General features: G+C 43.9%; 3 protein-coding genes across 3 annotated transcripts; 1 reads left to right on the forward strand and 2 right to left on the reverse strand.

Annotated features, from left to right (window-relative positions):
• The first annotated feature begins 14715 nt into the window (after positions 1 to 14715).
• Positions 14716 to 18080, forward strand: LOC123426206 (Golgi apparatus membrane protein-like protein ECHIDNA). Its single transcript, XM_045109999.1, has 6 exons — positions 14716 to 14925; positions 15363 to 15419; positions 15517 to 15720; positions 15797 to 15856; positions 17113 to 17239; positions 17711 to 18080. Exons 1-6 carry the CDS (start codon positions 14911 to 14913, stop codon positions 17806 to 17808), a joined length of 561 nt encoding a protein of 186 aa, XP_044965934.1. The 5' UTR covers positions 14716 to 14910; the 3' UTR covers positions 17809 to 18080.
• Positions 18081 to 20027: 1947 nt separating this feature from the next.
• LOC123426197 (GDSL esterase/lipase LIP-4-like) lies at positions 20028 to 24247 on the reverse strand. The gene is made up of 5 exons (XM_045109990.1): positions 23671 to 24247; positions 21430 to 21615; positions 21190 to 21344; positions 20809 to 21073; positions 20028 to 20703 (listed from the first exon to the last, which is right to left on the reverse strand). The coding sequence occupies exons 1-5, from the start codon at positions 24125 to 24127 to the stop codon at positions 20453 to 20455; spliced, it is 1314 nt and encodes a 437-aa protein (XP_044965925.1). The 5' UTR covers positions 24128 to 24247; the 3' UTR covers positions 20028 to 20452.
• A 1426-nt stretch (positions 24248 to 25673) lies between these two features.
• On the reverse strand, positions 25674 to 31676 carry LOC123426216 (GDSL esterase/lipase At1g09390-like). Its single transcript, XM_045110007.1, has 5 exons — positions 31057 to 31676; positions 26966 to 27151; positions 26715 to 26869; positions 26347 to 26617; positions 25674 to 26235 (listed from the first exon to the last, which is right to left on the reverse strand). The coding sequence occupies exons 1-5, from the start codon at positions 31505 to 31507 to the stop codon at positions 25985 to 25987; spliced, it is 1314 nt and encodes a 437-aa protein (XP_044965942.1). The 5' UTR covers positions 31508 to 31676; the 3' UTR covers positions 25674 to 25984.
• Between the last annotated feature and the right edge of the window lie 40190 nt (positions 31677 to 71866).

Consider the following 71866-nt stretch of genomic DNA (forward strand, 5'->3'; position numbering starts at 1 on the left):
AGAGGTCATCCAGGTGACAGTGTTATCGGAGCCAAAATGACATGTGGCATAGAATTGGTGGATGGCAGCAGCATTATAGTCGCAATGAAAAGCAAACGGGGCGGCAAGCCCCGAAGACTCAATAAGCTCAATGGCACCCGGATATTTCGCCGGGTGCTTGCGAATATGCTCAATATCAATGTAAAGATGATTAGATAAGCCCTTAGGAACTATGACCGTGGAAAAGATGTCAGCCTGGACGTTTGTGCGAAAACGTGAATCCGTAGAATCACTACCGACCTCGTATTGATTTACGTCGCGGCAGAAAGTAAAATAGGAAGCAGCCCCAAGAGTGGTAAAGTTGGTGATATCACGACCTAACGTGGCAGGGGGCTCTAAAGAGATGCGGCGAGCTTCACCTTCAGGCTGGGCAGGAGGCGGTTGTGGCATGTAGGAGGCCCTGCGAGACCCGAGCTTGGACCGGCGAGCGACGGGTTGAGGAAGTTCCTCGGCTGCAAGCTCCTCCTCGAAGTCGGGGTCAGCATCATCAGACGGTGATGGAGACGGCGACCGCCGGGCAGCCCGTTTGAAGGGACGGTGTGGCTCATCCGATTCCGACCCCGTGTTCATAGGGATGCGAGAGGATGAGCCGGCCACGTTCTTCCGAGCGGTGTGCTTGGTCTTGCCCATGGAGCCCTATGCGGATGAAGAATCCCCAAATGAGGAACGAACAAGGAGAGACAAGGGATAAATCAAATACACGCGAGAAGAGACGGAGGAGCAACCTGAGATGGATCCTGTGAAGGGTACGGACGAAGGAGTAGGGGATCCGCGGAAGAGATCGGTTCGATCTCGAGGAGGGCGGATTTGGGGAGGAGCTCCTCAAGCTGCTCCCAGGGCTGGCGGCGGCGGCTGGGGAAAATGGGGCGCAGGGGATTAGGGTAAAAGGCCCAGCCCCGCACCCAGCTTTATATAGGGGCCCCGAGGGGTCGGACGTCCGAGAGGCATCGGATGTCCGGAGGTTTTTCTAGCGCCGGACGTCCGAGAGGCGTCGGACGTCCGGAGGGTTTTCTGGCGCCGGACGTCCGAGATGAGCCGGACGTCCGAGAGAGAGAGAGAGGGGCCAGTTCTCGTAATTTTTTTGTGATGATGATGACTTTCATGGTATATATATATAAAACAAACTATGAGCACTGATTTTCTAGAAGCATTACATGCATGAAATGGTCTGTGCGTACGTGGTAAGCTTAAAAACACATAGAATTACGACGTACTCCCCCTTAATATATGCGCACATCAAGACACAACCATAATGTGAGTGTATGTATGTGTGCAAGATTTCAAGATATGTTGTCAAGCTCCAAGATACCAAGTTCACGCCTAAGTTGACAGAACCTAGCTACGCTAAGTGGCTTGGTGAAAATGTCGGCTAACTGCATGCCGGTACCCACATGGGTAATATCAATGTCACCCTTTTGCACATGGTCTCTCAAGAAATGATACCTAATATCTATATGTTTTGTGCGAGGGTGATCAATGGGGTTTACGGAGATCTTTATGGAACTTTCATTATCACAAAGAAGAGGAACGTGTCGATACATGATGCCATAATCTTTCAGTGTTTGCCTCATCCATAGCAGTTGAGTAGCACAGCTTGCGGCTGCAATATATTCGGCCTCGGCCGTGGAGAGAGAAACACAGTTCTGCTTCTTCGAGGACCAACTAACCAACGAGCGTCCAAGAAACTGACATGCACCGGAAGTGGATTTCCGTCCCACTTTATCACCGGCCCAATCCACATCAGAATACCCAATAAGATCAAACTTTGCATCCTTAGGGTACCATAAGCCTAACTTTGGGGTGTGAACAAGGTATCTAAGAATGTGCTTAACCGCCGTGTGATGGCTTTCCATAGGGGAAGCTTGAAATCTAGCACATATTCCTACACTTAACATGATGTCCGGTCTAGATGCGCAAAGGTAAAGCAGCGAACCAATCATGGAGCGATAAGTAGATGGGTCAAAAGGAATACCGTTTGAGTCTTCATTTAGAACCACATCAGTGGCCATGGGTGTCTTCATTGGTTTAGCATTTGTCATATCAAATTTCTCAAGAATGTCCTTGAGATACTTAGTTTGAGACAAGAAAATCCCTTCTTGAAATTGTTTTATTTGAAAACCAAGAAAGAACTTCAAGTCCGTGTTGAGTGACATCTCAAAGGTCTTGGTCATGGAGGCCGCAAACTTCTTGCACAAATGGATGTTAGGAGAACCAAAAATGATGTCATCTACATAGATTTAGCATCAGATCAAATCACCATTTTCCCTCTTAGTAAAAAGAGTGGGATCAATCACCCCCACCACAAAGCCATCATCTAGTAGGAACTTCTTAATATGATCGTACCAAGCACGGGGTGCTTGTTTAAGACCATAAAGTGCCTTGTGAAGTTTATATACATGGTCTTTGTGATGAGGGTCAACAAACCCAGGTGGTTGTGATACATATAACTCTTCTTGTAGAGGACCGTTAAGGAAAGCACTTTTCACATCCATTTGATGCAAGGTAAAACCATTGAGAGCAGCATAGGCCAATAAAATGCGAATGGACTCAAGACGGGCAACAGGGGCGAAAGTTTCACCAAAGTCCAAACCTTCAACTTGGGAGTACCCCTGTGCTACTAACCTTGCCTTGTTGCATAGAACAGTCCTGTTCTCATCTTCCTTGTTCTTGAAAATCCATTTAGTTCCAATAACATTATGTTCTTCAGTTGGTCGTTCTACCAATGACCATACTTCATTGCGTGTGAAACTATTTAGCTCTTCTTGCATAGCAAGTAGCCAGTCGTTGTCACATAGTGCATCGTGAACCCTGTGTGGCACGGTACTAGAGACAAACGAAAAGTGAGCACAAAAGTTTGTTAATTGTTTACGAGTCACTCTACCTTCCGATATGCCTGTGAGGATTTGATCAATATCAACACGACCGGCCACACGAGGCATGATGGAGGTCAAGGTTTCACGAGGTTCAACTTCGTTTCCATCATCAATGTCCTCAACATATGGATCATTTATGTGCGGAGGAAGATATTCCTCTTCGCGTTGCACCTGTTGAGGTTCATCATCAAGCATATCCATACTTTGGTCTACCTCTTGAAGATCAACTTGTTCTTGAGTGTCATCTCCCACTTGATCCTCAAAAACTGGCATGATGGGTGTGCTAATATCTTGTGGAGGTACGAGTAGTGAACTATCTTGAGGATGCGAGATGTTCTCATCATCTTCATCATCATCATGGGGTCTTTGTTCCATAGGCAGAAGTGCACCTACACCCATGTTTAAGATATCTTGTGGAGAGTCTTCTTCACCTGCATCATTTAGATAAACTTGCTCCCCATGGGAGCGGTTAAATTCATCAAACGTCACGTCACAGGTTTCTATAACACATCCAGTGGATTTTTTGTAGACTCTGTAGGCGTGAGAGTTTGACCCATAGCCAACAAAAATCCCCTCAGTTGTTTTGGATTGAAATTTCCCTAACCGTTCCCGTTTGTTGAGGATGAAGCATTTGCATCCAAACACACGAAAGTACTTAACATTGGGTTTGTTCCCAGTTAGGAGCTCATATGGAGTTTTCTCCAATATTGATCGGAGGAAGAGTCGGTTTGATGCATGACATGCTGTGTTGACGGCCTCAGCCCAAAAGCTATGTGGTGACTTGTATTCATCTAACATAGACCTTGCCATTTCCACAAGTGTCTGGTTCTTTCTCTCTGCTACACCATTTTGTTGGGGGGTGTAAGGTGCGGAGTACTGATGTTCTATCCCCTCATCACTAAGAAATTCTTCCAGGGTGTAGTTCTTGAACTCAGAGCCATTATCACTTCTTACTGCCTTGATGTCCTTGTCAAACTTCCGCTGGGCTTGTTTGGCAAAGTCAATGAAAGTGACCTTCGTCTCGTCCTTGGACTTGAGAAAGAACACCCATGTATATCTTGAGTAATCATCAACAATGACTAGACCATACTTTTTCCCTCCAAGACTTGCCCATGAAGGAGTCCCAAAAAGATCAACATGAAGGAGCTCTAACGGCCTCGAAGTGGATACAACGTTCTTGGGTGGATGTCTTGATTGATGTTGCTTCCCAGCTATGCGTGCACTGCACACACACGATCTTTCTTAAAATACACATTTGTTAGTCCAAGGATGTGATTACCGTTTAAGAGATTTTGAATATTTTTCATGCCAACATGGGCAAGCCGGCGATGCCACAGCCATCCCATGTCGGCCTTGGCCATTAGACAAGTTGTATGGAAAGTGCTCTCTTTCGAGAAATCAACCGTGTAAAGGTTGCCATCCAACTCTCCAACAAAAGCCACTTCAAGAGTGTCTCTCTTAAAGACTTTCACATCCGTTAGTCCAAATAGTGTGTCATAACCGACGGAAGCCAATTGACGAACTGAAAGTAAATGATATTGAAGAGATTGGACAAGCATGACATTTGCAATAGACATGTCATTAGTGATGGCCACCTTGCCCAACCCAATTACCTGCCCTTTCGACCCCCCACCAAATACAATGCTCATGTATGGTCGAATGGCTTGCATGAAGTCATAGAGCAAGTTACTATCTCCGGTCATATGATTGGTACATCCACTGTTGATCACCCATTTTGCTCCACCGGAGAAAACAACCTGTAACGAATTAAGACTTGGTTTGAGGTACCCATTTTGTCATGGGGCCTTTCACATTAGTTACAAAAGTCTTAGGGACCCAAATGGCATAGAATCGAAATGCATTACGGGGACCAACGAATTTAGCATAAACTTCTCCTTCCTTTGATTTGCGTAGTACATAGGATGGAGGCATGAATTCGGTTGTCTTGTTGTGAGTAGACGGACCCCTGGTGGCCGATCCACTCACAACCTTACCTTTCTCCGAGTGTCCCTCTCGTACAAATATTTCCTTAAGAGGAGTGGTACACTTCAGAGGAGATGCACTTTTCTTGGCAGTGCTTGAGTTGAACCCAAGCCCTTTCTTGGCGACACCTCCATTGTGTCGACTTAAGATCTCATTGAGAGTCTTTTGTCCTTGTGCACATGTCATGAGACCTCTGTCTAGTTGTGCCCTTAACGTACAGTTTTCCTCAAGGATAGATGTCAGTTCACTACTAGGGTTAGTAGTGCAGGTATCAACATTGATAATAGGTGAGGAGTAGGCCTTAGCTAGAGTGTCAAGATAAGTGACCTTAAGTGCCTCAAAGCTCTTTGTAAGAACAGTGAGTTTCTCTTCCTTGTCTTTGAGAGACAGGGATAGACGCTCACAGTCCTTAGAAAGAGAAGCATGAGAGTTCACAAGTCGGTCTTTATCATTTAGTAATTCTCTACACACATTTTCAGTCTTTTTCAAGGAGATAAGATCATTAGCATGTTTATCAAGGTTTTCACCTACTTTTGAACATAATACATCATTTTGTGCTTCCTCATAAAGAACTTTCTGCTCAAGGAGTTCATTTCTCTCCTTCTCCTCAGTGACGAGGGTTTCGAGTTCCTTGATGGTATTGGTGTGCTTACTCACCATTTCCATAAGTATGAGAAACATAGTGAGCTTCTTTCCTTTAAGAGAGCACATAAATTTGTTCATTTTAGCAAACATGGGATGATCTAAATCATCATCCTCATAATGATCTTCCGCATCAAGATACTCATCAGAGTGGGTAGAAGCTAGACTGAAAGAGTTTAACCGTGGGGTTACCTTAACCTTATCATGGGAGCTTTGGTCTTCCCCATCTCCCATGGCAGTCTTTGCCATCAAACACTTGTGAGCGTTGCCCTTGTAGTCCTTCATATAGTTGTAGTGAACAACATCACCACTTTTGTTGACTAGCCTCAAGGTACTCTGTGTATCTTGAGCTACTCCGGCAACTCCACCAACATCTTCTGGATCTGATTCTTCTTGTGCAACCATTGCTCTTCCATCTGTCCTCTTGAACTTGGAGTTCATAGGGTTTGGCAACTTCTTCTTTACAAAGGTCTTTGGAAACCTTGGTTTGTCTTCTCTCTTCTCATAAGGGCAGTCATTGGAGAAGTGGTTGGTTTCCTCACAGTTATAGCATTTCCTTACCTTCTTCTTTGGGAATCTTACCTTGAACTTCCCTGCACTGAACTTCTTTACAAAGAGAGAAATGTCCTCAAAAGATGGGCTTTCATCAGAGTCAACATCATCACCATCTTGACAGTCATCATCACCTTCTTCTTCTTCACTTTCTTCTTCGTCATACTCATGCTTGGCTTTCAAAGCAAGATTGATCTTTGATGTTGAGGTGCCATGCATGGCTAGGTGCTTTGTTGCATTTGCCTTTGACTCTTCAAATAATTGGAAAGTGGATATGATGTCATCCGGAGTCATTTCTTTGAAAGCATGATGTTGTTTCATGTCCCATACCATTTGATGGTGATATGGAGCAAGAGCGTGAAGTAACTTGTCCACAAGGAATCTCTTGGTCAGATTGAAACCATCTTGCGTCTTGTCACAGTCACATGACTCAATGTCCGCGGCGAGAGTCATGAGCCGTTCTAGTAGCTGCTTGGGATATTCACCCCTTTCCATACAGAAATTTTGTAATTGCCCCTTGGCAATTTCATATTGGGCAAGCCGAAGAGTGGAGGTACCGGTCTTGGTCCTTATGATGCTGTCCCACAATTCCTTGGCACTTGTGATGTGAATGTAAGGTCTTCGTTGCTTGTCATTCATTCCCTTTCTTATGCACATGATCGCAGTGTCATTGAGATGCTTGTCATAAGTTTCTCTAGGCGTGAGGCATCTTGGATCAACAGGATTGTACCCATGCTCGAGGATGTCCAGCATCTCATCATTGGCGTACCTAAGATGATCCTGCATACCAACTCTCCACAAAGCAAAATCGGAATTGTCATCAAGCAAAGGAGGTTTTCCTCCAGGATTGTACTTAGGTTTCTCAATTTGAGACTTAGCATAAAGCCATGGAACACTGGTTTGGTTCCTCTCCGGAGGAGGTTGGCCAAATGAAGTACCGTGCACGTGGGGCCCTGAGGCCCTCGGGGATGTGGTTGTCCCTGTGGTTAGTGCTGCTAGTCTCATTTGAATTAGGGACTCAAGAGAAGCATCATGCTCCTCTTTTTGCTTGGCAAGGGCCCGTTCCAGGTCCTCAGAGGTGAAAGACTTGACTTCCGAGGAAGTCCCGTCCCTCTGCACTGGAGCTACCGTAGCTGGATTCACGTCCATCTCGCTCTAGGGCGGTTAAGCCACACAAATAGAGCACGAGGCTCTTATACCAAATGAAAAGGATCGAGATGGACCTAGAGGGGGGGTGAATAGGTACAAATCCAAATTTTAACAATTACTTAGCAATTTTAGGCTAAAATGCGAAATATAAGTGTAAGCCTAATAATTGCTATGACAAGGAGTAAGCTATTAGGAGTGAAGCAAGGCAAGCGGTAAACAATAAGCAAATACAAGTATGTAATAAGGATTAACACAAGTAGAGAGTTAGGGTTAGGAATAACCGAAACTCCGAGAGAGACAAGGATGTATCCCGATGTTCACTTCCTTGGAGGGAAGCTACGTCACCGTTAGAGGGGCGGATGTTACCACGAAGGCACACCAACGCCACGAAGGCTCACCCTATTCTCCCTTTGAGATAACTCCACGAAGGCGTTTCTCAACCACTAGTGGTAAGCCTTGAGGTGGCTTCCAAACCTTCACAAACTTTCCGGGGGATATCACAATGGTTTGATTCCTCTCCGAAGACTCCTACCGCCTAGGAGTCTCCAACCTCCAAGAGTAACAAGATCACGGGGATTGCTCAAAACTTGCTCAAATCACAAATCACTTTGGTGGGAAGGAGGAGAGGGAGACGATCTATCTTTTGATTGGAACAACACTCTAAATGGCTCACAAATGCTCTTGGGATCTAGGATTTAGTGTAGACAAGAGTGAGTGAGAGGAAAGGTGTTCTTGGATGTATCTTAGCTCTGTTGAACGCCCTTTCACGAGGTGGGAGAAGAGTATATATAGTGTGGAGTGAAATCCAGCCGTTGGAGGTGCAATTAGTCACACAGGGTCCGGACGTCCGACACTTGTCGGACGTCCGGGCGTCCGCGAGGGGCCGGACGTCCGACAGAGGTCGGACGTCCGAGACCTGTAGGAATGACTGGAATTTATCTGAGTTTATCAGTGGCCGGACGTCCGACAGTGGCCGGTCGTCCGAGGCGTGTAGATGTGCCTGAACATGTTTGAACTCATCAGCAGCCGGACGTCCGGAGTGGCCCGGAAGTCCGTGTTATACAACACAATTTCTTCTGGTGGTGGCTTCCGGATTTCCGACGGGGGTCGGACGTCCGGAGCTCGGACATCCGGAGGGGGGCCGGATTTCCGAGATATAGTGCACACAAACTACTGGTGTTGACCTCCGGATTTCCGGAGCCTGGCCGGATGTCGGGCCCTCGGACGTCCGAAGGGAGCCGGATTTCTGAGATATAGTGCACACAAACTACTGGTGTTGACCTCCGGATTTCCGGAGCTTGGCCGGATGTCCGGCCCTCGGACGTCCGGAGGGAGCCGGATTTCCGAGATATAGTTCCTACAAACTACTGGTGTCTGGCTGCGGATTTCCGAAGCCAGCCGGACGTCTGGCCCTCGGACGTCCGGAGGGAGCCGGATGTCCGAGGTAATTGGACATATATTGAATTCTAGACAGTGGACAGTATGTGGTGTTTGATATGGTTGTAGAGATGTGGTATGAGCAAGTTTATCGCAAAGCCTATGATCCCCTCTTAATAGTGCGGGATCCCTATGCTCAATATCAGTAAACTCAAAAGACTATTCTACATCATCTCTTCTTAATCCCGAGTCTTCTCGAAAATATGAATCACCAATCTTTTCAGGCAACCTTTGGCACATAAATCTTAATCTACTAAAGTACTTGTCGTCCTGAGATACACTCAACAAATAGGATTAGTTTCCTATGTATGTGTTGTCATTAACACCAAAAGAAAATTAGGGGCATAGCATGCACTTTCAACACAAACATGGGGTTCAAACCCCCATGTCACTTTGTCATTGTGCATATGAGCTCAACCATGTAGTTGTTGATATAGTGGAACTACATGAAATGATGCCCTATTCACTAGGCATGATTTGAAGTAGTTTCCTCTTCCTTAATTTGTGGTCACTTGTTCCAAGTAAGTGCCCACATATTATATATGATTTTGGGGTAGAATCTCCCAAGGAATCCAGTGATGAAGTTAGTTTTTCCATTGGGATACTTTATGGAGTTGACATATTCAGATTTGTTGCAAGTTTGCTCTTTGTTTCCATGGAATAGGTGGAGCCCAAGGGCATGAGTTTTTGTGTGATAGTAGTAGGGTTTTTGCTCTACACCATAGTGGTGTCATTTATCACTTGGTGTTATTTGTGAGCAAGCTATGCCTAGACAAAGTGGGCATGTGGCTAAAAATTCCAGCTTAGTGAAATCTGGAATTTCACTAAGTCTGGGAATCTGGAAACATTTTCTTCTCCTGTAGGTGAGGTTGTTCTGGTCATTGTGTTGTGATCTATACTTAGTTCAGTGCTAGGAATTTGGACCTGATATGTTTTTGAAGCTCCCTGTAAAATTTCATATCATTTGGAGCCCTATAGGTTATGTTTTGGTTGCTGTCAAAAAGCTTCAGAACAAAGAAAGTCAGGTGCAGGAATTTTCACTAAGTCCCTGAGATCTGATGGTTTTGGGAAAGTTTGTGACCTTGTATATTCTTGTGTTTAATTCCTTTTGGTGTGATTCTTGCTGGTGCTTGTAGTGTTCTTGGTTGGCTACAGCCACATATATTATTTGTCATATTTGGAGGGTTGTAGCTATGTTGCATGTAGCTCACAAAGAGCTAAGATGCAGGTTATGGCAGATTGTGTAGTATAGTCTTTTTGATGATTGTGGGTGATTAGTTGATGTTGTGGTGTTCTTCCTTGCTCCAATCCATTCATGTTGGGTTGTTATATGTATACGCAACCTGGGAATACCAGATTTGTGCCATTGGGGTGTGTGGTGTTGTTTTTGACACGTAGGGCTTCATATCTTGTTTCGTTGATTCCCGTTGATTCGTAGCTCCGTTTGTAATGTTCTTTATATGGTTTTGCATCATTTTCACGATACGCATCTGATCATGTCATCCTAATGCATGTCAAAATAGCTTAGTATACAGTTCTGTCCAGAAACTTGTAGTAGTTTCTTTTGCTTGTGCTAGTGATAGAAATAGTGATGCATGCTCATTTTTCATCTCATGCATCATGTGCTTGTTGCATCTTGAGGTGTTGTTGTTCATTGGTTGTTATTCTTATGTTGGTTAGCACCGGGATCGGAGAACGAATACGTGGAGTCAGGAGAGTACGTACAGGACGAACCAGAACCATTCCAAGCTGAGGATATCACAGGCAAGATGATATGACCTTGATTCCATCTCTAGACTTGTTATGCTAGTTTGAGTTTCCATGTCATATTGCTCGCTGCCTACCACTGAATTAAATTGCCTCTTGATATGCCATGAACCCAAACACTGATCCCTTCCTAGCAAACTTGATTGGCTAAGTAGGCTTTGCTCAGCTACTAATGTTAGCGTTGCTAGATGCAGGTGCTTTGACTCATGTGATAACATGAGCTTGTTATCATTATCTTAAATTCTGTAATTTAATTAATGCACATATATACTTGGTAAATGACGGAAGGCCTAGCCTTTTGCCGGGTGCTTTGTTCCGTTATTGCCGCCTTAGTTACCGGCTACCGGTGTTTGATTCCATAATGATCGCTCCTAACACGTTCGGGGTTGTTATTGGGACCCCTCGATAAATCGCGTAGTGCTAAGGCTTGTCCGGCAGGGCCCAACATTGGTGTTAATTTGCTAATCACTTAATAATAATCTGCATAGGGAGTAGCTACCCCGAGGACTTTAATCAACAACCCGGGCCAGTGCTCCTCATGAGTGTTGGTCCAACCCAGAGCAGCTTATTACGCTCCCCGGGGCAACTCGGTGTTTTGGCATGGTAACCATCGCTCATCCGGCGTGTCCTGAGACTGAGATACGCGGCTCTTATCAGGGTCGTGAACACGTCGGGAGGTCCTGCTAGCCTTGCCTTACCTTAGCGATATATCTTGCGTATAGGAATCCCAGTGAAGCTTTGATTTCCCCCAGAGTTGAGGTTTTTACTCTAAGGAATCCGATGAGATCACGAGATTCGTGATAGAGGATGCGTTTGCGGCATGTGTACGTTTGTGATGGACTAGTTGGAGCACCGCTGCAGGGTTTAATCTTTCGGAAAGCCGTGTCCGCGGTTATGTGGCAACTTGGAATATTTTTGTTAACATCCGGTATTAGAGAACTTAAACATAAGCTAATAAAATTGCCAATTGTATGCGTAACCGTGACTGTCCCCCTCGAAGATCTCTCTTCGATCAGGAACACGGTGGGGTTATGAATGTCGTAGGTAGGTGTTCAGGATCACTTAGTGATCAAGTAATCACGACCGCTAGTGTAGACCACCTTCATAATTGTTTTACGTAAGTTAGCCACTAAATCAAGCTTAGGATGTTGCAGCCTTATACACTTCACCCTTGCCCTACCTAATAACATGACTAGTTCTGGCACCAAGGTCTTAGATTGTTGAGTCCCCGTGGCTCACGGATTCCTCCGAAACTCCCAACAGGTACAGGTACCCCAGAGACAGATGATCCCGACGGCACTCAGCTGGCGTGGCAGTACGACGAGGAGACAGATCGCCTCTACATGAACTATCCAGAGGACTGAGGCGTCGTCGTGATCGTGGGCCTGCAGGCAGGGTAGCATAGCATTTCCATGTTTTGTAGTACGTAGCGGAACTACCTTGATTGTATCTGTGATGTACTCTGAGTTATTAATGAGAAGACAATTGAATCCCGAATTGTCTATTTTTATTATTATTTGTGTTGTGTTACTTGCTTGCGAAACGCTTAGATGCGCTTCTTTCCTATTCGGGGCCTCGACCCCCAGATCGGAAAGGACCGCATCTTGGTCGTTATAGGACGTCTCCTCCTTCTTGATCCAGCACGGGGTAAGGAGAAGTTGAGGGGGAGCTCCGGCAGCACGACGGCGTGGTGGCGGTGGAGGTTGTGGTTCTCCGGCAGGGCTTCGCCAAGCACTAAAGAGAAGGAGGTGTAGGAGGGGTAGGGTTGCGCTAGGTGGAAGAGCTTCAGGTGTCGCAGCCCTCTCATCACTCCTCTATTTATAGGGGAAGGGGAGAGGGGGCCGACCACCCTAAATGGCCTAGGAGGGGGCAGCGACGGCCAAGGGGGGTGGCTTGCCTCCCAAGTTGGTGGGAGGCAGCCCCCACGCCCTAGGGTTCCCAGCCCTAGGCGCCTTGGTCCCCTTTGGTGGTGCGCACCTGCCCACCAGGGAGCTGGTTCCCACCCACCTTCGGCCCATGTGGCCCTCCGGGATAGGTGGCCCCTCCCGGTGGACCCCCAGTACCGTTTCGGTGGTCCTAGTACAATACCGATAAACCCCGAAACCTTTCCTGTGACCAAAACTGGACTTTTCATATATAAATCTTCACATCCGGACTATTCCGGAACTCCTGTGATGTCCGGGATCTCATCCGGGACTCCGAACAACTCCCACATACAATTTCCCAATGCAACTCTAGCGTCACCGAACCTTAAGTTTGTAGACCCTACGGGTTAGGGAACCATGCAAGCATGACCGAGACACCTCTCTAGCCAATAACCAATAGCGGGATCTGGATACCCATATTGGCTCCCACATGTTCCACGATGATCTCATCGGATGAACCACGATATTGGGGATTAATTAATCCTGTATACAATTCCCTTTGTGTATCGACATGACACTTGCCCGAGATTCGATTGTCGGTATCCCTATAGCTTGTTCAATCTCGTTACCGACAAGTCTCCTTACTCGTTTCGTAACACATGATCCCGTGGCTAACTCCTTAGTCACATTGATCTCATTATGATGATGCATTACCGAGTGGGCCCAGAGATACCTCTCCGTCACACGGAGTGACAAATCTCAGTCTCGATTCGTACCAACCCAACAGATACTTTCGGAGATACCTGTAGTGCACCTTTATAGTCACCCCGTTACGTTGTGACGTTTGATACACCCAAAGCATTCCTACGGTACCCGAGAGTTGCACAATCTCATGATCTAAGGAAATTATACTTGACATTTGAAAAGCTCTAGCAGACGAACTACATGATCTTGTACTATGCTTAGGATTAGGTCTTGTCCATCACATCATTCTCCTAATGATGTGGTCCCGTTATCAACGACATCCAATGTCCATGGTCAGGAAACCATGACCATATATTGATCAACGAGCTAGTCAACTAGAGGCTCACTAGGGACACGGTGTGGTCTATGTATTCACACATGTATTACGGTTTTCGGATAATACAAATTATAACATGAATAACAGACAATTATCATGAACAAGGAAATATAATAATAACCATTTTATTATTGCCTCTAGGGCATATTTCCAACACTTTCGTCTTATGGTAGCCTGCTCGAGTCCCCTTACGTGTGGCCATTGCATGCGGCAGAGGACGGGGTCGTAAGTTTTTTGGTGTCTCTTGCTTAACTTGTTGACTGATTAATTCACCCAATGTTGGTCTACACATTATATGTAGCCCGCATGTGCTGCCATAGCATACCACAGGAAAGAGGGATGACCTTTTACATGCACACACTATTGGTTGAAGCTGAAGGGACAGTATGCGTGGGACGACATGATCCGTTGATCAAAAATTTGTTGGGCTTCTGCTTAATTTGAGACCTTTTGTACTTGACTTAATTTGCATGATATGTATGGATGATTTGTGCTATTTCCTATTCGAACTTTCATGAATATCGTCTGGTTTGCATGAATTTAGTCAGGTTTGTTAAAAGACGGGTTGAAATGTGTGCGGCTAGCGTTGAATGTCGTCCTTCCATATCCGTGTTCGCGGACGGCTGCATGAGAAAATTTGCGAGTTGCCGTTGAAGATGCCCTAAAGTTAAGACCTTTATTTTGAGACAGAGAAAATACTTGGCTTAGCTTCGAGGTTGTGGTCTTATATATCATTAAAAGAAAATCACAAACGAAACCTATAGACAATCTTCATTGTCAAGGCAAAGAGAGATGCAGTATGAATATAATCATTCACAATGATTCAAACACTTTGCTTCACTTCTATTTCTTGTTTCGAATAGTTCACTTAACTTCTATGATGTAATTGGTCTCTCCACCAATTGCGCAGCGGGTCATCTAGTTTCTTTAGGCATCTAATTGACGTAGCGAGTCATCTAGTACAATAAGTCTTTAGTAACCTCTAGCACAACCAACCAGATCGGACGACTATGTGGTGAGAGAACCTCTAACCGGGACACCATCAGTGTCCGGACCCCGGCGAAGCCCCTTAGTTTACGAGAAAACGGGCACTTGGATTGGTCCGTGGACCAATGTGGAACACCGTTGAATGCCTTGCTCGGTCCTGACTGCTCGGTCCGGAGAGATGCACGAGGTTAAAAGGTCGTATGGAGACGACCATTTAAAAAAAAAAAACTGTTGAAGAAAAAAAATATTGATTTCCTATAACTCACTTTTTGATGCTCTAAACAGTTTTTTGACTGCCCAATTTTGATCTAAAGGTCAGAAATAACCCGTGGTAAGCTCGACTGTGCCAAGCACTTCTGACCGTCTCGAGTTCCGCCTCACCTCACCTCCCCGATCCCTCTTTCTCCTTGGGTAGAGCCAGGGCGCGACCGCGCGAAGGAAGCAACGAAAGCCCAAAGCTGGCGCATCCTTAGCACCCAAGGGAAGAAGAAAGAGGCGACAGAGCGAGGCGTCCCGGAGGCAGAGCCAAGGATCCATGGATCGGCCCCAGGTGATTATCCCCAAATCCCATTCCCCCACCCACCTCCTAGTCGTCTTCCTCGTCTCGTCACGGAAGTTCGGATCCGAGCTCTTCGCTTTACCTGTACCTTTGAGTAGGAGGAAGGACTTGCCCAAGATCTAGCGTTTTCTTGGACTAGGGTTCTTCAGTCCCGCGTCGGATCCAGTCATGGGGTTTCTTGGAACCGTGTCTGAACCTCGATTGGTCGCAAGAGATGCATACGTATCTACTCGGTCGCATGAGATCTGGTCTAAATTAGATCAAGATTTGGCTTCGTCTAGTAGGATAATAATAGGAGGATGCAATTGAGCTGGTTTCTTGGGCGCACTGTTAAATCCTGTGGCTTGAGAGTCCAACCGCTTCTGGCCAGTTTTAGATCTGTTGCAATGTGACTGACTGAATGAATGATGACATGAACGTTGTTGCAGGTGGTCAGCGAGAACTATGCCAATCCTATAACATGCCTCTTCCATGTGCTCTTCAAGGTACCTACACGATTCTTCCTCCATGGTACCCGCATGCGCTGCTTAGGATCGCTGCTTGCATTGGTTGCTTATTCATTCTTGTGTGTCTCTGCAAAAGGCGTCGGCGCTGGCGTTCTACATCCTCTTCTCGCTCTTCGTGAAGAGCTTCGTCATCATCTTTGTCATCACCGTGCTCCTTGCCGCGCTTGACTTCTGGGTGGTGAAGAATGTCAGCGGAAGGATACTGGTCGGGCTTCGTTGGTGGAATGAGATTGACGACGATGGTAACAGTGTGTGGAAGTTCGAGTGCCTCGACGGGGAGGTTCGTGCTTGTTCTGTATTTGGCGCCTCTTCTGCTGTTTGAATGGTGAAATGATGACTACAGTGTTCCCTTGCAGTCTCTCGCTCGGATGAACAAAAAAGACTCATGGCTGTTCTGGTGGACTCTTTACTTGAACGTAAGTCATATATTATCTTCCATCGAGGGTTTAATGGAGTGCATGCATGAGATCAACAAATTTAGTGATTTGGCATATCTGCAAGCTAATACTTCTATTAAGATCAAGCCTATTTGAAATTAGATAATGTTTGCAGTTTCATTATAACATGAACCAATCAGTTAGTCTAGGCTCAGTTAGAAGGCCATCATAGTTTACCAGTAACATTTTCCTACTGCATCTTCTTACTTGTTTTAGTTCTCCTTTTTGTTTGGTTATATCTATATCTATGTACCAGTTGTCGGCATTTATAAGGTCAGTGTTACATTGATTTTCATCAAACTACAGGATCATGTTTTAAACAGGAGAAACACGACGTGTATAATTAGAGTGCTAGAGCAGTGGTTAAAATCCATAAGGATAAGTCAACATAGACATCCTTGGTAATGGTTAAACGCGTAGATAATGCATTGTGCTTTCTGTTTTTACATAAATAATTATTTGGTTTCAGTTTTATCTTGGGTGGACTGTGGGATCATGATACATATTGCATAAACAAACCTTGATGATGGTTAAATACATAGATGATCCGCCCTTTTTTCTAGATGCCGTGGTAGCATTATGGCTATTATCCTTGGCCTTGTAACTTGATGTATCCTGACATTTTGGTTTCATGGTTAATGGAACTGGGGCGAGTCCCTATTCTTCTAAAATAAATGCTTACAGTGGGATTCTTTCTTCGTACTAAATCAGCAATCCCTTTACTACTAGCATCTATTAAATGTAAATGTTATGTGTTTTATTTTTTCCCTATACCTGTCTTTATGTTCTTTTTCCCAGTGTTACTGCTAGACCATAAAACACAGCACTAAGTTCGGTTGCTGTACTCCAAAAGAATTTTCAAATACTAATGCAGCTGATGCATAAAAATGGAAGCTTGTCTTAAGATGTACTCCCTCCGTTTCTAAATATAAGACCTTTTAACGATTTCAATACGGGCTACATACGGATGTATATAGATGTATTTTAGAGTGTAGAGTCACTCATTTTCCTCTGTATGTAGTCCCCATTAGAATCTCTAAAAAGCCTTATATTTAGGAACAGAGGGAGTAGATAACTGAGCCTGTGTGGCAACAGTACAGTAATCTATGCAAGTGTTCTCTAATTCCATTGATACACTTTACTGTCTTACTAATTAATCTAGTAAGTAATTATATTAGACTTCTGTAGCTTTGTTTGAACAATAGCGAATATATAACAACCCCTCCATGTTTCAGGCTGCTGCATGGATCATTCTTGCGATATTTTCACTCATTAGACTTGAAGCTGATTACCTTCTTGTTGTTGGAGTTTGCTTGACTCTAAGCCTTGCAAACATCGTGGGGTTCACCAAATGCAACAAAGGTATGGCATACTTAGATTCTTGTCAACATGTCTCAGATAGGGGGAAGTTCTTTTGTACTGTATTGTGCATTTCCCTCCCAAACTGCTTATTGTTCTGATAAGCAAGTAAGCAACATCATCTATTCGAAGTAAGATTTGACTGTTGAAATGTCGTAATTCCTATTATGTATAACTTCATTACATTTGATATTATTTGCTGGCCTTTCTCTTTTTTGGATCATTGAGCTTAGTCAGTTCAGCTTCTTGGATGTACAGTCAGATAGTTGCTTTTGCATATGTGCAGCAACAGAATGCCATGAGTTACTATTTTTGTTCTTTCAACGCTCATTTAGCCTTTTGCATTCCACTTTGCTTTTGAATACTTTACGAGCTCTGCTTTTGCGGTGTTATTCAATTATCTTTTTTGAAACAAAAGTGAGCTGTAGTACCCACAAAATCTGACACACTTCATCGTGGGCATTTATATTACAGATGCCAAGAAGAACATCCGAGCTTTTGCTGAAAATGCCGCTCAAAACGCCATCACATCCCGCATCACATCATCCCTGCAGTCAGCATTCGGCATCTGAAGTCCAGATTACACAGAGGCCCAAAATTACATACAACTGTGTTACCTTCTGTCAAAGATCAGCTTGTGATATCCTGTTTTCATGTGATTTTGGCTTATATACAAGTAGGTCGATTTTGATTGGAGTGACAATGATGGAAAACAGCGTACTAATTAGCCCTAGGTAAGTTTACACTTTCTCCTGTACTAAAGAGCATACTTTCTTCTTCTCTTGTACTCTGGTGTGGCCTAGAGGTCTGAAGCATGTCTTTCAATACAAAAGGCCTTTTTTTTTAATCTATTATGAAGATGTGCTGATGTCGTTGTTCCCATGCCGGAGCTGCCTGTCTTCGTGCATGTGCCTCCAAGGACCAGTGCATTGGAGGTGTAGTTGTCGCCGTTGAACCTTGCATAAGTTTGATACCATATTTCAGTGCTGGGTAGACTGGCAAGAAACCCTAACCTCGGTACCTCGAGGAGAGTTTGGTCTAATACATTCCAGCGTATAGATTCAAGCAGGATTGTAGCCTGAAACACCCAACTTGAAGATGAAACACTGACTTGGAAGATGTAGCGTTGTCATCCCCTAGCATAGCACATGCAAGGACTAAAATCATAACATATGTTGGAGAAGCAAATTCACGGGCTCACCGGTGAAGATTGAGTGAACCCCTGCGAGGACTAAAATTCTAACCTATGTTGGAGTGGTACGTAGAGGGGAAGCAAAATTCTAACCTATGTTGGAGTGGTACGTAGAGGGGAAGCAAATTCGCGGGTTCACTCGTGACGATTCAGTGAAAAAAAGACTTTGCCCTAGTCGCTTTATGAGATGGGAAAAGAAGGATACAAAATGATTCTTTTGTTATCGACACACTTTGTTAATGTCATGTGATGTTTTCTTTTTGACTTTGTCAAAACCAGAACAACATTAATTTTTTTTTTTTTTTGATATTATAACAGCACTATTACATGATTGAATGTAAGAACAAACATTACGCAAAAAAGAAAGTGATAACAAACAGTAAAACCATGAGTGGTAGTGGATGGAAGATTAAAGACCTCTTCAGTTCACGGGATTCTATCTGTAAGAATAGTATAAAGTACAGGTGAATTGAGCGAAGCTCAGATGATTAAGTTCTTTGTGACGCTAGTGCTTGTATTTTACTGAAATTATTTTAAATTATCCGGTGATATTCATTCAGTAGGAGGAGACGTCTTTGTCGACTATGAGAAGCATGTGATGACTTAATCAATTTTAAGATGATGTGCTAGAGATGATTATAGGGATAGTGTATGCATGCTTTTATGTGAGTATATGGGATTGTACTACCTCTCTGTTCCTTAATATAAAGTGTATTAGTTTTTTTAGAAGTCAAAGGATGTCTAAGTTTGACCAAGTTTATGGCAAAATATATAAAGATGTATAATACTGAAAATACAAAATATATAAATATATTTCATGCTTAATCTAGTTATAATGATTTGGTATTCTAAACATTGATATTTTTGTTAATAAACTTGATTAAAGTTAGAGAAGTTTGATTTAAAAAAATAATAATACACCTTATATTTAAGAGCGGAGGGAGTATGTTACAAAAATAGTAGTACTATAAAGTACAAAATTATACTTCTATGTCTTTTTTTTGCGAACAAGCCCTCAGATCTATTAAGAAGCCCATCCAATTACAAACATCACCCCACTAAAAAGAAAATTTACAACAAGGACCCTAGGGAGCCGCACAACCATTCTCGCTGAAATGAGTCGCTGGCGCGCCACCATCATTGCCGCTCTACATATTCGTCGGCAATCCCCTATTGGCAGACGGGAAGTCAACGATCTTAGGCCCAAATGACCAGCACCCCGACGAACTGGAGTCACTGGCCAAGCCTCGATCATCTGAATGCTTGAAACTCGTGTAGACGCAAGCAGAGAGGGAGGGAACCACCATCTGGCCGGCGGCGGACTGAGGGAACGAGGCCGCTTCCTGTTCGCAACAAAAAGAGGAACCGCTTCGCTTTTTTTTTTTTGTTGTTGAAAAAACACTTCTATGTCTTCTTGAACCCTATGAGACTGAGCTTGCACCAAAGCGTGTCTGATGACACCAGGAAATGTACTGATCTTGGAGTCGAGATACTCCAACGATAGTTTCATATCAGTACTTACAAAAAAAAAATCAAATGGGTTGCCATCTTACAAATCAAACAATCGAAAACAAAAAGTTGGCGCTAGAAATACAATCCTTTGGATAAAAAAGAGCCTACGCTTGGAAGTATTTGTATTACCTTCTTTTACAGATAAAGTAAAACTATGATTCACCAATTTTTATGAGCTCCGGGAGATCGCAGCCGCCACATACGTTGTGTATACACATACAATGATACACACCAACAGTGCAAAATCATTATACTCAGCATCACAGAAGTCCCAAAGAAAAAATCAACATCTTTTTACTTGTAGCCGAGGGAGCTATTGCCTATTGTGTACAAGGAGTCAATCAACGTAGAATCAATCTGCTGCAACTTTTACATCATTCACAGTATCCATCGTCGTCACCGTATGGATTGATCTTCACCATTATCCACTCATCCATGATCTATCTGAAGTTTTCTTTTGTCAAGTAACCTTCTCTTTCAAAGTTCGTGGTTCAGTCATTGATTGATGAGCATCAAGACACAGATGATGGTTTCTTGGAGCTACCATTGAGCAAGCTCGCCAGCTTTACCCTGGGCTTGGAGTACTCGCCGCTCATGGCATGCTTGGCGGCGAGGCCGCTGCCGAAATCGGTGAAGTGCACGCCGTCCCAGCTCAGCACCTTCTCCTCCGGCCCGCAGAGATCGCCGCAGCCGTACTTCCCCGGCATGAAGTTGTACGGCGGCCCGCCGTTTCCGCAGCACACCATCAATGGCCACTCAATCCCTGAAGAGAAGAACCAGAAGACGATGACAAGAGTTCCCAGGCGGTTTCAGAGACCGAACTTCTTACAATTTTTCTGAAATTTCACTGCAACCCTTATGTGCATACCGTATTTGGTGTGGTTGGCGACGAAGCCGTACTTGATGGCGAACATGTCGGTGTAGACGACGGTGGCGTCCTTGAGGCGCAGCCGCACCTCGTCGCAGAGGTCGCTGAGCTTCTTGTTGAAGGCCTGCGCCGCCCGGTTGTGGCTGGCGAGGCAGCCGTGCGCGTCGTGCTCGCCGCCCTTCTCCTGCACCACCAGCGCCGGCAGGCAGCCGAGGGCGCCCGTCCCATGTATCCAGAACTTCCTCGCGCCATTGTCATACAGGATCTGGAAGACCAGCGTCGCCGCCAACAAAAAACCTTCCTCCGTCAGCGCAACCACTCACCGCCACGCTCGGGACGGAACAACATCTTCAGACCGACGGCACGTCGTGATTTACTTACCCGCATGGCGTCGCCGATCTCGCCGACGATCTGCCTGAGCTTCTTGTCCCACTGATCGGACGGCGTGTGCATCACCCCGGCGACGTCGTTGTGGCCGATGTCCATCATGTAGAGCGCGTTCTCGAAGCCCTCCTTGTTCACCGGACCCTTCAGTCCTGCAAGAACGCAACGTCGACGTTGGTTATCTTTTCGTTCTCCTGGAAGTGAGATGTGATCATGGCAACAGCGACAATGGCGAACCTAGCTCGATGAGCTCCAGGGATCTGCGCTTGAAGTAGACGAACTGGTCGACCTGGACGTTGAGGGAGTAGGGGGAGACGCCGTGGGACACCGTGGAGCCGGCCATGGCGAAGTTGACGCCGTTGCTGTAGTCGGAGCCCACTGCCTTCAGGTACGGGTTCAGCTCATGCGTCTTCAGACTCGCACCTGAAAAGATGATATCAAGGATTGAGTACAAGTCTATCACTCACTTCATTTCCAACTTTCGAACATGGTTAGTAGTAAATTCTGTGTTTTGACGTTCTATCACTGACATCACATGAAAATGTCTTGGGCAGCTCGTTAATCAAACCTTGTCCGTACACGCAACCGAATGTATCCGTTGCGTCCATATGCTACAGTGATTCAGCTCTTCTCACAAGGGAAGAATAGGCACTCACCAGTGCCGTGCCCCCACCATGTGCATCTCTCTCAACCATTTAATCTAGGCTATGTGATATCTCCTATGATTGTACTCTTGATATCCTCAATTGGACGATGAAGCTTTCATGACAAACATACTGAAAGTACATATGCTTTCTATTCTGATTTAATGTCACGGGTAAATGCCTTGACCCAAACTTATTATTTACTGTAAAAAATCTCATTGTGATATATTTGCCAAACACTTTGGAGCAGTGGCGAATCTAAACAAGTTAACTTCTCACAATTGGAAAAGAAAAATTTGTACTACTCTATTTTTTGACCTTATTTGAACAAAAGAATTGAGATTTTTTATTTTTTTATACACAAAGTTAACTTTGAACCCTCCCTTTATTTTCTTCTAAGATTCGCCACTACTTTGGAGGGCATGCACATATCACAAATCACCCATCTCAGGAAGCAATAGCATCATGGATTGGACTGCTGTCCATGTGCACAGTGTGAGAGCTATGAACCATCACATGGTGGCACATTCTTGAGAGGACCATGGCATGCAAATCGCCCCTGATAGTAAAGATTATGAAAATATTTAAGGCGACTGAATCGAACTTATAAAGTGGGCAGAAATGATCCTTAACCTCCCACCCCATTTCCACTACAGGTGGATAATGTTTGACCGAGCAAACACGACGCAACATGAGTTATGCGAAATCGAATGATTCCTTGCACGCCCTGCTGGCATCGTCATGGTATAATAATCATCTCAGAAAGAAGACAAAATGGGCAAGAAAACCATGTGGCTGGTGGGTTCAAACTCTAACTGCAATGTCATGTTCCGATCACGGCGTTAATCGCAATGCCACCGTGTTGACCCGGCAACTAACACAGCAGACAACACATGGGTAAACATGAAACCACAGAAGTAACTACAATGTCATGTTCTGATCACTATATCATCATCCGCATGTTTTTGTTAAGATCTAGCCCAATCCCCTTTCAGAATGTACAGCATATACTACTACTACTACTACTAACATAAAGCTGTGCTTGGCCCATGCCTAATTTGTTTTACCGAGCTAGCTAGCTTTACACCATTTTGTGCCGCACAAAGCTGGCCTACGTTGCATAGTTTCACCCTTTCTTCTTCACATGTTTGGCCTGCCAACCTCTTTGTCTCAACACAGAGTTAAACAACCAAGAACAAAACAAGCCCACAGGAGGAACGGGTCTTGTGAAGAACTTGGATCATGCAAACACGCAAGGACATTGCTCTTTCTTAATCCCAGCCACGACTAGCAGGCAGGTCAAACTTACAAAAACCATAGGTTTCTTTCTTTCCCTCTACCTCTCTCCCCCGATCGATTGGATTGGCGACGAGAAGGACAAAAAGAGAGGGAAATCAGGCAGCCATAAGCCATTGTTAGGTGGCACATGGTCGCGACTAGTGCTTCAACCACCGTTTTGACAGCACCCGGTCGATGGATATTTTCCTAGCCCCGCTCCCACGTTGAAGGCGACATGACCAGCTTCAGCTTGTTGACCCTGATTACTCGAGACCTCCCCATCCATCCACCACCTACCAACCGGCCCGGCTGCGTGCAGAGTTTTGGTTCCTCCGTGCGCCGTGGATCGCCGGGGATTTCACCGGAACGGGTCGGTTCCGGCGAGCCGAGGATCGGAGGGGATTCAGTTGAGACGAGCATGTGCAATTTATTTCCTTTGCAGAATTACAGCTATGCTACAGTGGTTTATAGTAGTAATTTCGAATTGACGAATGGCGAGATGTGGTAATTATTGAGGGGCCGGAGGATATGGGTGGTGGTTGAGGGCAGGACTCACAGATGAAGTCGATGATGACGCGGCCGTCGGAGAGGCGGCCGGTGGGGCGGCGGAAGTAGGTGCGCCCCTCCGGCGGCATGATATGGATGCCCCCGGCCGCCGCCACGCCGCCGGTGTCCGAGTTCGAGTCGCCGAAGTTGAACAGCACCACCGGCGGCCCCGCCTTCTGCTTCTCCTTCTCCTTCTCCTTCTCCGGCTCCGGCTTGGCCGCGGCCACCGCCGACACGGCCTCTCCGCCTCCTACGACCCGCGCTACTCCATCGCCTCCGCTGGAATTCGTGGTCACGGCCACGACGGTGCCGAGGTTCTGGCGGACGGCGCCCATGGCGGACGGGGACAGGAACGTGAGCGAGAGCACGATCACCGCCACGCCCACCGCCGCGAACACGCAATAGTACTGCAGGCGCAGGCTCACCACCTTCGCGCCGCCGTTGGGCCCGCCCGCCGCCATGGCCATCGTCGGCCCCTTTGCAGCTCCTTCTCGGCTTCTCTCGCTTGCTCGCTCCCTCCCTTGGCCAGGTTTCTGTCAGGGCACGAGCGCGGAGCGGTGGAAAGTTTCCACTGGAAAGTGTCCACGCGCGTACGCATATATATATGGCGGGCCGGGATCTTTCTTCCCCCTCTTTTTTTACAGTGCATCTTCTGAAGTTATACTCCATTTTATTGTAATATTATTTTGTTATGTTGTTTTTTTTGTAGTATAAGTTTAGAGAACTGAAATGAGGCCACCAATTGCTTATTTTTGAGGGCCAGGGTGGTGTTTGGTTAACGGAAACACTAATTAGATGTTTCAGATTTTTAGACACGACAAAACCGGCGTTTTCATGGTAAATTATATTATCAAGAGACGGAAAACTTAGTTTACAAGCACGGAAATTTTCTGTTAAAAAGATGAACCGAGACAGATCTGCCATCTTCGCCAACTAGAGTTAAACTTGTCATCCTCAAAAACCATAATTTGGCATGGTAAAAAAATAAATCTGATGCCAGATTTGTGGTAGAGTCTTGATTAAATATCTTCGTAAAATTCGAAGAAGCACCCGCTAAAACTTTAAAATTTCACGAAGTAAGCGCTGGTTTGGCCTCGCGTAGGCGGCGACGATGTAATTATTGGAGGAGAGGTGGGGGGGAAGGTGTTGACGAAGCTGCGGAGTGACGGCCGCGTGGACGTTTTCAAACTCGCAAATGGGGTTGGGTGAGGGGTGGGGTCTGGCTGGCAATGGCATAACGCCATGAGACTCTTCTTCTCCCTTTCGAATGGTGACCGCAAATGTACAAGCTTATGGTCGAGATCTGTTCCAGAAAAGAAAAACCAGTGTTTTTTTAGTCCTTCGCAACAGCACCTCAGTTGGCCCCCCATGCGCACCGTAATTATATTCTACTGGAAGGGGGGAAAATGCATAATTAATTAATTAATTGATTGATTACGTAAGAACAAGATCCGTCATGTTCCTGCAGAACATCTTCAGTGGGTTTGTGGTGCACCTACCAACTTGCAGCAGCGTACTGTGTGGCATCATACTACATGACAAGAATACGTAGGAGTTGGCAGAGTTGTAGTTTGATCAAACTTTCTGTCCACTTTGAACTTTCTGACCAAAGTGAAAAACAAAGTCGTCAGAGTGTTCTTCCTTGCGTGGAAAGTGGGCACAAAGCAAAAAAAAAAAAAAAAGACTCCAAGCTCCATGTAGACCCCCAAACTTTGGACGCATCGCCCTTTATTTCTAGTCTAGAGTCAGGTACAAACCACTTGAAATTCTTGCATGCCTCCATGATATGCTCCGGGAATGATGCCACCCCTCTAGAAAAGCTATAATGTTTTTCTTAGTGATTCCACAGTAAAAAGATTTCTCTGCATCATCTAATTTTCCTCAGTGTGTGTCACAGCCACAACTCACAATGATGGGAGTTCTTCTCCTTTAGATCTTGACAATAGTAAGATTTTTAGCTTAGCTTCTGTGCCACAAAATGATAAGAAGTTATTCGTTTTTGCAAGTTAAAAATCGATGAAAGCACGCTAAATACTCATCTCTATTTAATATTTATTGATCAAAATTCAGAAATTTTTAGACAAGTTCATATGTGGCGCAGAGCCACAGACAACCTGCATATGCATTAACTTAACCCCTAGGATATACGCACACTTCGATTGCACAGAATGGAAAAAGAAGAAAAAAGAAAACCCACGGTGACTGTGAGTCCGTTATCAAGGACTTCCGATGAACTCGCGTTGGGGGTTAGCTTTTGTTAGTAGTACCTTCACCTTCATCATTCCTATATATTAAAGCATTGGGTTCGCTGGATCGACGCATCATTACGAGGCCTTGGACTTCGCTGGCTTGACCAAGCTGGTGAGCTTCATCCTAGGAACGGAGTATTCGCCGCCGATCGCCATGGAGGCCACGATGCTGTTTGCGGCGTCGGTGAAGTGGACCCCGTCCCAGCTGATGAACTTGTCGCCGAGCTTGCACAGGTCCATGTCGCTGCCCATGCAGCTTCGCTTGGGGTCGTAGTTGTAAGGGGGCCCTCCGTGGCCGCAGCATGTCATCAATGGCTTCTCAATCCCTAAGAATCGACACGAACCGAGCAAGTTCTTAATCTGACCTCTTTGCACAAACGAACAACAACAATTCCTGAACGATGATCTCTTTGCAGCTTATTGGCATCGTGACTTACCGTGTTTGGTGTGGTTGGCGACGAGATCGTACTTGATCGCGAACATATCCACAAAGATGATGGACGATTTCTTCAGTAGCAAGCGCAGGTCGTCGCAGGTCTCGCTCAGCAATGTGTTGAACCTCTTGGCGGCATTGTTGAACTTTGCGATGCACCCATGCTCGTCGAGGTCCCCGTCGCTGGCCCTCGGCATCGCAAGCTTCGCTGGCAGGCATCCCAGCGCACCTGTCCCGTGTATCCAGAACTTCCTCGCCCCGTTCTTATGCAGAATCTGCAGTTTCGCAAGGGTTGAACACTTAACGGTCGTTTCACGGGGTAACCACGGCTTCAGAATTCATTATGGAAAACCGTCTCCGAACCACATGTACCTCGATGGCTTTCCTGATTTCGGCAACAAAGTGGGGAAGCTTTGCAAGCACTTGATCGTAGGGCAAGTAGAGAATGGAAGTGATGTCGTTCTGCCCAATGTCCATAGTGTACAGAGCTCTTTCGAAATCGAGCATGTTGAGTGGGGCCGGCTCATCTGAATGACATTTACCAGGAAATAACCAATAAGTTTTTCAGTTGACAGTGCCTAAAAGAAGCCGGAAACCTTCGTCGGATCAGAGACGGAGCAAACCTCTTGTGATGGACTCGTTGCATCTGTCCCTGTAGAAGACGAACTGATCGATCTGCACGTCCAGTGAGAACGGCGTGTCCCCTGGCGTCGCAGTCGCTCCGGCGATGGCGAAGTTCACGCCGTTGCTGTAGTCAGAACCCAGCGGCTTCATGTAGGGGCTCAGGTGGTGCGTGTTCAAGGTCTCACCTGAAGAAGAGAAGATGGAAGAGCAAACCGTTAAACTGTCAGCCAAGTCAAGCATCGAAAACTGAAAATTTTGAGTTTTTTTTCTGCAAATGTTCCACACTTCAATGAAAAAATATATATAAAGTACTACCTAATGTAAGACGTTTTTCCAGTTCAAATAAAAATGCCTTACATTAAGTTACAGAGGGGGTAGTAAAGGACACACATATGGGGCAGGACATGTGTTGTTTGCAATATTGGATCAGGTTCCAAAACTCCCCACTTGTGCTCTATGAAAAAGGTTCTCCATCCACATACAACAATGCAGGCGAGCTGTTGAGCTCAAAGATGAGAGGCATTTGATCGAGTCCACACGATAGTGTTGACTCGCATAGTACAGGAGTAGTAAACTGCAAGGCATATTTGCCGTGAGTGGTACTCTTATGTCTAATCCTTCTTAACTCTGTCGTGCTTTTGGCATTTTACAGGTGCAATGTTTCTTTCTCCATCGTTTTTTTTATGGCAAGACTAAGTTGCACTTGAACAGCACCAGCAGTCCCTGCAGGGAGCAAGTGGAGCAGAAGAATAAACACTAACATGTGCAGAAAAAGTGTGATGGGGTTCCCGTGGCTAGCTTGTGTTCTTGCCACCAGAGAAGATGAAACTGCCACAGATAGCCTCACCAGTTGACATAGAAGCTACTACCGTCGACACCGAAGCAGATCCCCTTGTCTTGCTCTTGCACACTCACAAGCACTTACACCAGTATTAGTATGTTCCGACAGTGGATACATCTGCCTTGTCCATGGTGTAACTCATGGAACCAATCATTTCACTCCATGAAGCTCAAACCCACCTCTTTCACGGCTCCCTTCTCAACCATCACGATGCCGAATGGCTCTCGCATTATCCCTTCGACCATTGACTGCGTACAAGTTGAACTGAACAGAATAACATCCACCATGTTGTGGCCCTAGCTCAATGAGCCGCTTCCCTGACATGTTCGCCAAAACAGTAATATCATTATGCATCCGGCATGACGACATGAGCGCACCCCATTGCGACGCATGTGGCCTCATTGGCATATCCAACGACACGGCCTCAGCCTCCTCAACGTGTCGTTCACGCCTAAGGAGATCGGCTAGGCACCCATATTGCTCTCTTTTGTGGCTCGATCCCGCGGTGCTGCATCGACCGGAAAATTTTCCTCCCTTGGTCCACACGACCCGTGTGGGTGCACGCGCACAAAGCAGCAACGAACGTTGACTGGTTTGGCACAAAACCGTGTCCGAGGAACACCTCAAGCACATGCATGCTCACCATGGCCATTCATGGCAAGCCCTCAGCTCATCGAATTCCACAGCACAACGTCACGGCAACGAACAGAACAACGTCAGCTCATCGCAACCCCTTCTCCATGCACCCACACTCGCAGTACATGTCCACCAGCGCGGTCTCTCTCAGAGGCACGGAGATGAGCGCACGCCTTGAACACGCACACCAGCACCAGCACGTCCGTCTCGAGACCCTCCCCCCATCACCCGATCAAACACCCGTAGTGCCTCGTCGAACCACCCTGCACGCACGAGCACGTCGACCATGGCACAAGACACCAAGTCCCGGTCCGGCATTCAGGCAAACACCCGCCGTGCCGCCGCCAGGGCGCCCGTCTTACCGTAGCCGGACAACACCGTGTTCCAAGAGGGTGGGGGGAGGATTGAAAGAGAAGGCTCCAACGGAAACTGAAGAGGAGGAGGAGGAGAAACCTTTGTCCTCTCGTCCGTTTCGGTGGGTGAGGGAGGATGGCGCGACATCAATGCGGGAGGCCTGGCTGGAAAGGCTCGACCTCTTTCTTTGTTCGTCCAACCCACGGCCACAACAGTGCCACTGGGGAATTCTTGTGGGGATCGCTCCGATTCCGATGGATACGATACGATACGATCATATGGGTCGGGACCGGCCGGCCGGCCGGGACATTGATTTTGGCTCGAAAAACTAGAACGGAAGAAGGTGCAACTCAAGTCGACTTCCCTTCCTTCTTCCTTGTGCGGGGGTGGGCCCAAGCATCCACTCGCTCAAAGGGAGGGATGTCGGTCCGTCTGAGCACCACGGGATCAAAGCGCCACGGGTAGTACCAGTAGGAAATTACTACAACCTACTCCCTCCGCTCCAAAATATAAGACCTTTTAGTATTTCACTAGAAGACTACATACAGAGTAAAATGAGTGAATCTATACTCTAAAATATGTCTATGTGCATCCGTATGTAGTTTATATCCGTATGTAGTTTATAGTACAATCTCTAAAAAGTCTTATATTTAGGAACGTACTCCGTACTACGAAATTGCCATGTGCAGGGAACGACCAAAAAGGGGCGGCTAAAAGATGGGCAGAGAGAGGAGGTAGCCGCCGGTCGTTGGGTCGAGCCATGTGACGCTAGGCGCGGCATGTGACTTTTTGGGTGTTGTAAAATAAACAAAAGAGGAGTCAGTCAGGAGTGGGTGAAGAGTTGCTCCTGCAGCCCTACGTCGCTCCTCCCTCCCTCCCTTTGCACGCCAGGCGCTCCCAACCAAGTCGCTACGCTACGTGCCACCCACCTCTCGCTCGAGTGCACTTCAGCCACCTCGTCGTCAAGGTTCCAGCTATGTCACGTCATCTACGAGCTACGACGAGAGATCGCCGTTTGCCGAAATCGGACTCGCCCTCGCCCTCGCCCTCGTCGACGCGTCAATCCATAATCGGCAACACGATTCTTGCTCTGGATAGGCTCTATCTGCAAACGTACTACTGTGGTCACTCACTCATTCCCTGGCGTCAAGTGCGGCATGATGATGCTTAGGGCCTACGATAATTAAGCTCAGGTGCGCGCGTGTGCGTGACGCGACGAAGATGGCCGGGCTGGGCTGGGCCAGGCAGACGAGCTGTCGGCGTCGTGCGATCGGATGCAGCGGCCAGCGCGGCGCCCTCGCCAACCACTGGTTGGCTGGCTGGACGGATGGATACGCGTGCCACCCTTCCGCTTAACTGATCCACTCCTCCTACAATCTTGTTTATTTTCATTTCTTTCCTAGAGAGTGGAGTAGTTGATTTACATAGTACTACATCAGTGCGGGGTTGTTGGATTGGCATTTGACAGCGAAAGGCCGCACGAGGATGCTTCAAAACCTGGCATGAGATCCCGTATTTTCCCACACAAAGCGGCTCGCTTTTATTTCGTTCCGGCCAGACGTCGGTCAGTGCGCATCATATATCATATGTGGCCACGAAGCTTCAAGCGAAAAGAGCGAACGGACAGGCGTGCGGAGTTTGGCGTCGACTGCCGTCACGCGTTGGCCGGCGATCAATTCGGGGCTGGATCTACCTCCCCGCGATGGCCATGGCCCATGACACCGGCCTTTTCATGGAAACGGGACAAGAGCGTCCGGCGGAGAGACGCGTCTTCTCGCCGTGGTTTTGGCGTCAAGTCGATTGTGTCAAAAACCATCGGAATCCGCCAGACCGAGTTGATTCGGTGACCCTTTGGGTCGAAGAAATTCGGTGGCGTGCTAGCTGGATCGATGCAGGTCACGGTTTGGCCGGCTAAACTTTGGCACGGACTGTTGTGCTGTACTACTACTCCGACAGTATGTACACAACATTGGATTGGGTTCATGTTTCTCCTTTTCAGCTTATTACCATCGCAGCTCCAACAGCTCTCAGCAAAACATTAAACAAAGGGAACAGATGGAGAAATGCGCTCTCCACCTCCCCGCAATCGATTCCCAACGCAGCTACTCCGACAAGGGCTAAATTACGCACTCCGACAAGACATTCGATGGAGTAACGACACTTGATTACTCTAATTGATTCCTACTGCTTCACTCTGGTTAATATAATTAACTAATGGCGGAAGGAGAGGGAGGGGGAGGGGAACGGGGAGGCACTCACAGATGAAGTCGAGGACGACGCGGCCGTCGGAGAGCCTGCCGGTGGGGTGGTGGAAGAAGGCGCGCCCCTCCGGCGGCGCGATGCGGATCCCCATTATCGCCGCCACCCCACCCGTGTCCGAGTTGGAGTCGCCGAAGTTGAACACCACCACCTCCTTCGGCTTCGTCGCCACCTTCGCCGCCGCCTTCGTGGGCGCCTGCGCCATCCCCTTGCTCTTCCGGTGCTCGCCGGCCCCGGCGGGCGCCGCCGCGGTGGCGAGGGCGGAGGTGGTCGAGAGGGCCGCGCCGCTGCCGGCGGCCGGCATGTAGCGGACCGTGGCGAACAGGACGGCCCCGGCCACCGCCCCCAGCACGCAGTAGTACTGCAGCCGCAGCAGGCTCATGTTCTTCATCAGCCCGCCGCCGCTGCCGCCTCCTCCTCCATTGCCTCCCCCGTTCGGCCCGCTCGCCATGGCTGGCCTTCCCGAGCTAGCTAACCAGTAACCACTGCCGCTGTCGGTCTTCTCCCTCCGCGCTCTCTGATCCGCGACTCTTGTCTGTCTGTCTCTCAGTCCGTGTCTCTGTGTTGTTTATATACACTGTTATTTAGCTCCCGAATGCACAATGCTTCAAACGAAGAGAAAGCTGGGCATAAAGAAACCACGTTGCACAAAACATGTGGAGGGTTGGTGTGTGACCCTGTTTACCTTTTGTTTTGGGCACCGCTCTTACGCTTCGGCCAGTCGGTCAGCAGCCGTTTGATCTGAGTTCTAATAGCCGTTCGATCAGCATCAGCGCACTGTCCTGCGCGCCTCCGACCTCCTGCCGCACGAGTATCCCATCCTCTCCCTTGTCATCATCGCTCGTCGCATCACCCTCATGCCCTCTCCCCCCGTCGCTCGTCGCTCGTCGCCGTTGACGCTCGTGCGTGCACATGCTTGTCCCTCCGGAACTCCGGTTGAAGCTTTTTTCATTGTGGTTGAAACTTTTTCCATGTCGCTTGAAGCTTTTTCACAACGGTTGAAGCTATTTTCGTTGCTGGTTGTAGCAAAAACGACATGCTTTTTTTCGTCGGTCTGTGGTTGAAGTTTTTCAAATATATGATTGAATCTTTTGTGTCAACGGTTGCAGCTTTTTGTGTTTCTGTGTCGAGGATTGAAGCTTTTTATATCGCCGGTTGAAGCTTTTTTCTAGCCGATTGAAGCTTTTTTTCATCACCGGTTGCAGCTTCCGCGGTTGCGTGGTGGGTGGACCTCGATTCCCGTCGTCTCTGGTTGAAACTTTCGACTCGTCGCCGGTTGCAACATCGTCGTCTCTGCCATAGCTTTTCGTCTCCAACACTGGTGGCATCCGATGCGGCGGAGCGGGGATTTGTTGAGAAGGTGGCGCGGGAGGCGCCGTCCTGTTCGCCGGAGGAGAAACATGAAAAGGGATAGCCCCCATGCCGACGGGAAGGAAAGGCCAGTGACTCCATGACAGCCGGCGGACGGAATCCGACAGGGAAGGCACGCCGGCTTGAAGGAACACCGTGGATCTGCCCAGAGGCGTGCGATGGGAAAGGATCCCGCGGCCCGCGTGCGTCCGACCTAATGGTTCGGCCGGCACGCCGGGTAGAAACGTTTCCCTTTTGTTTTTGTGACTTCCAATTTAGATCAGCTGGGAGAAGTGCAAGCTGAGAAAACCCGCAAAACTATCTGCCTTTGAGCCGCTATTATTAGTTTTAGACATGGGGTTAATATTGTTATACTTTCGTGTCAAAAGTATTCTATTAACATGATATTATCACTAGAGATAAATATGTTTTTGATCCCTCAAGTTTACAAGAAGTAGACATTTGGTTCCTCAAAACAAATTTGAGATACAGATAGGGTCATTGTCGTCGCCATCGTCCCTCCACACCGGTCGTTGGCGGGTGGAGGAGTGGGAGCCCGACGACGGTGGCCACGTAAAGGCTCGAACCATGACAGGGTGAGGTGTACTGCTTACTTTCGTAGGAGTTATTGGGATTCCCTAAAGAGAAAGAATAAAGTATATGAAAGTGCGTTATATCGACTAGAGGGGGGGGGGTGAATAGGAGATTTTTATAATTTCATCATTGAGGAAATTCCTCACTGATGACTAACTTGCAGCGGAAACAGCAAAGGATCAGGAGTGCAAAGTATCACTACAACAGTTTTTCAAGGTAAAGAATATGAATATCAGTTTGCACAGTATGCAGGCACAGAGACAGCGGGTGAAGAATTTTGGGTTGAGGAATTTCAGAGAAAGTCTTCAACAAATTCTTCAAACAGTGGCAATGAAAGTCTTCAACATACAATGTGAGGAATTGAAAGAGTTGAAGAAATAGAACCCGTTTCACAGTGAAGACAGTGGTTGATGACCTAGTTCCAACTGCTGTGACAGTTGTACATCTGGTTTCGAGCGGCTTGGTATTGAAATCAAAATACACACAGTCCCTACCGTATTCTCCTTGAGCTAAGAACACACAGTCCTTGCCCAACACTCGTGGTAAGTCTTCAGGGCAGACTTCCAAACCCTCACAAACTTGATCACCTGGTGATCCACAATTGACTGCTGGATTGATCTAGACCATGACGCCTAACCTTCTGGAGGATGCACAGTCCTCAAAGGTAAAATGCTTCAGTCCCACACAAGAACAACTTCTTCAGTGATGCTCAATCACTTGGTTTTCGGTTTGTGGTTTGGTGTTTGGGGTATTTCCTCACTGATGAATTACTCTCGAAGACTTTGAGGAATTTGGGTTGCTCTTATGACAAGTGTCAGTTTCCAACGGAGCAGCCAACCACCTAATGGTTGTGGGGGCGGCTATTTATAGCCTGGGAGCATCCCGACATGATTTGACATTAATGCCCTTAAATAATATGACCGTTGGTGTGGATAAGATCACTCATGTGGCGCGACTTGCGGTAACGGTCGGGACCCTCAACTGTGAGAGTCCTCATGTCTCTCATATTCCTCACTTGAGGCTAGATACATCTCCATCGCATCTACTTTTCCAAACTCTTTTGCCCTTGTTTTGGACTCTAATTTGCATGATTTGAATGGAACTAACCCGGACTGACGTTGTTTTTAGCACAATTACCATGGTGTTGTTTTTGTGCAGAAATGAAAGTTCTCGGAACGTCCTGAAAATTTACGAAGAATATTTTTGGAAAATATGAAAAATACCTGCGCAAAGATCCACCGGAGGGGACGGGCCAGTGGGCCACAAGCCCTGTGGCCGCGACCTCCCCCCTGGCCGTGGCCACCAGGGCTGTGGGGCCCACGTGGATCTGCCGCCCCCAATTCCAGCGCTATTTATTCCTTTTCGTCCCGAAAAAAAATCAAGAGAGCAGATTTCATCACGTTTCACGATCCAGAGGCGCCGCCACATCCCGTTCTTGCCCTGGAGGGCAGATTTGGAGTCCGTTTTGGGCTCCGGATCAAGGAGATCGTCGCCATCGTCATCATCAACCTTCTTCCCTCTCAAATTACATGAAGCTCTTCATCATTCGTGAGTAATCTATTCGTAGGCTCGCTGGGCGGTGATGAGTAGGATGAGATCTATCATGTAATCGAGTTAGTTTTAACGGGGATTGATCCCTAGTATCCACTATGTTCTGAGACTGATGTTGCTACTACTTTGCCATGCTTAATGCTTGTCACTAGGGCCCGAGTGCCATGATTTTAGATCTGAAATTATTATGTTGTCACCAATATATGTGTGTTTTAGTTCCGATCTTGCAAGTTGTAGTTACCTACTATGTGTTATGATCCGGCAACCCCGGAGTGACAATAGCCGGAACCACTCCCAGTGATGACCATAGTTTGAGGAGTTCATGTGTTCACCAAGTGCTAATGCGTTGGTCCGGTTCTTTATTAAAAGGAGAACCTTAATATCCCGTAGTATCCATTTGGACCCCGCTGCCATGGGAGGGATGGACAATAGATGCCATGCAAGTTCTTTTCCCTAAGCACGTATGACTACACACGGAATGCATGCCTACATCACATTGACGAACGGGAGCTAGCCACATATCTCTCCGTGTTATAACTGTTGCATGATGAATGTCATCCAACAAATCACCAATCCATTGCCTACGAGTTTGTCCCACTGCTATTGTTACTTGCTGCTACTGTTAATTGCTCTGCTGCTACTGTTGTTACTACTGTTGCTGCTACTGTTACTTGATGCTACTGTCACTTGCTTTGTCCTGCTGCTGCTGCCACTACTATTGCTACTACTGTTACTTGCTACTATTGCTACTTGCTACTGCTGTCACTATTGCTGTTCCTTGCCACTGCTGTTACTCGTTACACTGCTGCTACCTGCTATAATACTTTTCTAGTGCCATTGATACTTCAGTTAGGGATAATCTGCCGTCAACAGATTCTTTCCTAGCACCGTTGCTATCATACTACTTTGTTGCTTATATCCTGCTTGGAGATACTAATCTTTCATGTGTGGTTGAGCTGACAACTCAACTGCTAATACTGGAGAATATCCTTTCACTCCCATCGTGTCGAACCAACAAATTTGGATTGAATACTCTACCCTCAAAAACTGCCGCGGTCCCACACGCTGGTGGGCCATTGCAAGACAATTGCTAATTGTTGAGCAACTGGAAGCAGTTCTTTTCTGGTGCCATTGCCAGGGGACTGCTAGCAGCTCTTTTCTGGCGCCGTTGCCGGGGAGAATAGCTACATTCTCTGAGTCACTTGGGATTTATATCTGCTGATCACTATGAAGAATTTGAAAGATCCAAGAACCAAAGTCTTGCCCTCAACTACGAGGGGAGGTAAGGAACTGCCATCTAGCTCTGCACTTGATTCACCTTCAGTTATGAGTAAGTTTGCGACACCACCTCCTGCTAGAAATCTTGATATGTCGCCTGTGCTTGATGATGCTTATGATGCTACTTCTAGAGATACTATGCATGATACTGCTAGAGATACTATGCCTGATACTGCTATCCATGATGTTATGCTTGATACTGCCTTGCCTGATGATGCTAGAGATGCTATTTTGCCTGATGATGCTATGCTTGATACTACTAGAGATACTACTTTGCGTGATATGCCACTAGGGGTATTCCTTGATGCTCATATTGCTAGAGTTACTGCCAATGCTCGTGATGCTTCTAAAATTGCCGATACTATTGAGATAGAACCTGCTTTTGCTCATGCTAGATCTAGCTCTCCTAGATATGAATTGCCTGATATACCTGAGGGTTACGTTATGGAGGGAGAGATAGCTTAGGATTTTCTTGCGTGTAAGGATGCCTATGACGCTGAGAAATTACTTCTCAAGTGGAAGGAAAAATCTCTGAAAGCTAGGATGAAATACGACCCGAAGTTTGCCACCTCACCTATCTTTATCACCGATGAGGATTATGAATTCTCTGTCAACCCTGAGATAATCTCTCTAGTCGAATCTGATCCTTTCCACGGTTATGAGTCTGAGACGGTCGTAGCCCATCTTACCAAACTAATGGATATAGCCATCCTTTTCCCTAGTGAGGAGAAGATCCGCTACTACTATATCCTTAAGCTGTTTCCTTTCTCTCTAAAGGATGACGCTAAAGCCTGGTTCACTTCTCTTGCTCCTGGATGTGTGAGTAGTCCCCAGGATATGGTCTAATACTTCTGTGAGAAATATTTCCCTGCCCATAAGAAGCAGGCTGCCTTGCAGGAAATATACAACTTTGCTCAACTCAAAGAAGAGAGTCTCCCACAAACTTGGGGGAGGCTCATCCAGCTACACAGTGCTTTGCTTGATCACCCTCTTAAGAAGAACGAGATACTTGATATCTTCTATAACGGACTTACCGATGCTTCTAGAGACCACCTAGATAGTTGTGCCGGTTGTGTTTTTAGGGAACGAACTGTAGAACAAGCTGAGATCCTACTGAATAACATCTTGATCAACGATAATGCTTGGACTATTCCCGAACTACCTCCTAAGCCAACTCCTAAGAAAAGAGGTATTCTATTCCTCAGTCCCGAAGATATGCAAGAAGCCAAGAAATCTATGCAAGAGAAAGGCATTAGATCTGAAGAAGTCAAAAATCTACCGCCTATCGAAGAGATCCTTGGTCTTGATAACCCGATACAAGTAGTAGAGGTGAATTCTCTGCGTAGATTCAATGAGAGTGATATTCCTTTTGACAAACCCGCTAGCCTATGCTTTGATGAATTTGACAACTTTGTTGCTAAACAACAGAGTTTCAATGATTATGTTAGCAGACAATTGGAACAAAGTACTCGTATGCTTAGTCATTTAAGTGCTTGTGTAGACAGAAATGTCAATGATCTGAAGCTTCTGAGTAAACATGCCTCTATGATTACTACTCAGGTAGAACAAGTACTTAAAGCTCAGAATGACTTGCTCAATGAATTAAATGACAACTCTGTCAGAGTCATTACTAGAGGAGGCAAAATGACTCAGGAACCTTTGTATCGTGAAGGCCATCCCAAGAGAATTGATCAAGATTCTCAAGGAATTAATGTTGATACACCCAGTCATCCTAAGAATAAGAAGAAGGATGATAGAGACCTACATGTCAGTTCACCAAGTACTATCACACCTGAAGAACCAAATGATATTTCTGCGTCTGATGCAGAAACACAATCTGGTGATGAACATGAACCTGGTGACAATATGGACAGCGATGTTCATAATGATGCTCAACCTAGCAATGATAAGGATGTGGAGATTGAACCTACGGTTAATCCTGATAACCTACAACCTAAGAGATACGATAAGAATGACTTCGCTGCTAGGAAGCATGGTAAAGAAAGGGAGCCATGGGTTCAGAGACCTATGCCCTTTCCTCCTAAGCCATCCAAGAAAAAAGATGATGAGGATTTTGAGCGCTTTATTGAAATGTTGAGACCCGTCTTTCTGCAGATGCGGTTAATTGATATGCTCAAAATGTCTTCATATGCCAAGTAAATGAAAGATATCGTGACCAATAAACGGAAGATACCAGATCTTGAGATCTCCACCATGCTTGCCAATTACACTTTCAAAGGTGGAACTCCTAAGAAACTTGGTGATCCCGGAGTGCCCACTATACCTTGCTCCATTAAAGGAAACTATGTAAGAACTGCCTTATGTGACCTTGGAGCCAGTGTTAGTGTTATGCCTCTCTCTCTTTATTGTAGACTTGAACTGGATAAGTTGACACCCATTGAAATTTCTCTGCAAATGGCCGACAAATCAACTGCTTTCCCTGTCGGCATTTGCGAGGATGTGCCTGTTGTGGTTGCTAACGTTACTATCTTAACAGACTTTGTTATCCTGGATATTCCTGAGGATGATGCCATGGCGATCATTCTTGGAAGACCATTCTTAAACATCGCAAGGGCTGTTATAGATTGCAGCAAAGGCAATGCCACCTTCCATGTCAACGGTAATGAGCATACAATGCACTTTCCGAAGAAACGATATCAAGTACATTGTATCAATGCTATCGAAAAAACTTCATTGATTCTTATTGGAAGCTTTGAATGCCCTATTCCTCGTGTTAAGATGAAGTATGATTTGCTTGTTGGGGAGATTCATATCCCCATTGAGGTGACTTAGTGGCTATTCGACAATTCTTCGTTTCCTTTTGCGATTCGAAAAAGTTTTGTCGAGGGGATTTGATCAACCCCATTGATGGATTTCTTTCGATGACCATGAAATGGATGAATCAAGGAGTCACATACCTATGTTTTAAGTTTTCACTTGCTGTTGCTTAGAAGAAAAATGATAGATTTAGTTTAGTTTTTCTTGTTTTCTGTTTTAGCGTCCCGGAGAAAAGTACCCGAAAATGAAAGTTCTCCGATGGTCCTGAAAATCAAATATGATTTTTTCTGGATTTTTTGAAAAATACTGGGACTGAGAGCTGGCTTGGGGGCCACACAAGTGGGCCACAAGCCCTGTAGCCGCGGCCTCCTCCCCTGGCCGTGGCCACCAAGCTTGTGGGGCCCACGGGGACCCCCTCCACTCATTTTAGCTCCCATCCTCTTCTTCTACTTCCAGAAAAAATCGTTTCACAGCTCAAACTCGTGTTCTTGCTCATTTGGCTATGATTTTCGATCTCCTTGCTCAAAGCACCATTCTCCAAACCGTTTTGGGGAAATTACTCCTTGGTAAGTGACTCCTCCATTGGTCCAATTAGTTTCTACTCTAGTGCTTTATCCTTCGCGTATTCTTGCTACCTTGGTGACCGTGTTCTTGAGCTTGAAATGTTGATTTTAGCTGGTCCCAAGTAGTTTTAGCGCGTGATACGGTCTCTAGGCACTAGTAGGAGTAGTTGCTACAAGGTGTGGTTGGTCTTTATTCACTTTTCTCTTGAACTTCAAAAGTTTCAGCAAAAAGAAATTATGTTCAGGAGGAAGTTTCATGGTGGTTCCTTAAGTAAGTAGGGTCCCCGTCTTTCTATTCGGGAGCCCGATCCTTATTAACTAAGGGACGCACCGGTACAACCATTGAATGGCCTTCCGATGAGTTCATGATCGAACCAGGCTTCAAGGATGAGTTTGATACACTTGTCCGCAATGCCGGGTTAGAAGAATTCCTCTCAGATAAATGTGAACAGTATGCTTTGCTCACTGCCTCTTTCGTGCGTAGATTTAAATTTTCAGTTGGCCGTGACTCATCCATACTGTTTGATCTATATGATAAATCCTACACCATGGATTTAGAGGATTTTAATAGGATTTGCAAGATACCCGATGGGGGTAGTCTTAATGATCCTGCTAAGTCTTCGGTTAGAGATTTTGTCTCTAGTATAACTGTTGGAGAAACTAGAGACATCACGCAAGCTACCATAGGAAGCATTCATTTCCCTGCCTTGCACTACTTTGCCCTCTTCATAGGTAGATGCATTAACGGCAAGGTTGAACATTGTCACCTATGCGCATCCGACCTTAGTATCCTTAAGAGCGCGGTGACGGGTGAAAAAAGCTTCAACATGGGAGCTATTATGGCAAGTAGGCTGAATAAGAATGCTATTGATGGGGATTTCTTTGGCGGCATCTATGCCACTCGCATAACAAATTTTCTTGGAGTACCCATCCGCGCAGGAGATCCCCCGCTCCATACAGCTTTCCTTGACCGCGTCGCTATGACACGCTACCAGTTCCTTGAGAGGGATGATGAATCCCTCCTATACCGATTGATATTTAACCGGCAGCGTGTTTTCCATGTTTCCCTTCCTGCTCCTGCTTTCTTTGACTTTCAGGTAAAATGAAGATATTACATAACCATAGGAGAGACAAAGGAGTATGAGAGGGAGGCGACGGCTGCTCGTCTCCGTGAGGCAGCTATTCAGGCAGTGGCTGCAGGCAAAGTTGTCAGAATCGTGACTCAAGTCTTAGAATCTTACGATCTTACGATCCAAACTAGCCCCTCCGATTCTACGATTTTGCTCATAGAATCTAAGTTTCTACGATCCTCATAGTTAAGATTCTACGATTCACGATCTGAGCAACGGAGCCCCGATCCGATTCAGAATCGCGATTCTGACAACTTTGGCTGCAGCGCTCCCGTATAACCCCGATTATGATTTTGGGTATCACCCGGACCAGCCTTGGGAGTAGACCAAGCTAGGCCAAAATCCTAAGCTTGGGGGAGTACGTGTTTGCACCAACTTTACATTCATGCTTATGCTTTCACTTTGTTAGTCGGTGTTTACACTTTGCCACTGTATTATCCATGCTAGTTTATTTTCGTTTTCTTGTTTTCTTGTTTTGTGTCCTTTTGAGAAAACCCAAAAAGATTTTCCTTCCTTCTTTTGCTTGTTGGGAGCTTTCCCATGTAAATAGTTTTCTTTTTCTTTGAGTCGAGGTAGAAGACCATGTTTACAATGTTTCGCATGTATACCTGTTCATTTGTTAAAGAGCCATATTACTTTGTCTTCTCCTTTGTGTTTGTCTGCAGATTCAGCTTAGTCCAATGCACGAGCACTCTTATTATTGTTCACATCGTTCGATCGTGCAAGTGAAAGGCAATAATGATGATATATGATGAAGTGACTCAGACTGGAAAAGTTGGTATGAATTCTATCTATTTTGTTTTTGTAAATATGACTAGCTTGTCGTCCCAGATTCAGTTTGTTGAGAGAGAACCATGTTTGCAATGACAACTTAGAGATCATAGTTTCTGATGCCATGCTTAATTAGCTAGTAGCTTATAATGGTTTGTCTTGAATGCCAACATAGATTTTGAGATGACTATGATGTAGTATGATAGGATGGTATTCCCCTTTAAATGATTCAAGTGGCTTGACTTGGCGCATGTTCATGCATGTAGTTGAAACAAAATCAACATAGCCTCTATGATGTTCGTGTTCATGGTGATTTATATCCTGCTCATGCTTGCACTCAATGTTAGTCAAACTCATTGCATCTTGATGACTGTTGTCGCTCTCTAGTTGGTCGCTTGCCAGTCTTTTGCTAGCCTTCACTTGTACTAAGCGGAATACTGCTTGTGCATTCACTTCCATAAACCAAAAAGTTTTTCCATGAGAGTCCACCATACCTACCTATTTGCGGTATCTACCTGCCGTTCCAAGTAAATTTGCATGTGCCATTCTCTAAACCTTCAAGAAATAATCTGTTTTGCATGCCCGAACCGCTCATGTGGTGACAGGGGGCTATTGGTATCTTCCATGTTAGGCGTGTTATCCTCGACATGTGTTTATTCACTGTCATTCAAGAGAAAGGGGCTGGTAATTGGAATGCCCAGTTGCACGCTTAAATGGAAAACATAACTATAAAACAAGACTCCCCCGGACTGATGTTAGTATGGACGGTATCCGAGGATTCAGCTAGCCGTGGAGTGTGATTGATTGGTGGTGGGGGAGTTAAAACTTTACTTTTCTGTTTGGGAATCGCCTATAGCATGAGTAGCATGGAAGATATTGAGAAGTCTTGGTCATTGCGTTGACAATGAAAGCATGCCACCCAAAATTATTATCTCTGTTTTCAAAGCTTGAGCTCTGGCACCTGTGCAAATCAATGCTTTCCTCTGCGAAGCGCATGTCTATTTATTTTCCTGTTGAGTCATCCTCTTCTTATATAAGCACCAATTAGAGAGCACATCTGTCATTTTTATGCTTTGCTTTTGATTGATATTGAGTATGACTATGACTGGATCTTCGTTGCTATGAATTACAATGTTTAGTCAGCCCTTGATCTTTGAAAGTGCTCTGCATTTATGTTTTGCGGTCTTAGAAAGAGCTAGCGAGATACCATCCATTCATATTGCTTCATGCTTGTTTTGATTGAATTGTTGGTATCTGAAACTCATTATTATTTGCTCGCTAGCTGATTATGCTATTGATATTAGTTTACCGTGAGACCTATGTGTCACTTGCTTATGTGGTTAACTTGTGATCTTGCTGAAATTCTGGTTATGAGTTAGACATAGTTGCAACTACAAGATCGAATAGAGTTTGTCAAAGTTTTTCTTTCTCTTTCAGTTTGTCAACTGAGTTGCTTGAGGACAAGCAAGGTTTTAAGCTTGGGGGAGTTGATATGTCTTCATCGTATCTACTTTTCCAAACTCTTTTGCCCTTGTTTTGGACTCTAATTTGCATGATTTGAATGGAACTAACCCAGACTGACGCTGTTTTCAGCAGAATTACCATGGTGTTGTTTTTGTGCAGAAATGAAAGTTCTCGGAACGTACTGAAAATTTACAGAGAATATTTCAGGAAAATATGAAAAATACCCGCGCAAAGATCCACCGGAGAGGACGGGTCAGTGGGCCACAAGCCCTGTGGCCGCGGCCTCCCCCCTGGCCACGGCCACCAGGCTTGTGGGGCCCACGTGGCTCTGCCCCCCCCAATTCCAACGCTATTTATTCCCTTTCGTCCCGAAAAAAATCAAGAGAGAAGATTTCATCGCCTTTCACGATCCAGAGGCGCCGCCACATCTTGTTCTTGCCCTGGAGGGCAGATCTGGAGTCCGTTTTGAGCTCCGGATCAAGGAGATCGTCGCCATCGTCATCATCAACCTTCTTCCCTCTCCAATTCCATGAAGCTCTTCATCGTTCGTGGGTAATCTATTCGTAGGATCGCTGGGCGGTGATGAGTAGGATGAGATCTATCATGTAATCAAGTTAGTTTTGACGGGGATTGATCCCTAGTATCCACTATGTTCTGAGAGTGATGTTGCTACTACTTTGCCATGCTTAATGCTTGTCACTAGGGCCCGAGTGCCATGATTTCAGATCTGAAATTATTATGTTGTCACCAATATATGTGTGTTTTAGATCCAATCTTGCAAATTGTAGTTACCTACTATGTGTTATGATCCGGCTATATAACCGGAACCACTCCCGGTGATGACCATAGTTTGAGGAGTTCATGTGTTCACCAAGTGCTAATGCATTGGTCCGGTTCTTTATTAAAAGGAGAACCTTAATATCCCGTAGTATCCATTTGGACCTCGTTGCCACTGGAGGGATGGACAATAGATGTCATGCAAGTTCTTTTCCCTAAGCGCGTATGACTACACACGAATGCATGCCTACATCACATTGACGAACGAGAGCTCGCCACATATCTCTCCGTGTTATAACTGTTGCATGATGAATGTCATCCAACAAATCACCGATCCATTGCCTACGAGTTTGTCCCACTGCTACTGTTACTTGCTGCTACTGTTACTTGCTCTGCTGCTACTGCTGTTACTACTGTTGCTGCTACTGTTACTTGCTTCTACTGTCACTGGCTTTGTCCTGCTGCTGCCGCCACTACTGTTGCTACTACTGTTACTTGCTACTATTGCTACTTGCTACTGTTGTCACTATTGCTGTTCCTTGCCACTGCTGTTACTCATTACACTACTGCTACCTGCTACAATACTTTTCTGGCGCCATTGATACTTCAGTTAGGGATAATCTGCCGTCAACAGATTCTTTCCTAGCACCGTTGCTATCATTCTACCTTTGCTGCTTATACTCCGCTTGCAGATACTAATCTTTCAGGTGTGGTTGAGCTGACAACTCAACTGCTAATACTGGAGAATATCCTTTCACTCGCATCGTGTCGAACCAACAAATTTGGGTTGAATACTCTACCCTCGAAAACTGCCGCGATCCCACACGCTGGTGGGCCATTGCAAGACAATTGCTAATTGTTGAGCAACTGGAAGCAGTTCTTTTCTGGTGCCATTGCCAGGGGACTGCTAGCAAGGCTTTTGGTAGGATTATGCTTGGGTTGAGCATCATGAGGAAATTCATTCCGACGTGTTACTTTGACCCCCTTTAACAGTACGGTGTTGCTATGACTCAAAGGTGAAGAAAATAAAACAGACAGAATACATCTTCATGCTTCAAAATCTTCAGATTGCTTTTCTTCAGGACACACCGAATTCCTCATCTTCAATTTCTTCATGAGGAATATCAATTTCATCGCAATTTCTTCACGATTCAATTCTTCAGCTTCAGACCAATTTCTTCAGCCGAAGATATACATTTTTAGGGGTCGATATTCATCGAATATTTCAAACTCCTAAGCGACTTATAGATCCTGTGTACACTCATGAACACATTAGATACTTAACCTATAAGTATTCAAACCACCAAAATCACTAAGGGGCACTAGATGCACTTACAATCTCCCCCTTTTTGGTGGTTGATGACAATTAGGTTAAGTCTTCAACGGGGTTAAAAATATGAAGTGTAAATACTCATTTGAGGAATTTGAAATCAAGATTCTGAGAGACTCCCTCTGAAGATGTGCATATCTTCAGGATTTTGCATTTTACAGCAAATGCACATTGATGATTTATATCATGGAGATCTCCCGCCCGAGTCTTGTAAATCATGCATACATTTGACATATAGTATGAAGAAATTGAGAATGCATGATGAGAAATGGTATCTGACGAATTCCAGCATGTGTGCATTAATTATTTTGAGGAATAAGCATGCGAAGAAAAACGTTCAAAAGCGTCAGAGTACCATCGGGCTTAAGTTACAACTCATTACATAAAATACTTCAGAAGAGCCAAGAGTTTGTAACTTAAATAAAGTTCGTAAGCCCCAAAATATATCCCGCGTGAAGACTAAATCTCAGATTTCTCCCCCTTTGTCATCAAGTGATGAAAATGGACAAAACTTAGGACTAACGCCCCGTGAAGACTTTCAATTCTTGGCAGTTGAGGAAGACTCGTGAGGATTCTTGGGAGTAGACTTCCTCCTTGGACCAGTGGTAGTGTCTTGTTGGTCTTCATCTGATTCTGCAGTGCGGAATGAAGAAAACGAACTGTCCTCAAGGTCTGGAACTGGAATTGGCCTGAATTTCTTCTTTGGCGGCCATGACGAGTCGAAGTCCTGTGCAAACTCCAATTCTTCAAGTTCTGCTGGAGTCTTCAAATGAGCCAGTGTGGCCCAGGTGCGATCAAAAACCTCATGAAGATAATGATGATTAAGCTTCAAGGCATTCTCGGTCTCAGTGAGGGTTTTCACAATGGCGCCGAACTGGCGTTTGACCCACTTGTGATTTTGAAATACCTTTTGACGAAGACTGAGGAGAAGCTCTCTGGTATTCATCACGTGTAATGCCCCAATAGTGTATCTTTCCCTTTTTGGAACCTTCTCTATGTGGGTCCACCTTGTCATTGATATGAGAGCTATCCTATGCATATGATTTCATGTGGTGTCACTTTGTATACTCTTCCTTTGCATGAATGCATGCCATATCATTTCATGTCCTTGTCTTGTGTTGGTGCCTTGTGAATATATGTGTGTATGTGCTTTGGTGATTATGTAATGTGATGATAGTGTGTGTGAGAGTTGGAGTGGTGCATTGCTAGTAGTAATGCTATGTGGTTGCTCTAGGTTTTAAAACTTCCCCCCTCTCTTTATTCTAAGCTCTATTTTCACTTGTCTCTTCCTTGTTTTAAAAATGCCCAAGGTTTAGCATATTTTTGTGATGGATTTGTAGATGTGAAGTTGTTGTTTTGATCCAAGTCTTAAAGGTGCAAATATTCACAAAACAGTTCAAACAAATCCTGTTTTGTAAATATTTACTTGCTCCTAAAATCCTGTTTCAATTTTTACTAAATAGGTTGTTTTATCTTATGTCCAGGGGTGTGTTTATTATATTTTTAGCATCATCAGTTTGCTCAGGGATTATTTTTCCCTTTCTCTGTTGTTTTTAAAATAGAAAGCCCCCAAGTTTTATTTTTCCTTCTATATGGCGCACTGGTGGGCTCCCTCCCCCCTGCGTGGCCCATTCCGTCTCCTCTCCACCGCGCGGCAGCCCAGCTGGCGTCCCTCTTTATCCTTCGTGACGCCGTCTACCCCGTGCCCGCTTTCCGTACTGCTTCAGAGAGAGAGAGAGAGAGAGAGAGAGCGAGCCGCCGTGAGGGATACATACGTTGAGGCCCCCTCATATAGCCTTGGCGTGCGTGCCCCCCTTCCCTAGGGTTCCATCTTCCCCTGATCACGTTGCCACTCCTTCTCCCTTCTCTCTTTCTCCCCCAAGGTAAGATCTGTAGCTTCTAGCAGAGAGAGAGAGCAGTGTCCCGTCGACGTCTACCGCTGCTCCCGTCGTCATCCGGTGCCGCCGCCATGTCCATGGGCTCGGGGCTGGACCCCGTGCTCCATTCCCGCCGTCGCTGAGGTCGAGGAGCGACCTCACCGATGGTAAGGAGCTCGCCATCGTCGTGCACCCGTCGGTCTTCGTCCTCTTCTTCGGTTCTGCACAACGCCTCTTCTTCCCCTTCAGATCGCCGTCGATCCTCTCCAAGCTTCTCCTCCAAGCCTCTCCTTCCTTCCCTAGGTGAGAGCAAGCCTCCTTCCTCCCTTTCCCTCAGATAGATCCGCCAGAGTAGTTGCCGTGCTTCTCTGTTCAGAGAGGAGCACGCAGTTCTTCGTTGTTGTGGCGTTGTTCCTTGCTGTGGTGTCGCACATGCGGGCTGCACACCGCGTAGCCCTTTAGTCCCGGTTTGAGACACAAACCGGGACTAAAGGCTCCTTACGGGCCGGGACCAAAGCCTCGTGGGCGGCATTGCGATTTGGGGCGACGTGGCCGGGCCTTTAGTCCCGGCCCAGATGGAGGCCGGGACTAAAGGGTCCAGGCCAAAGGCCCGTTTTCCACTAGTCTTGTGCCCTTTGATGCACAAGTGTGTGTGTGTGTGTGTGTGGATGGGTTTCCCCCCTCCCCACATACCTTGTGTGAGTGTGTGTGTGTAGTTAGTTGATCATGTGTTATTGTGTGTGTGTGTGCATGTGTGTGAGTGTCACACACATGCCCAAGTTATGTTGGCCTTGATAAGCTTATGTGCATGTTCATATGGTAGGGGTGTAGAAGATATGGTGTCAACTAGTGTGTGTGTCCTCAATATCATGTGTAGGTGTTTTAGTTATGTTGTGCTTGATACATGTGAGTGTATGGTGGTGTGCCAAGGCACATAAGCATGAGGTCTACCCCTCATGTGCACCATTGATGTTGTGGACATGTGCAAGAGCTTGTGTAGTTGTTGATCTAGTAAATTGCACATGTGATGATGCACTATTCACTATATGTGATTCTATGTAGGTTTTCTTTACTAGTTTGTGCCCTTTTGTTCTATGCAAGTACATAGTTATTATATATGATTTTGGGGTAGAAACATCCCAGGATTCCATTGGTGAAGTCAGTTTTGCATTTGGAACATTTTCTGGAGATGACATATTTCAGATTTGTTCTATGTTTGGAGCTTGGTCTCATGAGTTGTGGTGAGCCCAAGAGGTTGATTCCTTGTTGTGGCATTAGAGGGTGACCCCCTCTACCACTTGTTGCTTTTGTTTCATGCTTAGGAATTCATATGTGCAAGTGGTGCTTAGTCAAAGTAGGCATGTGGCTGAAATTCCAGATTAGTGAAAATATGTGATTTTCACTAAGTCTGAGAATCTGCTTATATTTTCTTCTCGTGTTTTTGAGCTTGTGCAGGTCCATGTGTTGCGATTCAGCCTTAGCTTTCAACTGGGAAGTTGTAGCTTTTGTGTTTGTCTAGCTCTCTGTAAATTTTCATTCCATTTGGAGTCATGTAGATATTGTTTTGGGTGCTGTCAAAATGCTTCAGAGCATAAACAGCTAATGAGACTCTGGAATTTTCACTAAGTCCCTGAAAACTGATATTTTTTGCCAAGTTAGCAGTTGTGTAACTTTCTGTGTGAAACTCCTTTGCATTATATTTTTGCTTGTGCTTGTAGTACTCTTGGATAGCTTGTGCCACATATCTTATTTGGCATATTTGGATGACTGTAGGTGCTTTGCATGTAGCTCACAAACTGCTATGATGTTGTTTATGGCAGATTGTGTAGTTTTGGTGTTTTGATGATTGTGAGTGCATAGATGATGGTGTGGTGTTATTCTTTGCACCACCCCATCCATGTTGGTTTGTTTTATGTCTTGGCAACCTGGAAATACCATAAGTATGCCATTGGTGTGTGTTGTGATGTATTTGGCATGTAGCACTTCATTTCCTGTTTCATTGTTTCTCGTTGCTCCGTAGCTCCGTTTGTAATGTTCTTTATATGATTTTGCATCGTTTTCACGCGACGCATATGTTCATGTCATCCTCATGCATGTCAAGATAGCTTAGAGTGCAGTTCTGTGCAGGAACTTGTATTTTCTTCTCATGCTTGTGCTAGTGAGTAGAATAGAGATGCATGTTCATATTCATCTCATGCATCATGTGCTTGTTGCATCTTGAGGTGATGTCATTCATTGGGTGTTATTTTCATGTTGGGTAGCACCGGGATCGGAGAACGAGTACGTGGATTCGGGAGAGTACGTGCAGGACGAACAAGAGAAGTTCCAAGCTGAGGACATCACAGGCAAGATGATATGACCTTGATTCCATCTCTAGACTTGTTTTGCTAGATTACGTTTCTTCCGTCATATGCTCGCTGCCTACCACTGAAATAATTGCCTCTTGATATTGCCATGAAACCCGAACACTTATCCCCTCCTAGCAAATCTTGAATGGCTAAGTAGGCTTTGCTAAGCTTCTAATGTTAGCGTTGCTAGTTGCAGGTGCTTGTCTCATGTGATAACATGAGTTGATATCATTATGTTAAATCTGTTATTTAATTAATGCACCTATATACTTGGTAAATAACGGAAGGCCTAGCCTTTTGCCGGGTGTTTTGTTCCGTTATTGCCGCCATAGTTACCGGCTACCGGTGTTTGATTCCATAATGATTGCTCCTAACACGTTTGGGGTTGTTACGGGGACCCCCTTGATAAATCGTGTAGTGTTAAGACTTGTCCGGCAGGACCCAACATTCGTGTTAATTTTCTAATCACTTAATAATAATCTGCATAGGGAATAGCTACCCTGAGGAATTTAATCAACAAGCCGGGCCAGTGCTCCTCATGAGTGTTTGTCCCACCTGAGCGATGTCCGGGGCCCCACTGGTCACCCAGAGGTTTAGCCATCTCGACGTCTAGCTCATCCGGGACTTTAGTGGGGACAGGGCCTATAGTCCCGGCCCGTAAGGGGCTTTAGTCCCGGTTCACCAACCGGGACCAAAGGGGCGGGACTAAAGGCCTAACCTTTAGTCCCGGCCCTGGTCCAAGCGGGGACCAAAGGTGCTCCACGTGGGCGCCTCGGAGCGCCCTCAGGGGCAGGCCCTTTAATCCCGGGTCTTAACACGGACCGGGACTAAAGAGTTTCTGCATATTTTGTTTGTTTTAGGGTTTTAGGGTTTAAGTGTTCGGGAGATTAACGTGATGCCTCGTTTGGTGTTCGGGAATTAGTTTTCATATAATTCTAAATACATGTTTATGCATATATATATATATATACATATAAGATTAACTTATCTTACAAGCGAGCATATATATACAATTATATGGAGATCTGAATTATTGGGACTAGAGCCCGTCTATTCGATTACATGGACCAACATCAGTAATGGCCCCTAGCTACATTAAATCGTCCTTTGTCATCTATAGCTTCCATCCTCAGAAAGGTCGCAAGCTCCTCTGCAACAGCAATCGCGTGTTGCTCTGGTAGGGACTTCTCCCTCATGGCCGTGTATTATATAAGAAGAGGAGATGAATATGAATATCAATCATGGTAACAAAGAATGACGGGTAAAAATAGAGGTGTGAATGTTCATTGCTTACGTCGTATCTGTAATCCATGTGCTCAGAGGTAAACGTGCGAATGGTCTCGCAAACATAGTATCCGCATAGATGCGTCCCCCGTGGCTGCTGGTTGCACTTTACGAGAATAGAATATATATAATCAAAATAATAATCTAGCATCATAAATGTATTGAAAATAGAAGTATATCATACTACTACTTACCTGAGCCGCTCTAAAGGTCAGCTTCTCAGGCTCGATACCGGGAGTCACGCACTTGAACCGCTTCCAAACCCTGCCCGACAAGGAAAATGATTTGCTAAGTTTTTCATTAATTGATATATCAGAAAATCATCGAAAGAGACCGATAGAGCGCAAGAATGATTGAAATTACCCTTGAAGCATGTCGTGCAGGCTTTGGAACTGTTCCAATGGTCTCGATAATGGGTCGAAGGCATCAACTCTTCCCTTATCAATTTGAATGTCCAACAGAATCCAATGGAAGTTGCACATGTATATATATATATGTGTGTCAGTAACTTATCAATTACACTTATAAGTGAATGGACACAACAGAGTAAGGACCCTCACTTGAAGTTGTATGGAAACAGTATGTGGTCACAGAAATTTTGATCTGTTAGAAAGCTTAGAAGGTTTTCTTCCGTCTCCTTGGGTTTATCAGTTAGCGTCGCTATATGTATTTTATTTGGGTCAATAAACCCAATATTTAGGATGTTCCTAATTTTACATTCCAGAATCTTCATTTTGCATAATAGAGTACAAGTTATATGTAGACAATGAATTGAAATAACTAAACAAGTTATATGTAGATAACGAATTGAAAAACTTACAAATAATAGCAACTCATAAGCGATTTGTCGAGGGCGTCGGCATTGTACATCTGGAAGAGTTCATCAAAGTCGATATTGATTTCTTCGGGGCGGCCGTAGTACTCCCGTGGGACACTCGCCACGATCATCGTTCTCCCATTCTTTGATTCACTTAAGTACCATGTATGCAAGTAACGCATATTTTTTGGGAGATCATCTTTGCTGACCAAAGGCGCTCCCATGACAAACTGTGGCTTAGGAGCTACCACATCCTTGGGTAACCTGTCGTCTTGGGAAGCCAGAACGTCTTCAACCGGGATACCCCATTCATCCGCCCACTTCTTTGCTAATTCCAAATCTTGCCCCTGCACCAGAGAGGGAACATTCTCGGGTAACACCCTGAGGGGTGGGATCGACTGTTGGCCTGTTGTCCAAGCTGAGGAATGTCTGATCTTTTTTTGCTTGTAGTTGAACTTGATTTGCTCCCACTTGCACTTGCACGTGATCTGCTCTTTTTCCCTTCCTTCTGCAATGTGCGTGTATAGTCATCAGGCTTATGGTGTAAGTCATACTGTGATGGAAGGGTCGTGAAGTATTTTGCATATGCTATTTGCTTCTCGGTGTATTCCGGGCGGGGCTCGGGTTCCTTCTTTTTCATCTGCGCATCATAATGTTCCTTTGCTATCCTGGCGTTTTCCTCGTCGGTACGATCATAAGGTCTGATAGGAAGATTAGCATGAGGTACCTTTGGGAGGGGCAACAATTTGCGCTTTGGGGAGCTCCGTTGCTTAGAACTCATTGACGGAGCATTCTTGCTGGCACGCTTCCGCTTAGTATCCGGAGCGGGCGGCGGCGGAGATGGACGACCCAAGTCCGGCGACGGTGATCGAGATGGACTAGTGTTGTGCTGGCCATCGTCATGTGGAGGGCTTGGAGGTGATGGAGGTGTAGGTGACCTGCGACGAGTCAGAGGCGGTGTTGTCCTTGGGGCCGAGCCTGGAAGCTTGATGTAGTTCTTGTCCCATAGGATGACTCCACCGAGTACTTCTCCGAGTGTCCTCTCATCTTTGGGTCCAGCTATGTCGAGCTCCATATCATGAAACCCCGCCATGATTTCATCCACCCCGACTTTAGCAAAGCCAGCTGGAATCTCACGGCCATGCCAGCGTGCATCAGGGCCAGAAGGTAAAGCTTGTCCGACGGCCACCTTCATGGATATGTTCTTGAATTTTTGATGGAGTTCACATGATGTTGACTCCTTGATTCCATCCACGGGGTAGCCGGGACCGCCCTCTATCATTCTTCGTGCATCGTCGGGCGGGGCCTCAGATTCAGCCACGCTGCTTTTCCGCTTAGATGGGGCACCGGTAATATCGAGTGCAGGATCTTCCTAGCGCGCTACTCCTCTAAGCTCATCAATCTGCTTCTGTTGCTCGTTAATCCTGGCAAGCAACTGGTTGAACTTGTCATTCTCCTCATCCTGCTGTCGCTTCTTTGCTCTCGTTCGGCTTCTGTAAGTGTCTTGGTCTCTGGCAAACCCAAGCCACCACAGGTAAGAAGGACCGAAGCCTCGCGTTCGTCCTCCATGTTCGTCATTGCCGAGGACCAGTGTGAGCAAATCTTTCTCTCTATCTGCAGTGAACTGTCTTTTTCCCTCCTTAATTTCTTCCACTATCTTTTTCCAATTCTCCCTGGGTATCCTAAGACCGTCACTGCAGATGAGGTACCCTGTTTCTTCGTCGTACAAACCACCATGCGCAAGGAACCAATTTCTTGCTCTCAATTCCCACTCATCATGGATGGGTTCAGGTATGATGCCTTTAGCTAGCAGATCTTGCTCTTTCTTATCCCACTTTGGGATGGCAGTCTCATAGCCCCCTGGCCCGAGCGTGTGGTGATATTTCTTCTTGTCGGCATTTTTCTTGTTCTTTTCTGATAATGCCTTGGCATCTTCTGACTCCTTGTACTCTTGAAATGCCTTCCAGTGATTCGCCTGCTTGGCTAGATACCCCTCGAATACTGGCACTTTCTTTGTCTTCCGATAGTTTTTCCATAGCTTCTTCTTCCAGCTACGGAACAGTTCGGCCATCTTGTTTAGAGTCCACTGCTTGACTTTGGCCCTCAGTTTTTTTGCGGCGTCTTCATTCTCACATTCTGGCAGGTTGAAATGTGACATGAGATCATTCCAAAGATTATCTTTGTACCTTTTGGCGACATTGTCACTATCGGTTGCCCCTTTGCGCTTGTTCCACTACCGAACGCTGATCGGGACGTGATCCCTAACGAGAACTCCGCATTGCTTCTTGAATGTGTCAGCAACATTCTTAGGAAGCTTGGTTTCGCCCGTAGGCAATATCACCTCAAAGGTGTAATGCGTCCGTGCATCCAACTTTTTAGTCGGGCCTCGTTTCGTAGCTTTGCTCGATGTGGAGGCCTAAGAGGGAGAAACATTCGTCAAATGAATGTATATGTATACAATATAGAGCTATCTCCAATATTTTTCACATATTACAAGTGATTGTCGAACTTCATATGTATACCTCGCCAGACTTTATTATTTCTCCACCGGCTTCTCCACCGGCTTCTCCATCAGTGGAGCTATCACCTTCTCCGTCATTGGACCTATCTCCTGCCCCATCGGCTTCATCTTCGTGTCGGTCGACCTCCATTCCATATCCGAAGGGGTTTAGATATGACGACGGAGATTCAGCTGGTTCAACGTCGGGGCCGTCTTTGATTATATATTCGAGAAGTTCTTCCTCTTCGAGGTTCCTGATATGTGGATCCATAGTTCTGCAAAAACGGACATTTGATTAACTAATTAACTAACAAACTATATAAGAGGGGTTGGAAACTTCAAAGTGTCGTTTTATATAGGAGGACCTTTAGTCCCGGGTCTTGGCTAGATCCTAAACTCTAAAATATGTCTAACGGATTCTCTTAACCTTTAAGGATTTAACAAAATGGCGACATTCTAGATGTGTAGAAAATGATCCTATTTTTCCTGATCTCATCTACCCTTCCATATGTCACATTGTCTAGTGTCAAAGGACTTTGTTGAACTTTGTACCAAAAAAGAATTATTCTATCAGGAACTCCGTTCCGAAACAACTTTAGTCCCTAGTCGTGGCTCCACCCGGGACTCCTAGATTTCTGCATAGTATTCAAAGTAGGAGTACTTTTCCAATTTGAGCATTCAATAAGCAAAACCAAATCGTAAAATAAAGTAGTATTCAAATTAGCATGCATTCAATTATAAGCAAAACTACATCATCTCTTGTGTCCGTACATCGTCGAATATTATCACTAATACTCCTCGAATACTATCATACATATAGCATCACTAATACAGCTAGAACCGTAGCGCCCGACGTGTACCGTCGCGGGCGGTGGACACCCAAAGAGAAGGAACCATCACAGGATCATAGGTCCAGTGAGATCCCTGAAGAACCTGCCCTCCAACGCAACCATGTAGCGACGGACGTGCTCATCCTCCTCGCTGACACGGTGACGTACCACCTCCGCGGTGTCCGGAAGCCTCGGCACCATCACTGGCCCACGCGACCGCCACCAAACAAGGATCGGGTCAACAACGGGCTGGCTCCTCACCAACCTACGCCCCCCCGGAAGGTAGCACCTCCCAATACCAGCCGGGCGGAGCCCAGTCCCGGACATGGCCCCTGTGATCAAGAAGGTGTCCTCCGCCGAGTCGACGACGAGGATGCGGGATAGGCATCGTAAAATGAACTAAAAAAATAAACTAGTTCTATTAATTCTCTTGCTAAAAATAAACTAATTGTATATATAGTAAAATAAAGTAGTTTTATTAAATCAACTAGTTCAACTATATATTAATTAACACTAACTACCTAACCCTAATAACACAAATTTAAATAACACAAAGAACCTATTTAGCACTAACCTACCTAACACTAAATTCACCAAATATTCTACAAATAACACTTAAGCATATACAATAGCAAAATTAAGCAATAATGTAAAAAACACTAATTAAGCATCTATATACGTAGAAATGTCGTCTTCTTCTTCTTCTTCTTCTTCTTTCTTATTTTCTTCTCTGCTTCTTCTTCGCCTATTTTTCTTCAACTTCTCTTCTTCTACTTCTCCTCTTCTTCTATTTTTCCTCTTCTCCTCTCCTCCTCTTCTCATTCTCCTTTTTCTTCTTTTCTTCTCCTCCTCTTCTTATTTTCCTTTTTCCTAATCTTATTTTCTTATTTTTGTTCATCTTTCTTCTTCTTGTAACCCTAACCTAATTCTAAATATTACTAACCCTAATAATCTAGCACAAACCTAATAACAATAGGAATTAAATGACAAAAAAAATCTTCTTCTCTTCCTCTTCTTCTTCCTTTTCTTCTCCTCTTCTTCTACTCCTCCTCCTCTTCTTCTACTTCTCCCCTCCTCTTCTTCTACTTCTCCTTCTCACCGGCACGACGGCGGCGGTGGTGTCCCCGCCGGCGGGTGCCGGCGGCTCGTCCTTCGGGTTAGGCATGGGGAGGAGGGGGCGGGGGGCTTACCGGAGTGGGAGGGGAGGGCGTCGACGGCGAGAGCGAGGCGGAGGTTCTGCACCGGCGAGCAGGACGACAGGGTGTTGACGACGGGGACAAGGGCACGCGAGGAGGTCCAGCGTCGGCGAGGAGGATGGCAGGGTGACAGTGAGGAGGACGGCAGGGCAATGGCGATGGCGGGCAGCCTGGCGGCGTCGAGCAGTTCGTCCGGTGCCGCGCCGGGCAGGAGAGGCGTGCGAGAGGAAGAAGAGAACGAAAAGGGCGTTTGGATTTGGATTTTCGCCGGGGCCGTATATATAGTAGGATCTTTAGTCCCGGTTCGGGGCTCGAACCGGGACTAAATACACCCTTTAGTCCCGGGTGGAGCCACGACCCGAGACTAAAGACCCTTTTTCGGCAGACCAAAAGGCGGGAAGCACGGGCCTTTAGTCCCGGGTCGGGGCTCGAGCCGGGACTAAAGACACCCTTTAGTCCCGGGTCTAGCCACGACCCGGGGCTAAATACCCCTTTTTGGTAGGCGGCAGGCGAGGGGCTTTAGTCCCGGGTCGTGGCTCCACCCGAGACTAAAGGGTGTCTTTAGTCCCGGCTCGAGCCCCGACCCGGGACTAAAGGCTTGGGCTGGCGGCATTCCAAAGTTTAGTCCCACCTCGCTTGTCGAGAGGAGCCGCCACTGGTTTATAAGCCCCGTTGTCCCAACCGTGTCGAGCTCCTCTCTAAAGCAGGCTTACGGGCCTAAACAGACTGTAAATTTAAATATTGAAAATATATTTGAAATTATGGACAAAATTCAACCTAAATTCAAAGTGAGGTCACTTTGAATTTAGGTTGAATTTTCTCTATAAATTCTCATATAGTTTCAATTTTTTTCCATTATTTTTGTTTTGTTCTTTGCTTTATTTATTTTTTCTCTTCTATTTTAGTTTTCTATTGAGTTGATCTTTTTTGTTTCTTTTTAGTTAATGTTTTACTTGATTCTTTCCAACAAATAAGCACTTTGAAAATTTTAGTAAATTATTCTTAATTCATTCATTTTAGTTAATATTTTAGTTGATTCTTTTTAGTTGACTCTTTTTTTTGTTTTCTATTAAGTGTTTTAACAAAAAAACTTTATGAAATTTCTGACTTCATTTCATATTTTTCGTGAATTTACTTATTTTTTTGAGCTAGTTGACCCTGAAATTGAAAAGCACTACAAATGAACTCTGAAAATGTTGAAAGTTGGCATGGTATCATCATTTTCACCCGCATAGCATGTGCTAGAAATTTGAGAGGGTTACGACAAAAACTGGATGCACTTCGTGTACAAAACGGACAATCTCTCTTGAAGTATGAGGGTTTCGAACGAGAACTCATCTGTTACAAAGGGATTTCATCTTTTGAACTTATTTGGACTCCATACTTTTTGTGTGTTTAAAATGCACCATTCAAAGGCACATCACAAATTTTCAACAATTTCTGACTTAATTTGGTATTTTTCGTGCATTTACTTTTGTTTTTTGGGCTAGTTGACCCTAAAATTGAAAAGCACTACAAATGAACTCTGAAAATTTTGAAAGTTGGCATTCTACCATCATTTCACCCACATAGGATGTGCTAAAAAGTTGAGAGGGCTACGACAAAAACTGGATGCACTTCGTGTACAAAACGGATAATCTCTCTCGAAGTATCAGGGTTTCAAACGAGAACTCATCTCTTACAAAGGGATTTCAGTTTTTTGAACTTATTTGAACTCCATACTTTTTGTGTGTTCAAAATGCACCATTCAAAGGCACATCACAAAATTTCAACAATTTCTGACTTCATTTGGTATTTTTCGTGCATTTACTTATTTTTTTGAGCTAGTTGACCCTAAAATTGAAAAGCACTACAAATGAACTCTGAAAATGTTGAAAGTTGGCATGGTATCATCATTTCACCCACATAGCATGTGCTAAAAAGTGGGGAGGGTTACGACAAAAACTAGATGCTCTTCGTGTACAAAACAGACAATCTCTCTCGAAGTATGAGGGTTTCGAACGAGAACTCATCTATTACAAAGGGATTTCCTTTTTTGAACTTATTTGAACTCCATACTTTTTGTGTGTTTAAAATGCACCATTCAAAGGCACATCACAAATTTTCAAAAATTTCTGACTTAATTTGGTATTCTTCGTGCATTTACTTTTGTTTTTTTGGTCTAGTTGACCCTAAAATTGAAAAGCACTACAAATGAACTCTGAAAATGTTGAAAGTTGGCATTCTATCATCATTTCACGCACAGAGCATGTGTTAAAAAGTTGAGAGGGCTACGGCAAAAACTGGATGCACTTCGTGTACAAAACGGACAATCTCTCTCGAAGTATCACGATTTCGAACGAGAACTCATCTCTTACAAAGGGATTTCATTTTTTTGAACTTATTTAAACTCCGTACTTTTTGTATGTTAAAAATGCACCATTCAAAGGCACATCACAAAATTTCAACAATTTCTGACTTCATTTGGTATTTTTCATGCATTTACTTAATTTTTTTTGAGCTAGTTAACCCTAAAATTGAAAAGCACTACAAATGAACTCTGAAAATGTTGAAAGTTGCCATGGTATCATCATTTCACCTAAATAGCATGTGCTAAAAAGTGGAGAGGGTTATGACAAAAACTGGATGCACTTCGTGTACAAAACAGACAATCTCTCTCGAAGTATGAGGGTTTCGAACGAGAACTCATCTATTACAAAGGGATTTCATTTTTTGAACTTGTTTGAACTCCATACTTTTTGTGTGTTTAAAATGCACCATTCAAAGGCACATCACAAAATTTCAACAATTTCTGACTTAATTTGGTATTCTTCGTGCATTTACTTTTGTTTTTTTAGTCTAGTTGACCCTGAAATTGAAAAGCACTACAAATGAACTCTGAAAATGTTGAAAGTTGGCATGCTATCATCATTTCACCCACATAGCATGTGTTAAAATGTTGAGAGGGCTACGGCAAAAACTGGATGCACTTCGTGTACCAAACGGACAATCTCTCTCGAAGTATCAGGGTTTCGAACGAGAACTCATCTCTTACAAAGGGATTTCATTTTTTTGAATTTATTTTAACTCCATAATTTTTGTGTGTTCAAAATGCACCATTCAAAGGCACATCACAAAATTTCAAGAATTTCTGACTTCATTTGGTATTTTTCGTGCATTTACTTATTTTTTTGAGCTAGTTGACCCTAAAATTGAAAAGCACTACAAATGAACTTTGAAAATGTTGAAAGTTGGCATGGTATCCTCATTTCACCCACATAGCATGTGCTAAAAAGTGGGGAGGGTTACGACAAAAACTGGATGCTCTTCGTGTACAAAACACACAATCTCTCTCGAAGTATGAGGGTTTCGAACGAGAACTCATCTATTACAAAGGGATTTCATTTTTTGAACTTGTTTGAACTCCATACTTTTTGTGTGTTTAAAATGCACCATTCAAAGGCACATCACAAATTTTCAACAATTTCTGACTTAATTTGGTATTCTTCGTGCATTTACTTTTGTTTTTTTGGTCTAGTTGACCCTAAAATTGAAAAGCACTACAAATGAACTCTGAAAATGTTGAAAGTTGGCATTCCAGCATCATTTCACCCACACAGCATGTGTTAAAAAGTTGAGAGGGCTACGGCAAAAACTGGATCCACTTCGTGTACAAAACGGACAATCTCTCTCGAAGTATCACGATTTCGAACGTGAACTCATCTCTTACAAAGGGATTTCATTTTTCTAACTTATTTAAACTCCGTACTTTTTGTATGTTCAAAATGCACCATTCAAAGGCACATCACAAAATTTCAACAAATTCTGACTTCATTTGGTATTTTTCGTGCATTTACTTATTTTTTTTGAGCTAGTTGACCCTAAAATTGAAAAGCACTACAAATGAACTCTGAAAATGTTTAAAGTTGGCATGGTATCATCATTTCACCTACATAGCATGTGCTAAAAAGTGGAGAGGGTTATGACAAAAACTGGATGCACTTCGTGTACAAAACAGACAATCTCTCTCGAAGTATGAGGGTTTCGAACGAGAACTCATCTATTACAAAGGCATTTTATTTTTTGAACTTATTTGAACTCCATACGTTTTGTGTGTTTAAAATGCACCATTCAAAGGCACATCACAAAATTTCAACAATTTCTGACTTCATTTGGTATTTTTCGTGCATTTACTTATTTTTTTTGAGCTAGTTGACCCTAAAATTGAAAAGCACTACAAATGAACTCTGAAAATGTTGAAAGTTGGCATGGTATCATAATTTTACCCACATAGCATGTGCTAAAAATTAGAGAGGGTTACGACAAAAACTGGATGCACTTCGTGTACAAAACAGACAATCTCTCTCGAAGTATGAGGGTTTCGAACGAGAACTCATCTATTACAAAGGGATTTCATTTTTTGAACTTATTTGAACTCCATACGTTTTGTGTGTTTAATATGCACCATTAAAAGGCACATCACAAATTTTCAACAATTTCTGACTTAATTTGGTACTTTTCGTGCATTTACTTTTGTTTTTTTGGGCTAGTTGACCCTGAAATTGAAAAGCACTACAAATGAACTCCGAAAATGTTGAAAGTTGGCATGCTATCATAATTTCACCCACATAGCATGTGTTAAAAAGTTGAGAGGGCTACGACAAAAACTGGATGCACTTCGTGTACAAAACGGACAATCTCTCTCGAAGTATGAGGGTTTCGAACGAGAACTCACCTCTTACAAAGGGATTTCGTTTTTTTGAACTTATTTGAACTCCATACTTTTTGTGTGTTCAAAATGCACCATTCAAAGGCACATCAGAAAATTTCAACAATTTCTGACTTCATTTGGTATTTTTCGTGCATTTACTTATTTTTTTGAGCTAGTTGACCCTAAAATTGAAAAGCACTACAAATGAACTCTGAAAATGTTGAAAGTTGCCATGGTATAATCATTTCACCCACATAGCATGTGCTAAAAAGTGGAGAGGGTTACGAAAAAAACTGGATGCACTTCGTGTACAAAACAGACAATCTCTCTCGAAGAATGAGGGTTTCGATCGAGAACTCATCTATTACAAAGGGATTTCATTTTTCAACTTATTTGAACTCCATACTTTTTGTGTGCTTAAAATGCACCATTCGAAGGCACATCACAAATTTTCAACAATTTTTGACTTAATTTGGTATTCTACGTGCATTTACTTTTGTTTTTTTGGGCTAGTTGACCCTAAAATTGAAAAGCACTACAAATGAACTCTGAAAATGTTGGAAGTTGGCATGCTATCATCATTTCATCCACATAGCATGTGTTTAAAAGTTGAGAGGGCTACGACAAAAACTAGATGCACTTCTTGTACAAAACACACAATCTCTCTCGAAGTATGAGGGTTTCGAACGAGAACTCATCTCTTACAAAGGGATTTCATTTTTTTGAACTTATTTAAACTCCATACTTTTTGTGTGTTCAAAATGCACCATTCAAAGGCACATCAAAAAATTTCAACAATTTCTGACTTCATTTGGTATTTTTCGTGCATTTACTTTTTTTTTTGAGCTAGTTGACCCTAAAATTGAAAAGCACTACAAATGAACTCTGAAAATGTTGAAAGTTGGCATGGTATCATAATTTCACCCACATAGCATGTGCTAAAAAGTGGAGAGGGTTACGACAAAAACTCGATGCACTTCGTGTACAAAACAGACAATCTCTCTCGAAGTATGAGGGTTTCGAACGAGAACTCATCTATTACAAAGGGATTTTATTTTTTGAACTTATATGAACTCCATACTTTTTGTGTGTTTAAAATGCACCATTCAAAGGCACATCACAAATTTTCAACAATTTCTGACTTAATTTGGTATTTTTCGTGCATTTACTTTTATTTTTTTGGGCTAGTTGACCCTGAAATTGAAAAGCACTACAAGTGAACTCCGAAAATGTTGAAAGTTGGCATGCTATCATCATTTCACCAACATAGCATGTGTTAAAAAGTTGAGAGGGCTACGACAAAAACTGGATGCACTTCGTGTACAAAACGGACAATCTCTCTCGAAGTATCAGCGTTTCGAACGAGAACTCACCTCTTACAAAGGGATTTCATTTTTTGAACTTATTTGAACTCCATACTTTTTGTGTGTTCAAAATGCACCATTCAAAGGCACATCACAACATTTCAACAATTTCTGACTTCATTTGGTATTTTTCGTGCATTTACTTATTTTTTTTGAGCTCGTTGACCCTAAAATTGAAAAGCACTACAAATGAACTTTGAAAATGTTGAAAGTTGGCATGGTATCATAATTTCACCCACATAGCATGTGCTAAAAATTAGAGAGGGTTACGACAAAAACTGGATGCACGTCGTGTACAAAACAGACAATCTCTCTCGAAGTATGAGGGTTTCGAACGAGAACTCATCTATTACAAAGGGATTTTATTTTTTGAACTTATTTTAACTCCATACCTTTTGTGTGTTTAAAATGCACCATTAAAAGGCACATCACAAATTTTCAACAATTTCTGACTTAATTTGGTATTTTTCGTGCATTTACTTTTATTTTTTTGGGCTAGCTCACCCTGAAATTGAAAAGCACTACAAATGAACTCCGAAAATGTTGAAAGTTGGCATGCTATCATCATTTCACCCACATAGCATGTGTTAAAAAGTTGAGAGGGCTACGACAAAAACTGGATGCACTTCGTGTACAAAACGGAGAATATCTCTCGAAGTATGAGGGTTTCGAACGAGAACTCACCTCTTACAAAGGGATTTCATTTTTTTGAACTTATTTGAACTCCATACTTTTTGTGTGTTCAAAATGCACCATTCAAAGGCACATCACAAAATTTCAACAATTTCTGACTTCATTTGGTATTTTTCGTGCATGTACTTATTTTTTTGAGCTAGTTGACCCTAAAATTGAAAAGCACTACAAATGAACTGTGAAAATGTTGAAAGTTGGCATGGTATCATAATTTCACCCACATAGCATGTGCTAAAAAGTGGAGAGGGTTACGACAAAAACTGGATGCACTTCGTGTACAAAACAGACAATCTCTCTCGAAGTATGAGGGTTTCGAACGAGAACTCATCTATTACAAAGGGATTTCATTTTTGAACTTATTCGAACTCCATACTTTTTGTGTGTTTAAAATGCACCAGTCAAAGGCACATCACAAATTTTCAACAATTTCTGACTTAATTTGGTATTCTTCCTGCATTTACTTTTGTTTTTTTGGGCTAGTTGACCCTAAAATTGAAAAGCACTACAAATGAACTCTAAAAATGTTGGAAGTTGGCAGACTATCATCATTTCACCCACATAGCATGTGTTTAAAAGTTGAGAGGGCTGCGACAAAAACTGGATGCACTTCTTGTACAAAACACACAATCTCTCTCGAAGTATGAGGGTTTCGAACGATTACTCATCTCTTACAAAGGGATTTCATTTTTTTGAACTTATTTAAACTGCATACTTTTAGTGTGTTCAAAATGCACCATTAAAAGGCACATCACAAAATTTCAACAATTTCTGACTTCATTTGGTATTTTTCGTGCATTTACTTATTTTTTTGAGCTAGTTGACCCTAAAATTGAAAAGCACTACAAATGAACTCTGAAAATGTTGAAAGTTGGCATGGTATCATAATTTCACCCACATAGCATGTGCTAAAAAGTGGAGAGGGTTACGACAAAAACTGGATGCACTTCGTGTACAAAACAGACTATCTCTCTCGAAGTGTGAGGGTTTCGAACGAGAACTCATCTATTACAAAGGGATTTTATTTTTTGAACTTATTTGAACTCCATACTTTTTGTGTGTTTAAAATGCACCATTCAAAGGCACATCACAAATTTTCAACAATTTCTGACTTAATTTGGTATTTTTCGTGCATTTACTTTTATTTTTTTGGGCTAGTTGACCGTGAAATTGAAAGCACTACAAGTGAACTCCGAAAATGTTGAAAGTTGGCATGCTATCATCATTTCACCCACATAGCATGTGTTAGAAAGTTGAGAGGGCTACGACAAAAACTGGATGCACTTCGTGTACAAAACGGACAATCTCTCTCGAAGTATCAGCGTTTGGAACGAGAACTCACCTCTTACAAAGGGATTTCATTTTTTTGAACTTATTTGAACTCCATACTTTTTGTGTGTTCAAAATGCACCATTCAAAGGCACATCACAAAATTTCAACAATTTCTCACTTCATTTGGTATTTTTCGTGCATTTACTTATTTTTTTTGAGCTAGTTGACCCTAAAATTGAAAAGCACTACAAATGAACTCTGAAAATGTTGAAAGTTGGCATGGTATCATAATTTCACCCACATAGCATGTGCTAAAAAGTGGAGAGGGTTACGACAAAAACTGGATGCACTTCGTGTACAAAACAGACAATCTCTCTCGAAGTATGAGGGTTTCGAACGAGAACTCATCTATTACAAAGGGATTTCATTTTTGAACTTATTTGAACTCCATAGTTTTTGTGTGTTTAAAATGCACCATTCAAAGGCACATCACAAATTTTCAACAATTTCTGACTTAATTTGGTATTCTTCCTGCATTTACTTTTGTTTTTTTGGGCTAGTTGACCCTAAAATTGAAAAGCACTACAAATGAACTCTGAAAATGTTGGAAGTTGGCATGCTATCATCATTTCACCCACATAGCATGTGTTTAAAAGTTGAGAGGGCTACGACAAAAACTGGATGCACTTCTTGTACAAAACACACAATCTCTCTCGAAGTATGAGGGTTTCGAACGAGAACTCATCTCTTACAAAGGGATTTCATTTTTTTGAACTTATTTAAACTCCATACTTTTTGTGTGTTCAAAATGCACTATTCAAAGGCACATCACAAAATTTCAACAATTTCTGACTTCATTTGGTATTTTTCGTGCATTTACTTTTTTTTTTGAGCTAGTTGACCCTAAAATTTAAAAGCACTACAAATGGACTCTGAAAATGTTGAAAGTTGGCATGGTATCATAATTTCACCCACATAGCATGTGCTAAAAAGTGGAGAGGGTTACGACAAAAACTGGATGCACTTCGTGTACAAAACAGACAATCTCTCTCGAAGTGTGAGGGTTTCGAACGAGAACTCATCTATTACAAAGGGATTTTATTTTTTGAACTTATTTGAACTCCATACTTTTTGTGTGTTTAAAATGCACCATTCAAAGGCACATCACAAATTTTCAACAATTTCTGACTTAATTTGGTATTTTTCGTGCATTTACTTTTATTTTTTTGGGCTAGTTGACCCTGAAATTGAAAAGCACTACAAATGAACTCCGAAAATGTTGAAAGTTGGCATGCTATCATCATTTCACCCACATAGCATGTGTTAAAAAGTTGAGAGGGCTACGACAAAAACTGGATGCACTTCGTGTACAAAACGGACAATCTCTCTCGAAGTATCAGCGTTTCGAACGAGAACTCACCTCTTACAAAGGGATTTCATTTTTTTGAACTTATTGGAACTCCATACTTTTTGTGTGTTGAAAATGCACCATTCAAAGGCACATCACAAAATTTCAACAATTTCTGACTTCATTTGGTATTTTTCGTGCATTTACTTATTTTTTTTGAGCTAGTTGACCCTAAAATTGAAAAGCACTACAAATGAACTCTGAAAATGTTGAAAGTTGGCATGGTATCATAATTTCACCCACATAGCATGTCCTAAAAAGTGGAGAGGGTTACGGCAAAAACTGGATGCACTTCGTGTACAAAGCAGACAATCTCTCTCGAAGTGTGAGGGTTTCGAACGAGAACTCATCTATTACAAAGGGATTACATTTTTTGAACTTATTGGAACTCCATACTTTTTGTGTGTTTAAAATGCACCATTCGAAGGCACATCACAAATTTTCAACAATTTCTGACTTAATTTGGTATTCTTCGTGCATTTACTTTTGTTTTTTTGGTCTAGTTGACCCTAAATTGAAAAGCACTACAAATGAACTCTGAAAATGTTGAAAGTTGGCATTCTCTCATCATTTCACCCACATAGCATGTGTTAAAAAGTTGAGAGGGCTACGACAAAAACTGGATGCACTCCGTGTACAAAACGGACAATCTCTCTCGAAGTATCACGGTTTCGAACGAGAACTCATCTCTTACAAAGGGATTTCATTTTTTTGAACTTATTTAAACTCCATACTTTTTGTGTGTTCAAAATGCACCATTCAAAGGCACATCACAAAATTTCAACAATTTCTGACTTCATTTGGTATTTTTCGTGCATTTACTTTTTTTTTTGAGCTAGTTGACCCTAAAATTTAAAAGCACTACAAATGGACTCTGAAAATGTTGAAAGTTGGCATGGTATCATAATTTCACCCACATAGCATGTGCTAAAAAGTGGAGAGGGTGACGACAAAAACTGGATGCACTTCATGTACAAAACAGACAATCTCTCTCGAAGTATGAGGGTTTCGAACGAGAACTCATCTATTACAAAGGGATTTCATTTTTTGAACTTATTTGAACTCCATACATTTTGTGTGTTTAAAATGCACCATTCAAAGGCACATCACAAATTTTCAACAATTTCTGACTTAATTTGGTATTCTTCGTGCATTTACTTTTGTTTTTTTGGGCTAGTTGACCCTGAAATTGAAAAGCACTACAAATGAACTCTGAAAATGTTGCAAGTTGGCATGCTATCATCATTTCACCCACATAGCATGTGTTAAAAAGTTGAGAGGGCTACGACAAAAACTGGATGCACTTCGTGTACAAAACGGACAATCTCTCTCGAAGTATCAGCGTTTCGAACGAGAACTCACCTCTTACAAAGGGATTTCATTTTTTTGAACTTATTGGAACTCCATACTTTTTGTGTGTTCAAAATGCACCATTCAAAGGCACATCACAAAATTTCAACAATTTCTGACTTCATTTGGTATTTTTCGTGCATTTACTTATTTTTTTTGAGCTAGTTGACCCTAAAATTGAAAAGCACTACAAATGAACTCTGAAAATGTTGAAAGTTGGCATGGTATCATAATTTCACCCACATAGCATGTCCTAAAAAGTGGAGAGGGTTACGGCAAAAACTGGATGCACTTCGTGTACAAAGCAGACAATCTCTCTCGAAGTGTGAGGGTTTCGAACGAGAACTCATCTATTACAAAGGGATTACATTTTTTGAACTTATTGGAACTCCATACTTTTTGTGTGTTTAAAATGCACCATTCGAAGGCACATCACAAATTTTCAACAATTTCTGACTTAATTTGGTATTCTTCGTGCATTTACTTTTGTTTTTTTGGTCTAGTTGACCCTAAATTGAAAAGCACTACAAATGAACTCTGAAAATGTTGAAAGTTGGCATTCTCTCATCATTTCACCCACATAGCATGTGTTAAAAAGTTGAGAGGGCTACGACAAAAACTGGATGCACTCCGTGTACAAAACGGACAATCTCTCTCGAAGTATCACGGTTTCGAACGAGAACTCATCTCTTACAAAGGGATTTCATTTTTTTGAACTTATTTAAACTCCATACTTTTTGTGTGTTCAAAATGCACCATTCAAAGGCACATCACAAAATTTCAACAATTTCTGACTTCATTTGGTATTTTTCGTGCATTTACTTATTTTTTTGAGCTAGTTGACCCTAAAATTGAAAAGCACTACAAATGAACTCTGAAAATGTTGAAAGTTGGCATGGTATCATCATTTCACCCACATAGCATGTGCTAAAAAGTGGAGAGGGTGACGACAAAAACTGGATGCACTTCATGTACAAAACAGACAATCTCTCTCGAAGTATGAGGGTTTCGAACGAGAACTCATCTATTACAAAGGGATTTCATTTTTTGAACTTATTTGAACTCCATACATTTTGTGTGTTTAAAATGCACCATTCAAAGGCACATCACAAATTTTCAACAATTTCTGACTTAATTTGGTATTCTTCGTGCATTTACTTTTGTTTTTTTGGGCTAGTTGACCCTAAAATTGAAAAGCACTACAAATGAACTCTGAAAATGTTGCAAGTTGGCATGCTATCATAATTTCACCCACATAGCATGTGTTAAAAAGTTGAGAGGGCTATGACAAAAACTGGATGCACTTCGTGTACAAAACACACAATCTCTCTCGAAGTATGAGGGTTTCGAACGAGAACTCATCTATTACAAAGGGATTTCATTTTTTTGAACTTATTTAAACTCCATACTTTTTGTGTGTTCAAAATGCACCATTGAAAGGCACATCACAAAATTTCAACAATTTCTGACTTAATTTGGTATTTTTCGTGCATTTACTTATTGTTTTTGAGCTAGTTGACCCTAAAATTGAAAAACACTACAAATGAACTCTGAAAATGTTGAAAGTTGGCATGGTATCATCATTTCACCCACATAGCATGTGCTAAAAAGTGGAGAGGGTTACATCAAAAACTGGATGCACTTCGTGTACAAAACACACAATCTCTCTCGAAGTATGAGGGTTTGGAACGAGAACTCATCTATTACAAAGGGATTTCATTTTTTGAACTTATTTGAACTCCATACTTTTTGTGTGTTTAAAATGCACCATTCAAAGGAACATCACAAATTTTCAACAATTTCTGACTTAATTTGGTATTTTTCATGCATTTACTTTTGTTTTTTTGGGCTAGTTGACCCTGAAATTGAAAAGCACTACAAATGAACTCTGAAAATGTTGAAAGTTGGCATGCTATCATCATTTTAGCCACATAGCATGTGTTAAAAAGTTGTGAGGGCTACGACAAAAACTGGATGCACTTCATGTACAAAACGGACAATCTCTCTCAAAGTATCAGGGTTTCGAACGAGAACTCATCTCTTACAAAGGTTTATTAAAATTCTTTTTGCATATTTGAGAATTTGACAAAACTATGAAAATGAAAAGTATTTGAAATTGAATAAATAATTCAAAACTAAAAGGTTTAGTGCATTCCATACATGCATTACATAAAAGGTTTAATACATTATTACATTATTGCACCAATATTCCTATCTATTATTTCTGTTTTCTTCTGGGTCGTAGCCATGGAGAATCTTCATCATTCAGTAGGATGCTTGGGTCAGTTTTCACTTTGAAGGGCGGAATTTCATGAAACTTATTATAATCTACTGACATGTTTGTCTTGTCATCTACTCCCACGATGTTTCTTTTCCCTGAAAGAACTATGTGGTGTTTTGGCTCATCGAACGATATCTTCTTTTGCTCATTTCTTTTTCTCGTTTTTGTAGACATGTCCTTCACATAGAAAACCTGAGCGACATCATTGGCTAGGAAAAATGGTTCGTCCATGTACGCAAGATTGTTGAGATCCACTATTGTCATGCCGTACTTTTGGTCTACAACTACCCCGCCTCTTGTCAGCTTCACCCATTTGCACCGAAACAAAGGGATCTTAAAAGTAGGTCCATAGTCAAGTTCCCATATCTCCTCTATGTACCCGTAATATGTTTCCAAACAGTGCCCATTCTCGTCTGTTGCATCAAAGCAGACACCACTATTTTGGTTGGTGCTCTTTTTATCTTGGGCAATCGTGTAAAATGTATTCCCATTTATCTCATACCCTTGGAAAGTACATATAGTCGAAGATGGTGGCCTGGCCAAACAGTACAGCTGATCTCCAACGGTGTCGTCATTCATGAGATGTGTCTACAACCAACTGCCAAAAGTCTTCTCGTGTTCCCCTTTAATCCAAGAGTCAGCCTTCCCCGGGTTTTCGGAGCGTAGAATATTCTTGTGTCTCACGATATACGGAGCCACCACAGTGGAATTGTGTAGAACTGTGTAGTGTGCTTGAGAGAAAGAATGCCCGTCCATACATACTTTTGCTTTCCTTCCTAGTGTGCCTTTTCCTGTCAGCCTACCCTCATACCGAGATTCAGGAACACCAATCGGCTTAAGGTCAGGAAGAAAGTCCACACAAAACTCAATGACCTCCTCTGTTCCATAGCCCTTGGAGATGCTTCCATCTGGCCTAGCACGGTTACGAACATATTTCTTTAAGACTCCCATGAACCTCTCGAAGGGGAACATATTGTGTAGAAACACAGGACCGATAATTCTAATCTGTTCGACTAGGTGAACTAGGAGGTGTGTCATTATATTGAAGAAGGATGGCGGGAACAACAACTCAAAGCTGACCAGACATTGGACCACATCAATCTGTAACCCTGATAGACTTTCTCGATCGATTACCTTCTGAGAAATTGCATTGAGGAATGCACATACCTTCACAATTGCCAGGCGAACATTTTCCGGTATAATTCCCCTCAATGCAGCCGGAAGAAATTGTGTCATAAGCACGTGGCAGTCATGAGACTTTAGGTTTTGGAATTTTTTGTCTTTCATATTTACGATTCCCTTTATATTCGACGAGAAGCTAGTCGGGACCTTGATACTAAAAAGGACTTCAAAGAAGATTTCCTTCTCTTCCTTAGTAAGAGCGTAGCTGGCACGCCCTTGAAACTGCCCTGGATGCATGCCATCTCTTCCTTTATGACGTTCCTGGTCCTCCCGTGCTTCCGGTGTATCTTTTGACTTCCCATACAAGCCCAGGAAGCCTAGAATATTCATGCAGAGATTCTTCATCAGGTGGATCACGTCGATTGCCGAGCGGACCTCATGGACTTCCCAGTAGGGTAGCTCCCAAAATATAGATTTCTTCTTCCACATGGGTACGCGCTTATCAGGGCCGTTAGGAACAGGTTGGCTGCCAGGACCCTTTCCAAAGATTACTTTTAAATCTTTGACCATATCAAATACTTCAGCACCAGTACGGATGACAGGCTTCCCCCGGGGTTCTGCCTTGCCATTGAAATGCTTGCCTTTTTTCTTTAAGGGATGCTTGGGCGGAAGAAAACAACGATTGTACGGGTACACATTCTTCCTACATTTGTCCAGATATATACTTTCTGTCTGATCCAAACAGTGCGTGCATGCATTGTATCCCTTGTTTGACTGTCCTGAAATGTTACTAAGAGTAGGCCAATCATTGATGGTTACGAAAAGCAACGCTCGAAGGTCAAATTCCTCTTGTTTGTGCTCGTCCCACACACGTACACCTGGTTCGGCCCACAGCTGTAAAAGTTCATCAACTAATGGCCTTAGGTACACATCAATATCGTTGCCGGGTTGCTTTGGACCTTGGATAAGCACTGGCATCATAATGAACTTCCGCTTCATGCACAACCAAGGAGGAAGGTTGTAGATACATAGAGTAACGGGCCAGGTGCTGTGACTGCAACTCTACTCCCCAAAAGGATTCATGCCATCTGTACTCAGACCAAACCATAAGTTCCTTGCGTCACCTGCAAATCTCAGGAACTCTCTCTCGATTTTTCTCCACTGCCGACCATCAGCGGTGTGCCTCAACTTATCGTATTTCATACGATCTTCCATGTGCCATCGCAACAACTTCGCATGATCTTTATTTCTGAACAGACGTTTCAACCGTGGTATTATAGGAGCATACCACATCACCTTGGCAGGAACCCTCTTCCTGGGTGGCTCGCCCTCAATATCACTAGGGTCATCTTTTCTGATCTTATACCGCAATGCAGTGCATACCGGGCATTTATCCATATTCTCGTACTTCTCACCGCGGTAGAGGATGCAGTCATTAGGGCATGCATGTATCTTCTGCACGTCTAATCCTAGAGGGCAGACAAGCTTCTTTGCTTCGTACGTGCTGGCGGGCAATTCGTTCTTTCTTGGAAGCATCTTCTTCATCAGTACCAGCAACTTTTCGAATGACGAGTCAGTCACACCGGTCTCTGCCTTCCACTTCAGCAATTCCAGTGTGCTACCCAGCTTCTTCTGGCCATCTTCACAAGTTGGGTACAACAATTTGTTGTGGTCCTGTAACATCTGCTCGAACTGCAACCTCTCCTTTTCTGTGTCGCAACCTCGCGGTGCATCAGAAATGACCCGACCAAGATCATCAGCGGGCTCATCTGGTTCCCATTCTTCATCCTGATCTTCTTCTTCATTGTCTTCCATTGCGATATCAACATACTCAGGGAACATAGATCGGTAGTTGTCATCATCGTTCTCTTCTTCTTCATCGTCGTCTTCCATCATAACCCCTCTTTCTCCGTGCTTGGTCCAAACATTATAGCCCGACATAAAACCGGACCGAAGCAGGTGGCTCTGAATGACTCTTGAGGAAGTGTAATCCTTCTCATTCCGACATTCAACACATGGACAAAACATATAGCCACCACCATGCTTGTTCGCATCGGCTGCATCTCGAAAATAATGCACGCCTTCTCTGTAAGCGGCTGTGCGTCGATCACCGTACATCCATGGATGGCTCATCTACGTTATACGACAGTATATCAAATACAATCACGATCCTAAAAATTAGTACCGCACGGTCT

The sequence above is a fragment of the Hordeum vulgare genome, chromosome 1H (genome assembly GCF_904849725.1).
Source record: "Hordeum vulgare subsp. vulgare chromosome 1H, MorexV3_pseudomolecules_assembly, whole genome shotgun sequence".
NCBI classification, from domain to species: domain Eukaryota; kingdom Viridiplantae; phylum Streptophyta; class Magnoliopsida; order Poales; family Poaceae; genus Hordeum; species Hordeum vulgare.

Bases quoted from the DNA above. Each gene is read 5' to 3' on its own strand.
- LOC123426206 (XM_045109999.1), top strand. The intron at 15,721-15,796 runs GTTCGTGCTTGT...GTTCCCTTGCAG, and splicing joins TCGAGTGCCTCGACGGGGAG to TCTCTCGCTCGGATGAACAA. The intron at 15,857-17,112 runs GTAAGTCATATA...TCCATGTTTCAG, and splicing joins GGTGGACTCTTTACTTGAAC to GCTGCTGCATGGATCATTCT.
- LOC123426197 (XM_045109990.1), bottom strand. From the start codon at position 24,127: ATGGCCATGGCGGCGGGCGGGCCCAACGGCGGCGCGAAGGTGGTGAGC. The intron at 21,074-21,189 runs GTAAGTAAATCA...CTGGTCTTCCAG, and splicing joins AGATCGGCGACGCCATGCGG to ATCCTGTATGACAATGGCGC. The intron at 20,704-20,808 runs GTATGCACATAA...TCTTCTCTTCAG, and splicing joins CGCCAACCACACCAAATACG to GGATTGAGTGGCCATTGATG.
- LOC123426216 (XM_045110007.1), bottom strand. From the start codon at position 31,507: ATGGCGAGCGGGCCGAACGGGGGAGGCAATGGAGGAGGAGGCGGCAGC. The intron at 27,152-31,056 runs GTGAGTGCCTCC...TCTCTTCTTCAG, and splicing joins CGTCGTCCTCGACTTCATCT to GTGAGACCTTGAACACGCAC. The intron at 26,236-26,346 runs GTAAGTCACGAT...GTCGATTCTTAG, and splicing joins CGCCAACCACACCAAACACG to GGATTGAGAAGCCATTGATG.